The sequence below is a fragment of the Pagrus pagrus genome (assembly GCF_965226575.1).
Source record: "Pagrus pagrus genome assembly, chromosome: 4".
Classification (NCBI taxonomy): Eukaryota; Metazoa; Chordata; class Actinopteri; order Spariformes; family Sparidae; genus Pagrus; species Pagrus pagrus.
In genome coordinates this window covers 26,400,783-26,471,154 of record NC_140188.1, presented here as the reverse complement: position 1 = coordinate 26,471,154, position 70,372 = coordinate 26,400,783, and the positions used below count along the sequence as shown (strand labels likewise).

The window sequence follows — 70,372 nt, the reverse complement described above, 5'->3', positions numbered from 1 at the left end:
TTTTGCTCTGGACAGGGTTGATAGTTCAGAATGTCGCGGCCCCTTCAGTACCGACATTATCATCATCTACAAACATAAATTCCTCAACATGGGAGAAAACTACGATTCGATGACCGGTGTCTTCACCGCACCCCGCGCTGGCGTCTACAGCTTCGCCTTCACTTTGAGTTCTACCATCACCATGGCCGCCTGTGCCAATCTGCATGTTAACGACCAAGTGGTGGCTCAAGTTCTTGGAAAAGACGGCCAGGACAGTGTAGACAGCGACACCGTCGTTATGGCCATAAAGCTGAAGGCTCAAGACGAAGTGTATGTCAGCCTGCCCGCAGGATGTATAATCTGCAATGAGAGAAGGCACTCTAACACTTTCACTGGCTTCCTGCTGTATGCTACTGAATAAGTTAGCAAATGAAGCTGTTCTGGGCTTTGTACCAGCTCCTGACCTATACTGACAGTTTTTAAGTCAGTTAGATGAAATCTTGCTGTGGTGACAGTCATAATCTTGATCAGATCATTCGTGCTATCACCCAACACAATGCTGCCAATCTTGTTTTGTTTGTTTGTTTTATTCCATTATGGTTCCCTTGTCTTCCTGAGTAAATGTCCCATCAAACCTATTGTCTTTTCATTTCACACTGTTTCAGAATCTTGGTTGTTAGAGCTGTTGATCTTGAAATTAAATGATGAATTAAAAAAAAATTTCACTGTACCAGAAACTTACCATTAAAAATAAAACAGACTTTTAATCAAACTTTGCATTCTGATTTACTTTGTTTCAATCTCCATTAAAGAACCGGAAGATACTGAAGATGTGTACATTAGAGATGTTGTTTTTGGCAAAACAGGATTTATAATAAATAAAGTTGTTTTAGGATCGACTGATGATCGACCTTTTACTGATGTTACTCTGTTAATTACCCTACGTCCAGTAGGTGATTTGAGGGGGGATGAAGCACCCCTTGTTAGCAAAATCACAAAAATGCATTCCTCTTGTTAACCTCTCAATTTCCAGAGTAGCAGAAAAAAGTACAGGAGGGGCTGTTTAGTTGAATATGTTAAAATGGTTTACCTGACTATTTGATTTAGATTTGTACAAGTTCGAATCTATGGCCCCGACTTTGGCTGTGAAACCAAAAGAATGGAAAGAGTCAGTTCATGAGTAACAGGTGCATAAAACAAATTGGGTCCATGCCGCCTTTGAAAAATGAACAAATCATCTATTGCCTGTGTCTCTACCTCACTCACAGAAACCGAAGTTTCTTTAAATTAAAATGCATGAAATAGAAGAATCCATAATAAATAAAGTGTGACCACAGTAACATGCCTATTATTACAGTCTTTAGTTAGAGAATGGAGACTTTTTAAAAGCCTCCCGATCTGTACATCTTTCTGGACACACACCATTTCTGTAATGAAAGAAGTGAAGAAGACAGCATGGGATGAAATGAGATGTGACCTATAACATATTTAATATTTCTACCACTTATAGAGCCATTTTGAATATACTCTCTTCATTATTTAACACAGCAGCAGGATCAGATCAGGAGCAGATCGGTGCACTCAACCCCTTTATTACATTGGATCAGCTTTACAGCACGACAGTGCATCTGCCTGACACAAATGGAGGTAATTTGTGCTAGAGATGCATGATCTATTCCAGTCGCATATACTGTATATCAATTAGTAAATGTATAGTATTGGATATTTATTGTATCAGTAAAATGACAGTAGATAGATATTAAAAATAAAAAGCCAATTTGCTTTCATGGACTTAGCAAGTGTGGTGTTTACACACTGATACAGTAGGTAACATTATGCACCTTTACACTTTGTTTGCAATCTTTCAGCAAACAGAGAAAAGAAGAAGGAGGAGAAGAACAAGCGCAGCACACAATACATGATCCACAAGTGTGACCAGACAGATCTCATTAGAGCTATAGGATGTTAAATCATCTGTCTTTGCTCACTACTTCTCAGCCCTTCTCACCCTCAGGTGTGCATAAACTACAGGTTAAGAATTTCTTTTTGAAATACAGAAATGTGAAATTATCAGTAAGCGGTATTGGGCACGAGAGGAGGTAATTATTGGTTATCATATCTGCTGAAAAGAATCCACATCATGCATCTCTAATTTGTGGCCTTTGCATGTCAAGAGAAACTTATCGCCACAGAATATAAAAATCGTTTTCCTTCCTCAGACCATATGCCTGCTGATGAGACGCTTCATCTGTCCAGACGACACATGATACCTACCTGGCGCGTGACCAACTGCACAAAGCCCTGGAGGGCGTGAGTCTACCTGTGTGTGATTTTAGAAAGTGAGAGCACCTGGTGATGGTGATAAAACATCCCCAGTTATAAAGGCTAAATAGGGCAGATGATTAAAATGAAAAAAAAATGAAAAAAAGGAGGAGCGATGATAAGGAATCAAACTGAGAGGTAGGAAGGGAGGAGCTTTGAGAAAATTATATATCCATGACACTTCCTCTACTGATCAGTCCATCACACCTTCTATCCCTCTGAAGCTAGCATCATTAAGTGTCGACATGAGAGGTGAGACTTGATTTGTTTACAGAGGTAGCACTGGTTCAGATATACTGTACAACATTGCAGTGACAGGCTACTAATGCTAAGCTCCCTCTGGGTTTAATGCTACAATCCTTTGCTCTCTGCCCACCAGCTATTGTACTGCTGTGCCTGCTGCATGCAGCTTTTGGTCTGACTGTCAAACTTGACGAGTATGAGGATTATCATTGGGAGCTACCTACAACCGATGGCCCGAATCAAGGCCCAAATGCAGACAGTGGTGAGGAATTGTGGGTGCATAATGATTGTGTCTGCATGTATTCTTTTATATTTATATTTTCTTTTCTTCTTTTCTTTTATGTGCATTTGTGTTCAGCGTGTAGACAGGGCAAGGGCTCTTGTGACTGCTGTCATATGGTGCAAGAGGTGGACAGGCTGAGGATGTACTTTAACACGAGCCTGAATGAGCTGGAGACTTTATACTTGCAAACAACCCAAAGTCTCAGCAACATGAAAGGTGAGTAGCACACCCATGGTTTAATCAAGGCAGGGCAGAGTGCAGATCTTAAAGAAGAAAACACACTTCACACTGTTCTCATGACATCAATGAGGCAACACCAATCTACTTTTTACTCTTCTAACCCGTTGTCTCCCATTTGCATCCCCAGACAGCCGCACTGCCTTCTCTGTCGCTCTGTTCGATAATGGTACTTTTAAGTGTTTCGGCCCCTTCGGTGCTGCCACCAACGTCATCTATGAAAAAGTGTTCCTGAACCTGGGTAATGGCTACAATGTGACTACCGGCATCTTCATTGTCCCCCACTCTGGCGTCTACAGCCTCGCCCTCACCGTCTACAGTGATGCTGGTTCTAGTGGTGCCCTATTGGCCGTCTGTGCCAATCTGCAGGTTAACGGCACTGTGGTGGCTGGCGCTATAGATAGAAATTTGCAAGACCAAGAGGACAGTTTCACCATTGCTGTGGCCTTGCTACTGAATGCTGGTGACCAGGTGGCTGTCATCCTGCCCCCTGGATGTTTTCTCTGCGATGACATAAGCCACTATAACACTTTCAGTGCCTTTCTGCTTTATTCTACTGAATAAGTTAGATGGGTGTAGTGCACTGGTGTTTGTACCGGCTCTTGCCCTACTAGCAAGGTTAGAGTCTGCTCGATGAAATCTTTCTGCGGTGACTCATCTAAATCTACTTTAGCTGTCTTTTAAATCAATCACCTCTGGATTCAACCCATTCTATTTGAAAGCTTAAAAACCTAAAAGCATGAGTGTCCTTATTCTGTAACAGCTTGTGTTTTTCTTGCTGAGTAATGATGTCATGTAATGTTTGAGAGAAATACGTTGACCACCCAGTCACCTGTAAAGTTTCAAGAAAATAAATCAGGATTTTAATCTAAAAAATGCAGTTGCCATTATAGTTGATTTTGTTTCAACTGGAGAGATGTGTGATGTGTGCATTAAAGAGATTGTTGACAAAATTGAAATATGAAACTTACTCTGCTGTCTGTGTTTGATCATTTGAATGTTACACATATTTTAATTTTAATAAAAGCACTTTATTCACAATTTGGGTTACTCTGCGTATGAACCTTCCTGACTTAACATTGTGCGGTGAAATGAAAAGAAAACCATATCACCCACCCAGTGAAGTAGAATCCCTAATGCAGTACAGGATATTGGAAACAACATTAAGTGTCCACAGAGTTTATGAGGCACATAAGTAAGAAAATAAGCTATGGCATGCGATAGTTTTAATTAACCAAATAAGGTTTTGGTTACATTCTCTTGGGGTACTCCATTGCTAGTTTTGAATAACGCACCAACAATTCAATTAGTAAGTTTTTTTTTTATACGACCAGTAGGGTTTTCAAAAATACAAAGCAATGTTGTGCGTTTGGGACATGCAAAAGATTTAGCATAGAACCATACAGAACTGCTGAGTAAATAATCAAGAATACAAATAAACAGTCTGAACTGTTCATTCAAGCAAAAAAAGAAGACCCAGTCACAGCAGCCCTTTTTTACTGATGACGATGCTATCGTTGCTCAATAGCCCTAGCATAATAATAATACATACAGCAATGGTTTCCAAACAGGTTGAAGGACCATTGCAGTTGGGAGGTGCACATGGCCTGGTCAACTAAAGCTGCACACACCTGGTCAAACTATGAACTGTCGAAACACACGCAGGCACACACAAAAGTTGTATTGCCTGCTGTAAAAAGGGGGATTTTTCTTAGCTTCTGAACAGGAGAGTGACAGAAAAACTTTGGGACCATTAAAGACCCCATTGATTGAGTATTATTGAACAATGTGGTCCAGAGGGGCAAGTGCAATGGGGAAAAAGTTCTAACCTCCTAAGCTTCTGCGCATATAAATCCCCAAATACATATGTTTAACCTTGGTCTGGGGTCCTGAAGCCCCTTTTCACACATTTTGCTCATAAGCTTGACTATAAGAACAGACTTCTTTCGGAAGAAAGACAGAAAAAGACATTACATCAACTTTCATTTCCTCCATGATTTGTCTTGAAAGTACTTTTAATGCAGCACTGTGATCCCCAAATAAGTCTATTGGGATTTATTTCTCCCATTGAAGATTTAACCAGTTTGATCAGAAGGGTCTCGCAGGGAGTTTAACTGCTCTTGGGCTCTTAGTCCTTGTCTATATGCATGTGATGACTCGGCTTGACTTGACTTGACTCTGTTTGACTCAGTGCGTGAGACCAGGGCAGCAGGGATTTGCATCTTCATTCCTAAGGCTACCCACTTGAAGGTGTGTATTTAACTGATGGCAGGCTTGACATGAGTCGATGATGCAGCAAGCTGATCCATGGCTGTGACTAGTGGTCAAAGATGCGGCTGTAAAATGGCAGATAAACACATTTAATTTCACAATTCTCCTGTTCAAGTCTCCTGTTATTTTCTTTTTCAAAGGCTCTTTTATTATGAAGTAGGCAAAATCAGGAATTGTTCAGTTTTCATTAGCAATAGCTTAAAACGACTCACATGCTGTACAGTAAACAGTAAAAGAAAGCAGATGTCTGAAATTACAAACAGGGACGCTGGAGAGAAACTAAACTTCAAACCACAGACATTGTAAGAAGCTACTAAAGTACTGAGAATTGAACACAGATACTTTTAAAAACATTGTTCTCTCTGGTCTCCTGCACAGACATGAGCTGAGTTGCAGCACACACTTGTTTTTTTTGGAGGAGAAGGGGGGTCATTGCAGCGTTTTGGATGCACTCCAGAGATGGTCCATCACGGTTGCGGCTCAGCACAACTGCTACTGAAAATCAGCATGGCACGATTTTACCTCGCCGCAGCCAAAAGTGCTAATGGAAAAACCCTTTAACTGACCCCAAACATGACTAATATGCAACAAATCCTCATAATAAAAGGCTGAATAAGTTGACTGCCAAGAAAACAACACGACCGTACTAGCGCCAAGCGGGCCAGACCTTCATGCTATGCTTGCTGTTTGGTTTAGGCACTAAAACTACCTGGTTAGGTTTAGGAAAATATTGTGGTTTGAATTCAAATGACTAATTACTGATGTTACTTCCACAGCCTGACTGACATGTCAGATGGTCAATATTGGCCTCTCATGGGTATATCTGTATCAGCGTATGTGGTGGCTGATACAGTATGTGCTGATATGAAAACTCTTTCAGTTAAAGATTATAATGCAGAAAGAGATGCTTGGAATAATTTATGATTAATTAATTCCTGGTAAGTTCAGTAAGTTTCACTGATGTCATTTTAGATAATAAAATGTAACGTTAGACTTTGCAATAACCTGCCTCCATTATTAATATCAGTATTGGCATTGACCCCAAAAAATCGGTCAGGCTCTACAGTACTTCAGTTACATTATCATCTACCTGACGTAACTTTACTATGTAAGTAAGTTTAAACTGGACTTGAACAACGGTCCCCTGGGAGAAAGTCCCTGACCTCCTCCCTATGTGGACTTTCTTGTTTTTTATAATGCTCTGCATGACTTACTTCTTTGATGCCGTTAAAAGGAATACGGCTGATAGAGGTTGCCACCTAACAAGAAACGTCAATATGGCTCGTAATAAACTGCTTTCACTGACGACTTATACGGTCATTTTTCTGATGAGGGCAGGCTGGTAATATTTCTACGTACTGTACATTTCTTCAACTGTGAATGGCTTTTTGGCACACGCAACGACTATATATTTCCTTATGCATTGCGCATACTGAATATCATATACAACATTAAATAGTTTCTTATTTGGTGTCATGCTTTACGGTCATTTATGTATTATGTCACCATCATCAACTGTGTCAGCCCAGTTACTTTTCTACGTATCAACCATTATTATCATGTCATTATTTTTTCGCATACATCAGTGGGATCTGTACAGCCAAACAAAGAGGCAGGAAGTAATAGCTCTTATACGCAAAAGTTCAAACCTCAGAAAGTAATCATCAATTATTTATTTTTTTATGACTTATAAGCAAAACATGGGCACTTGCTGCTGACTGGAAACTTACCCTATCACCTCAATATTTAAAAATATGGGTAAGACGACAAATCCTTTATTTTTTTCACCATTAAGCTGTAATTTAAAGCTCTGGTTTGAAATCTCATCTGAGGTCAGCGAGCAGAACATGTCACTTTTGTCCCAAGCTGTTTTGTGAATCATCTCACGGACTCCTCTGTTTTGACGAGAGGTCTGCAAAGCAGAAATAAAACACCCGATACAGCCTGGCCTCAATCTACCACATTGTACTGTGTGAAGAACCAGGACAGCTGACCTGGGAGACCATACACACAGGTGAGCATCAAAAACACACAGACAATGCCCTGTCCCCAGGAGCCGAATCAACTTTAAAGGTATCTGCCAACACAGGAAACACCCTGTTATATAATACAACTACAGGAACAGCAAGGATAGTAACAAATGACTGTGCACCTTTTGGTTACAAACAACCAGTAGAAATGAAGGACATCAGGAATAGTTGTACACATAGCTGTCATATTGAATTGAGCTCTATAAATCTGAAAACAGTAACACATGTAAGAAAACCTCCTATAGAGACTCACTAGTGGATTTATTTATCTATTGCCTAGCATTACTTATGTCAGCAGGCTGTTTTATGGCAAAATTGATTTACATTTGAAAGTTTCAGTTGTTTAGCATGGATGGCCAACTGTGGACAACATCTGTTGCTGCAAGAACTTTCCTCAAAGACCAACAATATACGAAATACGCCTGTAGTGTATTTTTATCTGCAGCAAAAGCAGAAGCTTGAAAACTTTTTTTGGCTTATATACGCAAATAGCATTTTTGAGTCAAGTGAAGGGGGGCCATTCAGAGTCTGTTATCCAGTTCAATGCATCCATGATTAGTGCCTAACACAGTTTACTAAGGCTGTGAGCAATGTAATTCGTTTAGCAGGTAACCCAAATAATGGGCACTGGGCAAAATCTCAAAATCAGGATTTGGTTGGCTCTCAGCTTCTTTGTTTGTTTGTCTTTCAGAAATTGACTTTCTTTGAATCTGTAGCTGAAAAACAAGAATGAAAGATGGCAACACCTAGTTGTTCCTCTTTGTGACTTATTATTTAATAAATAATGCCCCATAGCACATGATTTGTTCACAGGAACATGAAGTCCACTTTAGACGAGTAACTATCACATATCGCAACCGGCAACAATCAAAACAACCGGGTTTCCAACAATATCTGAGGGGAAAGTAATAATGGGAGCGCAGTCTCGCTTCTCTAATCCTTCTATCTCCGCATGAGAACCAGGCTGCTGTATATTGTTCTCAGATCTAGGCCTTCATCGATGGACTGATAACACTTTCCTATCAGCTTCTTTTGTCATCCTGTCTGTAGATCATTCTATCCTCAGGGACTTAACAACAATATTCTCCATATCAGTGTTTCTGAGCAGCTGGTGTCCTCTAGAATGACGCCAACCAGACACCGCTGTCCTAATAAGAGGTATTATGGTCCCAACAATGGGGGGCTGAAAGGTTGAAAGGTGCAATGAGATCAATACTTGTCCTCTCACACTAAAGCAAAACAATCTACTGCAACGTATTACCAGGGACGTACGTGACTGTCTTTGGGGAAGAAGTTGGGGTGTCGGTGTTTGGCTGCGAAACCTCTGTGTGTGTGTGTGTGTGTGTGTGTGTGTGTGTGTGTGTGTGTGTGTGTGTGTGTGTGTGTGTGTGAAGAGGTGGAGCTTCTGTCACATACCTCCTCAAGGGGAGGATCACCTGAAGTGCATCAATAAGACGCTAAAACCATTCCCCGCTTAAAACTCTTACTCACAGTTTGACAAACTCACAAGAACTTGACATAGTCTTTCACAACAAGGAGAGAGAGGAACAAAAAAACAGTAAGTTTTATGTTTCTATCCTTACATAGCACTCATCAATTATATCGTTAAAAAGAAACTCTGGCTGTCACCCACCGACAGAGTGCCTTGATTAAGATTGTGAATAGCTCTCTCTCTCAGGATATAGTTATTGTTAGACTCTATGCATCAAAGCACAAGTAATTGATTAAGCATGGGGATTGATTGGCTTCAGTTGTGTTATTTATACTTCCTTTTACTTCTGGATTATTGCCTTTATATCAGTTACTGTATTATTCTGTGTAATAATAAGTAATAATAAGTCTGCATTAAGAGATTTCTGACCTCTAGGGGGCAGAAGAGTCAAAAACAAATCTACAAAAAATATGATTTATAAAGCTCTTGAGACTAAGTTGTTAGCAAGCAAATGTCTACTTACACGGCCAGCAGATACAGAAGCCTCTTACTGTTAGTTGTGTTTCTGGTGCGCTTTGACAGTTGTAAGTCCAATAGTAACTCATCTTTTAGCTCAGTCATTCGCCCAGACAAACATGTGGGTGTCTCGCTGGGATATGTTTTAATATCTTTAAAAACTGCTGGCTGGTAGTTATTTTGATGCTTTGATGTTTGGTTTGCCCGTTTTGTTTTAATATGCAGGTCAAAGTTGCCTGGAAAAACAAAGATTAAAACCAGGCTAATTTTGTGGACGCCTAGGTGACATAAAGCATTGTTCCATCAGCACTGTAAAGACGGTTCTCACTAATTACACATTCAGATCATTGAAATAGTGTTGAACTAAATGATCATGCCTAGTGTGTTTTTTAGTCAAAATGTCTGCCTTCAATTATTTGCATGTTTGGCAGTTAATGAGAGCAGTAACAGTCAGTTATACAGTCTATTTATGGTTGAGGAACCAAAATACTGGGCTAGTTAGTTAAATCAACCTTTTTGCCTTACACAAAAGCCCTCGAGTCTTTATAAGTATCAATAACATTGCCTAATGTAGATTTAAACAGACTGAATTCTGAATTGGCACACAGGCACCAGGTCTACAAAGATGGCATCAAACTGCCTGAATTTCACAAAATGATGTGACCCTGACTTGAATTCAAGAACTGTAAGAATTGTGTTACATGTAAATCTCCTCTTGACACTGCTCTGAGCATTTAGTGTCTCTGGTTGGTTCACGACTGATCCAGTGGTGACCTGTTTTTTTCAGATGGTTGTATTACCAGTTTTGTTCCTGTTGGGGTCGCTGTTTCTCTGTGGTCTCGTGGAGGCCAACGAGTCCAGCAGCACCATCGAGATGCTGAAAATGGCTGCACGTAAGCCACACTAACTGTCACATTTCATCCCTTTCATCCAGCAGTCAGACACACAGCATATACACACTATACATCTCATTTTCAATGTATACTTTATGCTTTTAAACAGTCACACACCTCAGCCCTTCATGTTGAACTTGTCCCTTACATACCCCCCACCCCCTTCTCTTTTCTGTCTTTCTCTGCCTCCTGTTCCAGTCCAGTGGGAGGGACCTCTGACCTGCCACAAAGAGATGGACTGCAATTGTGCCTTCAATCACCAGCGTGGCTGCTGCTGTGCAGCCAATGATATGTACAAAGTAGAAGAGGACACCTTCATAAGGATTAAATATCTGTGGCATGATATCACCACACTGTCACACCAAGTACATAGCCTCACAGGTAAACACATTTACGGTGATGGATGGTAGATTTAGACCAGCGGTTCACAAACTTTTTTCCTTCAAGGGCCAAAACTGAAACTTAGTCTATCTTCTGTTTGGCTCACTTCCTGCACAAAGTGTCATCATAAGGGATCCTTCATATTTAAAGCAAATTTGATCTGACACAAACATAAATGCATAAACTGCAATTTATATTGGGCAGTCTTGATTATGACCAACATATCTGCCGATAAACACACAAAACCTGAGTTTCAAAGATATTTTTTGGATGCTGAGCTTTGTTGTACTGTACAGTAAATCTCTCTCTCTTACCCTCAGATTGCAACAAGGTTGCCTTCAAAGCCACCATGAGCCCAGAGGAAGCCTCTCCTCAGCAATGCTTTGGTCCTTTCAATACTAATGTGTCAATCCCCTACACCGACATCAGTCTTAACGATGGTGGAGGATATAACCCTTCTTTGGGTAGGAAACACACACACACACACACACACACACACACGGAAAGTAAAATTAATTATTCATGCCTTTTCCACAATTCTAAATTAATGCCTCATGTAAGACATATATCAATCATCTAATTCTTCACCTCCCTCTCCAGGTACCTTCACTGCCCCTTGTGCTGGTTACTATCTCTTTTCCATCACAGTCTACTCATTTGTGAAAGAGAATGACCGCCTCTACCATAAAGTAAACAAGCCAGTTAGACTTGACAAATATATCATTCCAGCATACGTTTCTCTGGTTTATCTGCCTATCAACAGCATGTCATTTGTCCCTTAAGTTTATAAGAAGAATTCAGTTTGTGTTCTGCTGTGTCTGCAGGTTCAGCTGATGAAGAATGGGGTACCCCAGGCCGGTGTGTGGGAGAACAACCGAGAAGATGGTGAAGACAGTGCCACTCAGGTAAGAAGTGAAAATAATCTGATTATTTAACAAGAGCAAAAAAACTTGATTGCACACATGGTTGCCACAACCAAAATTAGTGATCCAGTAGTTCAATTAGAGACCAAATTGCAAACTAGATGGGGAAAAAAAGCCAATATATTATGTGACTTTGACAGGTTTTGTAATGACTACTGTCTATGCTTTCAGGTTGTGATTTTGATGATGAAAGAAGGCGATCAGGTCTACGTGCAGCTGATGAGCGGGAGGAAGCTCTGTAAACCCCTGCAGCACAATATCTTTACAGGTTACATAGTGTACCCTAAAACTGAGGAGTATGAGTATGAGTACGGTTATGAGTACTAGCTGGAGATCTGAGCTACTTAAAGGGTAACTGCACCAATTTTACACGTTGAAGTGTGTTGTCAGGTCTTGGGGCGTAATACTGCTTATGTAAAATAAAGCAGTATAAAAGCCTTATGTGGCAGCACTGGAAGCTGCTTGTGTAATGGGATAATTTGCCTCCAATGATGTCACTTAGTGGTGAAGTTGCATTGTGGGTAATGTAGGCGTTTTTGAAAGGGAAGAAGAATGGAGTGCGATGCTAGACCAGTGGACTGCTTTTCAAAACCTGATGCCTACGTTACCCATAATGCAACTTATCCACTGAGCGTCATCACTGGCAGCAATTTATCCGATCACATGCAGCTTCCTCTGGAGCCACAGAAGGCTTTATACTACTTGGAGTTACCCTTTAAACTTTCTAAATCCATGAATCCATTTATCCTCATTCAACTGAGATCCTGATTTATGAAAACAAAACATACTCTGTTACATGTGGACCCACCAGATGTAGGTTTGTGACCTATCATGGGACAGGCCCGGTAGTTTAAGAACCCCTGCAGTAGAGATAAAGAACACCTTACAGGTCTTACATACATAGACTGGTACATGTGTGTGCAGGCATTTATGATCAATCAGAAATTAAGCATGATTTTATTTTTGCATAGTATAAAAACATGTCTGGAAATATTTGTATCATTAAAAAACATATGAGCACACCACCATGATTGTCTGTGTACAGAGTTGATTCATGTCATTATTTACATAGACTTACATACATTCATTTCCTGGATACTTACCCTAACCCTAGGCACATTCAGACAGAATCAGGTGAAAATTCCAGTCCTCGCCTTGATTTGAATGAGGGTTGGGTACGGTGACCAGTTGAGAATTTGGGGATTTCAGGGGATTTGGGTGTGGGTGTGGTGGCACAGTGGCAATGAACAGTAAAATCCATGAGAGTCTAACCTTAATGCTGAAAAAATTGTTTATGCATGAATTGAGCTGTCTGTTAGTGGAAACAAAACCCACATTACTGTGTTGTTTGCAGAGTAGATGGATTCATTTCCCTCCATAACGTCATAACGTAACCCTTGCAATACATGTTTATTAATCATTTGTTATTTACTGTACACAGCCAAAACAAAACAAACAACAGCCATAATTCATGTAGGAAACAAACTGCTGTTGACAATGCAGAGCCAACTGCTGGGTAACACACGATCAGTATTTAATGATTTATAACTAATCAAAAATCTACTTCAGTCTAATTTTCGGTATAATTAGGACAGGGTTCAGGATTTGGGAGAAATGCTTGTAATTAATATGTCTTTTCAACCTTTGGTGGGTGTTTAAGCTGCGAACATGTGGACTGCAGGGGGTGCTAGAAAAGATCACACCCAGCTGCAGTTAAAAAGCTGAAACAGAATCAGAAGTTTTCAAGAAAATCAAACCCGAAGTCACGTTGAGGTCACCAATCATATAAGCTGGCAAATACTGTAGGACCAGCTTGCTAAGCCTACAAAATTACAAATGCTCCTGCAGTCAGTCACAGTAGCATAGCTTAATGTAGGACAGTGGACATGACTCTGTATAACTTGTATTCACTCAGTTTGGTTTTGTGCACCAGTTTAAAAAGCGCCGTAATGATCCTTGTTGTTTACTATTATTTCTCAATCTGTTGATTTTGTAGGACCGTCACTAGTAGGACCAGCGTGCTAGCAGCAGAGCAACATGGCAGCTTCTATTTTGTGTTTTGAATGCCAGTTAACAAACTGCTTTCAGGTGCATTATTGCCATCTTGTGGATCAGCAGGGGTTAAACATTACAACATTACATCATGCAGTGACACTCCATCGCACAACCCTGCGGCTAATCGCTGATTTGGTCTGAGTGAGGCCTAACCATAACCTTAACCTAACCTGAACCTTGCCCCATCTCTAACCTTAACAACTGACCCACAAACAGCTTTTCCCCAATCTTGGGGACAGTTTTTTGTCCTCAAGTGGACAAGTCGTCCCAGATGAAGTGGTCTTTAGTCTGAAATGTGTCACTTTAGTCTTAAATGTGTCATTTCCTTGAGGCTTTCCTTTACCTTAACAACATCTGGCCCAACCTAGCCTTAAACATTTTTTTCCAGACTGGGGATACACACACACACACACACAGAGAGAGAGAGAGAGAGAGAGAGAGAGACAGAGTCCATGAATGGAAAAAGTTAGCAGTGAGAGGCTTTAATATCATTTGGGAATGATAACAGTGGGTCATAGCACCGCAGCTGCTAGCATTAGGCCTATGACAGTACTGTGTAACACTGTAAACAAGTGCCTTGCATGGAAGCTGATTAACCACAGCCAGACTAAGTAAATTCCTTCAGTTGAATAAACACATGATGTAGGAGCAGCTTACACACATGCTGGCCACGTTTTCACACACACACACACACACTATGAGAGTTTAGACATGCCAGTCATTCCAGTAGGAGGCTTCTGGAAGGTAGCAGGAAGGACCGGCTAACAGCTCGTCTCTTGGGGTTATTTTTGCATGTATGAAACAAAAGAGACAACGTGTTAAATAGTGAGCTTTAAAGGTCCTGGAAACAGGAAACTGTTTTCCCCCTGTTTCCAGTGTTTATGCTAAGCTAACCACCTGCCTGTAACCTTAAACTGAATAGTTGTATTATTCTTGATTTGGCCATAGAGCACATTTTAAAACACATTTTAACTGTTATAAGGATAATGATCTCACTCACTGAAGAGGATGAGATGACACCAGTATATATATTTTTCAGTAAATTTGCTATATTGTGGATTTTGATGGCAATCCATCCATAAGTTGGGACCAGGGATAGACTAAAATATACCTAAGCATGAAAATACCACATTGCAAGCTAAAGTCTTGCATTTGTAAGTTTACTGTACATTGCATTTTGAAGTAGAACAGTATCACCACCATGATAATTAATTTTAAAAGCACAATATGAATGAAAACAAAGGACTTGTTCGATGATTTTCTGAAGGGATCACGGGAGTCGTCTTCATTTTAAAACAACCACCATTGCCTTTCAAATACACCGATCAGCCATAACATTATGACAACCTGACTAATATTGTGAAGGTTCCCCTCGTGCAGCCAAAACAGCTCTGACCTGTCAAGACATGGACTTAAGACCTCTGAGGGTGTCCTGTGGTGTCTGGCACCAGGGCGTTTTATAGTGGGTCCTCTGGGTCCTGTATGTTGGGGGGTGGGGCCTCCATGGATCAGACCTGCTCCAGCACGTCTTACAGATGCCCGATCAGATTGGGATCTGGGGAATTTGGAGGCCCGGTCAACACCTTGGACCCTTTATTGTGTTCCTCGAGCTGTTCCTGAGCAGTGTTTGCGGTGTGTCAGGGCACATTGTCCTGCTGGGGGGCCATCATCAGTGTTGTTGTGATGAGGGGGTGTACTTGGTCCACAACAGTGTTTGGATGGGTGGTGCGTGTCAAGTGGCATTCACATGAAAGCCAGCACCCAAGGTTTCCCAGCAGAACATCACATTGTGCTGAGATGATCGATGTTATTCACGTCACCTGTCAGTGTCATAGACGAGATAATCTATTAAAGTTTTACTCATGTTGCATTTAGTCACACCGACTTCCTTCCTCACTCTCTGATGTATCATCTGGTGTTTATCTTTCAAGCAACATTATGTAGAAATTGGCATTTTTTGCGATTTAGCGCCCGCTACAGTTTCTGACTGGAACACTGCTGTCATAAATACAAATCCCAGGTGTATAACAATTTGTCAGATGTAATGTAGGTGCTAACTACAAACAAAACTCACTACGTCATAACAATGTGACGCTTTGAAAACTTGTATGTTGAAGTGAACATGTATGTATTGCTGTGATCCTCCTACATAGTGCAGAAACTAGTGATGAGGGGGCGGAGACACCATTCACTCTATTACAAGACACTGTACCATCAACATGATTCTGAAGCTGTTATTCTAAATTAAAAAAAGTTACATAATGTTGCTTTTATTACTTCATACACTGCGGCTGCCTCTTTGATATTGGATTACGCTTGATTCACTTAAAGGGGACTGTTGGGCTTTGGTGGAGGTATGCGCTCTACTGAGTGCCATTCTAGTTTATTCTTTAACTGTACATAATGCAACTATACAACTGCAGTAACTGTCAAATAAATGTAGTTAGATATCCAGTAAATATTTTGATCTGACATGTAGTGTGAAGTCTCTGTGAACTAGTTTAAGTACATGTATTCAAGTACTGTACAGAATAGTATGCTTATTGAGTGAGTGTATTTGAATATTTTATTGCAAGATTGGATATTATGCCAGAAAACAAGTGAAATATGTTGACAGTGAAATTTTATAGATGTGTAGTATCAACATGTTCGCAACCTGAAGGATTGTTGATTAAAAACATTTTCTCATTATGCTAATTGAACCTTCCTTCTAAATGTAATCGTTGTTGCAGATTAGTTTTATATGAATTTTATGTCCAGGAGACTGAGTTGAATGCATATATTAGAACAAATAGTGATGTGTATTGCATTCCACCTCATTTGTTTGTTTGATTTGTTTTCATTTAGGCATTTTTAATCTTCTATAGTTTTCCCCAGAGTCATCTATCAAAGGAAAATCAATAAGCTCAACACACACCTAATAAAACAAATGAGAGTGTGTACTACAACATCTGGCTCTGTTCAAGGAGCGGCGGAGCCAAGCACGATTTAATGAGAGGACTACAGCCAGATGGCATTTGATATTACAGAACCAAAAATGGGAGGATAGATGAGACAAAATAAAAGGACACAACAAAGGAATTTTTCAGTGATTATGAGGCAAATGTGCATCATCTACACTCGCGCATGTGAACACACTTGTGTTAACATCGCAATGATACAGACTCACGTTGTACAAATGTTTATAGTCAAGAGTAAACAAGATTTGGGATATAGTTACTGGCCAGGCTAATCCTCTCTGGCTTTAAAAGCTATTTTTAGAGACAAATGTTTGATAAGTACTCAAAATGATATAGACTTATTATTAAAATCAGTAAACATGTGCAACTTTGATATGTTACTGCTAACCAGCCAGTCACTGAGAATATTTCTGTAAATGCTTTATCTACACCAATTTCACTACTGGGTGTGGCATATCATATTGTTCACAATAATACCAGTATAGCCTTTAATATGATCTTATTGTGATAATGGAAATATTCTGACTTGGTGATGTAACAACGTCATACCATTATACATAGCAACAACAACCGTGACTGAAAGCAAAAGTAACATCACTACAGTCAATGTCGGAGGTTAGAATTCAGTTGTGAAGACACATTTGGTTACAGACGTCATTATACAGTACATTTTATTTCATGACAGTTGCATCTAAATATTCCATTTACTAGCCTAATACAACTAGTGTAGTCTACAAGGACACCCCACCCCCTCCCACGGGTGGTGCCATTATTGTATGACGTCAGACAACTGCTCCCTCATGAAGTGGAGGTAGATTATTTTGCCCAGATTTTTCAAGATGGAATTCGAGCGGTGTTCCACTGCACATTTTCCTGCAGGAGGTGAGAGAGTTTCGAGTCCTGACGTGTCTGGAAGGCAGCATTAGTTCCAAAATGGAGAGGCGACTTCAGTAGTATGGGTATGGTTTGGTTACAAAAGATTAGATGTACTACAAACCAAAGGTTATATGTAAGAAGTGCAAGACTGTAACAACAAAACGGGGCAACACAACCAACTGAGAGGAGAGCCTTATTTTGAGTTCTAAACCAAAAATGAGTATTTTGTCGGATCATCAAGATTATCATTACTGCAGAAATATCCTGAGATATTGCCATATGATTTTAGGGCGGTAACGCCAAACCCTAATCCCACGTATGTGTTATATTAAGGGTGTCTGCGTATGAGTTCCTCATCCTGAGTGTGATCTATCTAACCTCAGACTTTCCACTAAGGGAGAAAAGCCAACTGCAGTTATAAGCATATGTTCAACACCTCATATATCCAGGCAGGACTGCTGTGCCAAAAAGTGTCTGTAATGGAATGGAAGGGATGGAAATGTCATAAGTGGTGGTGGTGGTGGAGAATACATGGACACACACACACACACACACACACACACGCACATGCACTGGGTGCAGCTACTGAAGAGGACCCGACTTACAAGGAGTTCTCGCCTGAAATATGATGGTTCTGTTACTCCTCTCCTCTCCTCTCCTCTCCTCTCCTCTCCTCTCCTCTCCTCTCCTCTCCTCTCTTTTTCTCATGCATGCCTTTCCCTCTTTTTGCCCGTCTCATCCTCTTTCCCTCATTGCTGTCTAAAACTTTGGAGATAGACATCGCTCCTTCTCTACAAAAGGACAGGACCAACACCTACGTTCTGTTTTCCACACCCAGCATCTCTTTCTCTATTTTGTTGGAAATCCCTTCTCTACCCCTCCCTCTCCACCTTTTCCATCAGCCCCCATCTTCTCCCTCACCACCTTGCTGCCACTTTGAGCGAGGAGGGATGTGGTGAAAGTATTTGGAGAATTCCTGCTGACCAAACCAACGCTGCCTGGCTGCTGACTCTCCTCTACATGGAACAGCTCTACCCAAATAAGGCTGGGCTTTTTAACTAGACGTGAGGGGGAAGAGACGTGCAGACAGGGAGAGGGAGCTGCTGAAAGGCCATTGCCCTTTTAAGGATGAAGTTTCCTTTTTCCCTTCCCCTCTCTCCCCCTTATTTCTCTGTCATGCTCCCTCCTTCCTCCTCCCTCCCTCCCTCCCTCCCTCCCTCTCTTTCAGGAGGATAGTGAAGTCATCTTGCCTCGTCTGTTCCTTTTAAGCCGGCATTTTTGAGAGGGAGGTCCCTGTGAAGCATATACAAACACTCAGTCAAGCATCCACACTCACCCCTCACACTGCACTAGTAGCCAGCAGAGATCTGACCTATTCCTTCACACAGTGAGTATACTTCTTTATTTTATTCCTCCATTTAGGATAAAGCTCCTGAGCTGGACTTGGGGCAAGACAAGCTGGCAGATGGCTTGTCAAAAGGCTTTCACGTTAGTTTTCTTAACTTCTTATAAAAAAAATATGCATAAAAGTCCTTCATCTCACATGTTTGAATGTAAGGTGACCATAGCAGAAGTTGTAGCCATTTCAAAATAAGAGCAATGTATTCATTCAAAGGTCCAGTGAAAGATCTGTATGCAAATATATACACTTTGAGATCTGCATCTGCACTGACCGAGAGTTTAATGGCTATAACATATATGGAGAGAATATTTAAAGTTTCCTGAAGTTGTTTCTGTAGATTACATTAGCATCTTATACTTTGTTTGATTTACGGTTACATACAATCCTGTGTCGTCGTAAGATTACTGTTAGTTAGTTAGTTACATGTGATCCACTGGGTATTATTCACTTGTTCAGTGTAAGAATAATCATCTGTTAAAAGCTTCTTTTTTGACATTGACTGTGGTTGAACACAAAATCGTCTGCTGTTTTAGTGGGATTTCCTCAATGACCTAATTGTGACGGAGGCTTGTCTCATTGCAAATAGACTCAGTGTTTACCCTCAAAGCATAACAACCCTCAAACATCATCTGAACCATCAGAACAAACATCATCTGAACCATCAGATTATGTTTGAGGGTTATTATGCTTTCCATGTCAGCCAGAAGAGGAGAATCAGGCAGTGTTGCGTATCTCTCTCAGTATACATAATTTTATTTGCACAAGCAAATGATCCACTGCCATACATGGACTTTGGAAGCCTGTGAATTCACAAGGTATGGAGGGTAGCCACACCTACTAACGAGGACACAGATGCAGAAAGACAGATGAAAAATGTTTCAGTGAGGCAGACACACAGACGGAGACATGCAGAAATAGTTTCTCTCCCTAACTTTCATTCTCTGTGTGTGATTACGGGTGTGTTATGATAGAAAAGCTCTGCAATGTCTAAAAGCTTGCTGTGATCCCACCCTATTTGTAAAAAAAAACTTGTGTACATTGTCTACATAGTGCAGAAACAAGTGATGGGGGGGCGGAGTGGCTGAGACAGAGACACCATTCACCCTATTACAAGACACTGTACCATCAAAAGGATTTTGAAGCTGTTATTTTAAGTTTTTTTAAAAAGTTACATAATGTTGCTTTAAAGATGGCAGCACACCCAGTGATTCCAGTAAAAACCAGGCCGGCAGTACCAGAAGGGAAGTACCAGTGGTAGCAGCAGGGGCAGATAACACAATCTCTACTGCCAATCCTGTGGCAGCACATAAACCAGGAGATAACCACATCCGTGCAACAAAGCAGCGCTGGACAGCACTATGCACACTTATGAAATACATCAGCTCAGACACACAGCAGCTATAAAGTTTGTCAGAGTAATCAGAGGTCTTGGCAGCGATTTCAAAAAAGCTTTCAGTGCTCATAAAAGTTTGACAACTCTAAACAAAGATTTCCGCACAGCCATGTAACAAAAGAGCTCCTACTCTGAGGATGTGGTTAATGATGTAGAGCACCTTCGACCAGATGACTCCAATGATGTCAGCTTAACTAACCTTGATCTGTAAAAAAAAAAAAAAAAAACGTATTACAGTGATTGTAAAGTCCCCGGGAGTTTATTTAAACCAATTCATTATATGGTGGTTGGCTGGTTAACTGTAGAGGAGACGAGGCCGCATGACAGCATATCCCCTCAGGCTGCCACAGTAGCCACAGCCCTCACACTGGTTTCCTGTTCTGGCATTAGACAGATTTACCATGGTAATAGAGAAACAGAGCAGGAAAAATACAGCCGGGAGAGACGGAGGTGATGAAGTCATGTTTGTGGGATACAGTACTCCTGGACAGTAATAAAGTAGGCATTTTAGGCTTTCTTTTACTTAACATCTCTTTTTTTCTCCATGTTTTCCTTTTAGTATCGTTACCTTTCTCTTAATTTTTCATATGCAAGAGGATTACTTTTATTGCTCACTCACTTTTTTATTAAATCTCAGAAACATTTCTTAGAAATATTTGATGTCTTATATAGTAATAGTAGCATATTATATATTATACTATATATATATATATATTGCCAAAACAGATTTTCTGAATTGTTGTAAACTGTATCAGCAGTAGTTGTTACAGTAGCAGAACTTTGCAGCAGCAGTGATACTTGTACTTACAGATGTAATTGTAGAAACAACTGTAGTACTGGTATGAAAGGTAGCAGAGATCAATGTACAGCAGTATCTCCTGTTTGATACTGCAATAGTTGGCTCATGCTGTCTGTTGAAATGCAGTTTTTATAGTGTTTTTATATCATGTCTCATGAACACTGAGTTACATATTTGAGGAGAAGCAGCCAGACAGCACAGAAGCTTGTTTAGCAGCAGATAGTCTTGAGTTATTGGACCTGGGCCGGGTCCCAAGGATAACAGGTCCCCAGATACACATAAATACCAGAAATAGAGATCAGGCCCTAACGGACTGATTTAACCTCCAAAAATAATATGTGATCTTTGTATGGTTGTCATGGAGTACACACATGCAGACTGATAGTTCATGCTTCTCTTCTCTTCTCTTCTCCTCTTCTCTTCTCTTCTCTTGTGGCGAACATAACTTATGTTTCTCTTGCCTAGAAAGAGGCCTGTGAGTGTGATTTGCAATTGTGGTCCAGAGAGTAGTTTATAAGACTAAGAGCTAGAGGCCAGTGGAAAAAAGGACAAGTAAACGGCATACCAGACAAACATTACGCTGTTAAAACGATTACATAATGATGCATATCAGTGAGAATAACGAGGGCTATGCCTGTGTTTGTCTGCGCCAGAAGGAGAGAAAGACAGGCAGACAGACGAAGAGACGATAAAGTATCTACACTTGCGGTTGTATGTAAGTGAGCATGTTGCCCAGCATGTGTGTTTGGTTTCTTGCGGTCTGGACAGGCACCACATCCTGGGCAGGAAGCCATTAATGCCGTTGGCACACAGACTCTAATATGCGGACGTGCAGTATATCTATTTGCAGTGGTGGAAAACACTGCTTTATTCAGCATTAAAGAACTGGCCACCTCAAAGTAAGGTGTAACCACAAAATGCTGCTAACTGCAGCTGCCGTTAGCTGGTTAGCCCAGTTAGCCGTGCAGCTAGCAGTTTAGACTGAAAGCTCGGAGACCAGGGGAGTGTAAGGAACATGAGGTAAAAGGTGAAGGGAGTAGAGTATTAGCTTGTATATTGAAAATAAAAATAAATGCGATGAGTATTACAGCCAAAAATCCAGTGACCAATGGAAAACAACTCCATACAACAATGCACAAAAGGGTTGTGTATTGTTCATGAACAGACGTTTATTGTTGCCGGCGGTAACAACATTCCCGGTCCTGTGCCAGAGAAGAGCCTCCTCTATTAAACTCCTGGGTTTGACCTTTAACATTTGAACTTTGAACCTCCCCAGGAACAGGAAGTTGAAGTGACCTGACATCAAGATGGCAACAAAGGTTGGATGGTGCAGACAGCACTTTGATATGAGGTTTTGCACTTGGCTGTTGGCCCAAAGGCAATACAGAAGCATAAGGCAAAAAAAAAAAAAGTGCTGGCAATGATACATGTGGTGACAGAGACCAGGGGAAAGAGAGCAAGCGAGAGAGATTGCGTGTGTGTGTGTGTGTGTGTGTGTGTGTGTGTGTGTGTAAGAGGATAAATTATGCAAAAAAAATCAACTGGCGCATAAAGTGCTTCCACTGTACACCACTTTGCCTCGGACACTGGTCCTGAATAGGGCTTAATGGTCTGCATTAGGAGACACAAGGCTGTTAATGCTGCTGTTCTGGGAAATGTGTTTAAACGACGTGCTGAGCATTTATGCTTATATATACACGCTTTTGACTTGCATGTCCTCAATGTTTGTATCGGTGCATATTATGTGCAGAACAGTATGGAAGAAGTGTCCTTATGTGTGTATATTAAGTACATATATGTCTTCCTCTAGATTATTCGCACACATATGCATGATTGTTTATAAAAGCTGTATCCACACACTGCGGCGCTGATCTAAATGTAATTGCTGATGTTATTGTTTGCATTGCCTAAAAGAAATAAGTAAGTTCATAGACTCCATATGTTGTCATGAATATACACACTGCTGTAAACTGCCAAGATGGAAGGAAGGACGATACCGGTGAAAATCCAACTACCAATGATCACATACTTAGATTTAATTCTTTCTCCAGAGATTGTTTTTCCCTTTACTTCATTGCATATCTGTTTGTCTCCCTCCCCACACTGCCTCGCTCTCCCGTCTCCCTCCACTGTATCGTCCACCTTCCCTCTCCGCCTCTCCTACTCATTCTTCTCGCTCTTCCCCCGTTCCTCGATTTCACGCTCACCTCTCAGGGAGTCGGCATGGCTAACAAAGGTCCATCCTTCGGCCTGAGCCGGCAGGTTCAGGATAAGATCGACAGCAAGTATGACCCTGACCTGGAGCAGATCCTGGTGGAGTGGATCAGCCGTCAGTGTGGCTCGGGCGTGGGAAGGCCAGAGGCAGGCAAAGCGGGATTCCAGGCCTGGCTGAAAGACGGATGTGTGAGTTTAACAGTTGGATTACATGTTTTTTCAAGACATCATGATGTGCTTAGGTTAATGATTTGTTAAATGCCTCCCCTTCTATATCATCTCATCTACCATCTGTCTCTGGATCTCGTCTCCCTAGGTTTTGGGTGAACTAATCAACAGTCTGTCTGCTGGAGACAAACCTGTGAAGAAGATCCAGAGCTCATCCATGGCCTTCAAACAGATGGAGCAAATCTCCCAGTTCCTCACTGCTGCCGAGAACTATGGTGTCACCAAGACTGACATGTTCCAGACCGTGGACCTATGGGAAGGTCAGAGGGGTTTCACGGTCTTCATTCCTCGGTTATAGCAAACATTTAATAATAGAAAACAAAACTTGAGCTGCGTTTCCAATGCAGGAAGTCTCCCAGGGAGTAGGAACTTTTGGAGGAACTCAGTGTGTTCTCAACACAGTTGTCTAAATTAAGTTTCGGGCACATTATTTTATCCCCCAAAAAGTCCTTACTCGGGGTGTAGTACTTTCCAAGAGTACAGGAACTTGGGGGAGGTGGAGCTTCTTGTTTGTTCATTGTACTTTAACACATCAACAATGGAATTACAGAAGCATATAACAGACGGACATACGCCTAAGTCCAAGCCTCACTGAGCATCAGTCATGCTCAAAAATGACGACAAATTGACGTTTTAGTTCCTTGGAAAGTATTTCCTGTCACTTTAAGTCCAAATGAAATCAATTACTATTTGCTTCGGCGTAGTTCCGTGTTTCCTGTAAAAAAACAAACAAGCAGCAGCCAATAGCGAGGAATGTACGTTATGCTATAAAAATACCCACAAAATGGCTTTTTTGCTACTGTTGGGCTTGATACAGGTGTATAGGTGAGACATATGTCATGGGGACGTTACAGGTACACGGCTTTAGCTTGGGTTTAGACACTTTGGTAGTTTAATAGAGAAAGAAAATGCTTGGATACGTTTTCACAATGTGAATGATGCTAAGGTTGATAATGCTATCTGCATGTGTGTTTGTGGACAGCTAAGGACCTGGCGGCGGTGCAGAGGACCCTGTCAGCTCTGGGTAGCTTGGCCGTCACCAAGGATGAAGGCACATACAATGGAGACCCTAACTGGTTCTTCAAGTGAGTCCAAAACAAAAGAAGTGGGGGTTTTCATGGCACACAACAGAGTTTTGCTGATTAATTAAGCGACATTTTCAATGATGTTTTGCAGGAAAGCACAGGAGAACAAGCGAGACTTCAGCGATGACCAGCTGAAGGCGGGCAAGAACGTGATTGGCCTACAGATGGGGTCCAATAAGGGAGCCAGTCAGGAGGGCATGAGCTATGGAAGACCCCGACAGATCCTGTAAAATCACTGTGACACACATACTCAAAACCTCTTCAGCCCCTTGCACCTTCTTATAGCCTGTAAGCGTCTAACTGGTCCATCCCGCTTTAAAACCCTCTTCTGCTTTAGAATTTAGTTACTTTTTAACAAGTGCCCCCCACTTCCTTGGTCCCTGGTGACAAGTGCAGAGCTCACTATGCTTAGTCCTCCGCACCACAGTTAGGACCAGTACAACTGAATGTTTGCAGTCTTCAGTGGAAATTGTAACCATAAAATTGACAAATGCATTGGAGGTAAAAACACCAAAAAGACCATGTGCCAAAGTCGAGCTGTTCCTTCCTTCTACAAGGTTCAAGAAACGGCACTCAAATAACAGAAAACTGAGCAGTTTCATCCAGCCAGTTTTCATCCACCACTTCCTACAATGCTTCGCCTGCTGTATCAGCGCCAATATTTTTGTACATTGTCTTATTAAAAATGACTTTAAAATACCTGTCTGAATCCACTTTGTTATTCCGGGTAATTCTTGGAATTGGGAAAAATATCACCATACTGTACACTGGATCGTTCTGTTACCACTTTTATAGGATAGGCACACAAGCGTGTCTTTAAACAATACTCATATGCCCACATTAGGCATGTGAAAAATGACAAAATCCACAATTCTGTGTCCACAAATGCATCTCTTACTTTAGACTAGAGTGATCTCTTACAGACAGGTATTACTACAGCAGCTCTTTCGATATGAAGTACATAGGGCAAATTACCTTACTTTTAATACAAAGTTCATACTGTACTGCCAATAGTTTGGTTGATGACCAAATACATGCAGATCTTATGACATTCCCATCAACTTCAGGCATACTTTGCGATTACTGCTAATTGGTGAATGATAGCATGCTAAAAAATTTAGCAGTCATTAGTTAGTATTATGTTAGCATGCCGACGATAGCAGTTAGCTCAATTTTGTTAAACTCCTGTATGTAGGTTTTTTTTTTTAAATCCCTTTGTCGTTTTTATCACCAAAGGTAAATCTTTGTAACACACTATAATGATGTAACAAGCAATAGCAATAGAAAAATAATGGCTCTAAAAGGGTGTGATTTGGTGTGAAACTGTGCTTCAAAAACAACATGAACAACACTGAAGGATACTTAGTCAACAGTCTTTTATTATCATTCAGTTCACCTGTGACTTGCACAGCAAAACACGGTTTCCAACTTCACTCCAAACACTCCTTTACATTAAAAAATTAGAACTCTTTAATACATTCTTAAAAACCCTTTGTATAAATCATTAAACACAGTTGATATATATCTGTACCGCAGGCACACGTTGTGTATATATTACAGTTCATAAAAAAATACATATACAAATCCCACACTTGAAAATCCCACTTCAAGTTTTTATCAGTAGTTGGTTGATAACCCACAGATAATAACCCCAGACTTAAAAATAAAGGGCATCAAATAACAGCTCAGAAAATAAACCGTATTCTTAAAATACATCAGTACCGTCGTGCAGCCTCACATTTGAGGACACTTTTTCAAGGAAGACCTTGAACATCACAAGCACACCCACTCATGCCACACCACACACACAGGGCACACACACACACTCAAGAGCCCTTTTCACACTGAGACTCCGCATTATCTCCACAGTGGAGGTTCGCCAATTCTCCGCCTTTGTTTGTTCACACAGAACAGAACAATCTGTGTGTTTTTTTCAACGTGAAACTTTCACACAGAGGAGGATGCGGAGAATTGGCGCAGGATCCCTGCACTCAGAGGGCAGTGTGAATGGGGCTGAGGGAGCACATGCTCACTCACACACACGCATACTGTTCTGTATAGTGCACATCATATTTTTTATCTTTCTCTTGGTTTAAGGACCACTAGAGGTGTCCATAAAGTGTATCCCACCAATCTGTAAGGTCAGTTTGTCTCTGGCTCGCATTTACATACAGACAAGTCTGTATGCAGACTTTCAGACATGCAAACATGCAATTGTTCCGGTATTAAACCCTTTTAGGTCCCTCTCCAGTGGTTCCTTTAACCCAAACTTAATCCTGATAGAAATCACAGCCCCTGAAAAGACCAGATATCTTCACTTTGGTGGATTTTGCTCATTTTTCAACATTTTTGAACATTTTCTTCTTCTTGAAGACAAGACGGCCAGGTGTACAAGAACACACATACACACTCCTAACCATACTGTCACGGCGCAAATACAGATTGTCATACAAGGCCACGTATTTGGGGAATGCAGATGAGGACAAAGAGTCTGCTCTTCAGGCGGCAGTCCACACTGTGACCCCCAACCATCACAGAAAAGTCTGACTGGGAGATGGGTGGGTGGGGAGGAGAGGTTGGAAAGCCTGAGATGTCTCATAAGCACAGACAGCGAGAGGTTTTAGACCCTGGCTCAGTGCTATGTTGCCAGCCGCTCGCCATTCAAAAGCGTCTCTTTGGCCTCGAAGTCCAGTACTGCATGCAACTCCACCCCTGAGTCCCCCTCCTCTTTTTCCCCATCCTGCTCCTCCATCAAAGCCTCCTCCACTCCTCTGCCTCGGTGCCCCCTCCTGGCCCGGTGACCACCCCGTCTCCTGCGCAGACAGAGGAGGCCCCTGAGGTCCAGGTGGGCCAGCGAGACCTCCAGTGTGTAGTAGAAAGACCAGAATAGAGCAAAACAGCCCAGCAACAGCAGGAACTGGGGGAGAGGACGAAGGAGAAAGACAGAGTAGGTCAATCACAAGGCACTGGGTTCTCTTGATAACAGACGGATACATGTCTGGATGAGGTAGCAGACAAAAAGCAAGGATGGCTACAAAAATGGTGGGAGGAGAGGACGTGAAAGTAAAATTGATGACCAAGTCAAAGTACTATGACCTATGATTACTATTCCTTCCTGGTTTAGTTGAAGGGATCATTTTCCCTTTTTAAACATATGACAAGGAACATTTAACTAGTTATGAAACAGTCTCGATTTAATACTGATGCCTCTATATGACCCACATAAGCAAACAAGACCATCAGCGAGCAGATTGGCTATTTCTTTATGGTCATTATAGTTATTCATTTTCTGATCGAATAAGTCATAACATTTTTTATGGTGGAATGCTGAGGATGAATGAAGAGGTCTCACAGCCTGAGGAAAGAAGCTGCTCTGTACTCGGTGGTACGGTACGTCAAGGAAACAAACTTAACTTTTGTCCACAGGGGCGACCAGGACCAACAAAAAAATACAAATTTCTTGTATCAGCTTTCACCACACTTGTATATAAATATTTTTTTATGTGCATGCAGTTAGAATGATGAGATTACCTTAGCATTACTGGATGTCTGTTGGATCAGTTTGCATCTTTACTAATGTATTTTACATTAATACTTGCAATAGATGCATGTATTTTGCACATTTTACAAATTGACATTGCAAACTTAGCTTTTAACACCGTAATCATGGTCAAATTTCATATTCACTTGCTGAATGAGAGAGGCAGAATTTAATACCAGCCAGTGTCCCTCGTTCATTTCCTCAGGTCCAATAATTATGTTAGGTAAAGGCTTCAAATGAGATGTTATGGTCATAGGGATACGCATAAATATCTGGGGTTCAGGTCTGCCAGTCCTTATGAAACAGGCATGACTTGAATGCAGCCTGAGATGAAGTGTTGCCTCTGAGGCTAAACTCAGGACAGGAATGTTCCTCTTAATAGTGTAGTGTGTATACAATTCCATCCCTTCCTTGTGGGGAAGGTAACTGTGATTTTAAGTTACTGAATTCCTTTGACTCTCACAAAAACAACAGCAACAACAACCACCCAGGCTGAGAGAAGAGATGACAGATGATAAACATTTGATGGTGTTGGGATCGGGTCGTGTACAGGTTACCTTGAGGCTGTTGGAGGTGAAGGGGCTGACAATCTCTGGAGGGATGTCCAGGCCTGGAGGGCACGGCAGAGAGAAGTTGCTGTCCAGATACCTGCCACTCATAGCCTCATCCACCAGCCTGTCAATCAATGCATAGCCTATCAGCAAGCAGAACATCTTTCTAGCTTTCATGTCTGTCAACACACTGAACCTATCACTATAATTTCACTTAGGTTACAGTGTACATGTACTGTATGTGCATTGCTTGCGGCCAACAGGAAAAAAAGCAAAATGAAGACGTCAGGAGGGGACCTATCACGATCACTGAGCGCCACAGGAGCGTCTGTGAATGATAATGCCATTTTCCAGATGACTGACTGGTCAGAAGGCGGTGCTTTTATGTATGTTTTATGTATATGTATATGCATATGTATCTATTAGCTGTACAGCATGAGACACCATGGCAATGTACCCTGAGTGAATCCTGAGATTACCTCACTAATGCTAAATCCTTCTTCGTTGTACAGACCTCAGGAATGAAACTACACACATTCAACCCAACAGAGTATCTTAACACTTCCCAGACAGCAGCGAGTATGGGCTGCAATGTCTTACCTCTGTCTGTCCTTGACCTCGCTGTAGCTCATAGAGGAACCATACAGGGTCAACGCCCACTGCTTCAACACTCCCGCAGTGACACATTGCCCCAACGACGGCTCTTCTACAGGAGTACAGAGAAGGGTCGGAGTGGACAGGTGAGGTACATGAGGTCACAAAGAAAAACAAAATACCATACAGGAGACAGGCAAGCGGTGTCTTACTGTGGTCAGAGATCTTCAGGGTGTACTGGCCTTTAGCTCTCTCTCCCCAGCAGCGCACAGTGGAGAAAGTCCAGTCCTGGTAACCTGCTGGGTCTCTGTGTACCAAACACAAAGACACTACTTTTCCAGATCCAGATCTTTACAACACAGGGTGGTGGAAAAGCTATTGCTTTTGTCCATAAGGACCGCCAAAATCAATACAAAATGATATGACCTTGCAGTTGCTTTAATAAATATTAATTTCATGCTTAACTGTTCCCCAAACAATACCAATGCATGGATTTGTGTGTGTGTGTGTGTGTGTGTGTGTGCGTGTGTGTACTGTACCTGTCGACGGCACGGCGTGCCCCAATGATTGATGTCATACCACTGGGGCAGACCAACACAATCTCTAGATTACCACGGCAAGGGTGGGTTATCGTCACAGTAACGGCCACGTGCTCCAGTGTCTCCATTCCAGACTGCTTCAGGTCAGCAGCAGAGACTGAGGGAGAGGAGAGAGCAGTTCAGTGTGTGTGTGTGTGTGTGTGTGTGTGTGTGTGTTTAATCATTTCCCGTATTAATGAGGGTAGTCATGTACCTGTAAAAGGGAGAATTTGACCCTTCGTGATAACAAAGGAAAATGTGAACAATGTCAGGAAAATGTGAGAATGTGAACAATTTATCAGGGTTTCTGAAGGGTTCACCCAGTTAAATTAGGAGTTTTAAAGACCTTGTTTTATACCACATAGGATGCAACTTAACATCGGACTAACAATCACAGCCACCAAAGTTTAAGTGTGATGGAAAACCAGTAGGGACATATATCTATTATTATCCTATCACTTTGTTTAGTACTTCCTTTAAGATGTAATTTGTTTAATTGTATGTTTTTACCCAAAAAAAGCAATGTACAAATAATAAAGAAAAATATAAATTATTTCATTTAGATTTTGAATAAAATTGACACATGGCAGGTAGCAGTAGTGACAGTGCTCACTACGTCTGATGGAGTGAATTCAATTCTTTCAAAGACTTTTGAAGACGTGAAGATACTCTGTTTTTAAAATACTGTATTTACAAATTGTAGAAGCAATATGTTCAGACCGATGTAGTAAAGAGAAAATTGGACTTTTCAATTCAATTCTAAAATTATACACACAGGCTTATATGTTTAATAAAACTTTTATACTGAAAATATGCCAATTTAAAATGAATTTGTAACACCCATCTTATTTTTACAGGACTATTTTACACATTACTGTATTGTTGTATGTCATGTGATAAGGACATAAAACAAGTTGCTAACAATTCAGGGTGAGGCTGAGATAGTTACATGCTGGGAAAAATGGGAATTGAAAAATTCTGTGAAAATTCAATCCCCCATCAGATTCTGGATCTTTCTTCTCCACTTTCTCTCCTTGAAACTGTTATCAGCCGATCTCTCTGACCACCTCCCACTGTAAGTGTCTGGTAATTTCCCGGTATTTCCTGGGCTCTGACTCTTAATGGGCCGTGGTGCTCTCTGACCATGTAGGGCTGCACACATCCTCGGGGCAGGGAGGGACGCATAGGGACGAGGGAGCAAGGAGTGTAAACAGAGGTGTGGAAGGAAAGACAGACGGTCAGGGGACAGATGCAGAGAAAGGGGGAGGGGAGAGACGGTCAGAAGATGGAGACAAGTGAAGGGTATGCACTGGGAGGGCGAGTGCAGTGGATGTGAAACGAGAAAGGCCAAGTGTGGAGGGGAAAAGGAAAGAAGGACAGGAAAAAAAGAAGGGATTAAGAAAATGTAACTGTAGGGAGAGGGGAAATGAAGGACAGAAACAGAGGTAGAGAAGTGGAAAGGAAAGAATTTGTTGGAGATGCATTTCTGACACCGATGCTGAGCTACAGGGAAAAAAGGCTCAACTGTGGTGGTATGTGGAGGCTTCATGTGCATGTCAAAAGCTCTGATACTTTACATTGGCTGCAGAGTTTTTTCAACTTCTGATTAAAAGTCATGTATTCAATATGATTCCCCATAAATGCATAACTCTTTTACAGTTTTGCTTTTTTTGCTGTATTGTATTTACAGTTTTAAAAACAATTACTACTGGATTTGAGCCCTCTCTTTCAGGGGGCTTGTATCAGCAACATACTCTAAACTGTTGTTCAGGCCAGGGTTTCCATAATCTGGTAGTCCGACTCATTTAAATCTCCTAAGCATGATGTCAAAGGAGGGCTTTGGAGAGTGTTGTGTGTGAAGGACAGGGTGGAGCGGAGGGACAGAGCCACTGCTTGGCTGCTGAGAGAAGAGCTGAGGCTTCTAGAGGAATAAACACCTGCATTCACACCGTGCTTTGCTCTGATGTGGAGCTGTTTACCGGCAGGAAGAGAGCTCAGAGTTGAATTTTTTTTATTTAACTTTTGTGGTTTAGAAAGTGGATTCATCTTCACTCTTGCTTCTCTGCAGCAGCGAACTGCAGAGGTGCAGACATCCACTGCCGTGTGTCATAATACAGCCTATTGTCTCTCTTCGTCCTTGTAAAATGCTGACTGGAGCGGAAATTATCTGAACCTCATGAATGACGGAGAGGAGAACAAGAAGAGACTGGAGGGAAATAACCATAGAGACTGGTGAGTGCTGAATTCATTCAGAGACTGAAGTGAACATAAACAGACACACATGCACTAGCTGTCTGTAGTTCCTTGCTAGCTTACAGCTAATGTACAGTAAGGTATTCTGGCTGGTGAATGAACACAAACGATCCTGTGGTGAAACTCGCTTTTTGTGAGAACATGAGCAAAATTTGAATTGTACCGAAGGCAGAGCAGAGACAGTTGATGGTTGAGTCTCATTCCCAGGTTGTCAACTACTGACACTTTGGTTTGGTGGTGGACAGCATTGGCAGTCTCCGTGAATAAATATCAATAAACACACTTTATATTTGACTGGAATATTTCTCATTTGTCCGGGACATTGACAGAAGGACTGTTAATCTTAGCGCAATGCATTGATGCAATGCTTCCACTCTTCTAAGGACCCAAACCAACAGCTTCTTCATTTAAAGTTCTGTTACAGAGTTCTCTTATCCCAGAATTAAATTAGATAAGTACAGAGTCCAAATTGAGAAAAATGAGCCAAATGATTCACTGGGAAGCAATAAACACATGAGGTGGGAATGTCATCTGTTCAACACTTTGGGGACTGAGTATCCAAAGAGCTGACAGGCAAGGACAAGACACACAAACCGACTTCGACTACGATGCAGTGGTGTCTAAGTCACAAGAAAGGGAAAATTGGAGTCCAAATTCTGTCGCCTGGCAAACTTTGCACCGCAAACCCACCGACATATTTTTTAAATATTGCATTACATGTACTTGAACTGTCAACTGCTCAAATTGAAGGAGGCTGTTAAAGGGGATGCTGCCATGGGGAGGGAGGAGGTCTATAAACATTTGAATTTGTAACTGTCATTTTGATCTGTATATGCAAAACTGTGTAAAGGAAAAAAGAAAAGAAGTTATCCAAAAAAGTACCAGAATGTTTTTGGGGTGGGGAGAAATGTATTTGGGTTGGCTGCTCAAATAAATTCTATACGCAACCATAAACTTAGCATACTTTTGGACAGTTGTGGAGGGACTTAGTGCTCACTGTAGCTGAACATTTTGTCCTCATGTGTGTTTTTCCCCCTTTACAGAAGAAATTCCAACTGGGCTGAACAGGTCACAATTTTTTTTCACCATTTTTTTTTTTTTCAATCTTTTTCCTTTGCTTTCCTTTACTTCACAATAACCTGAAACCATCTGTGCGGACGCACACCGGTCTTTCAAGCACAAACACACAGATACTACACAGATAGTCCAACTGCCGCACCTTTTCCTAAAACAATTTAACCCACTTCCCACCGGCACGCACTGCCAGTACCATGGTCATTATTAGGCCAAAGCCAATCACTCCGAGCTTGTGCATAAACACACATTCGTAGCCACTGTGTTCACATGGGAAGCCAGCAGTCTGAAATGCTTAAGGGGCAGCACATTAGCCAATAAGGCAGCCAAAACACATAGAAACTACAACAACAAACTCTGTTGAGTAGTTTGACAGGCAGACCTGAACTCTGTCAGTGACAAAAAAGCCTGTAGGCAATTTGACAAAGACTGATTGAAGAGGGGATTAAATGACAAAATGTGAATTATAGTAGTTTGATTTGATTTAATTTCTTTTTGAAATGAAGCCCAGACACACTGTGTAACTGTCAGCAACTTTTTGATTTGTCCTGAAGAAACTCCTGCTGCATGGGATCACACACACACTAACACATGCGCTTGTCTCGAGCTGTGCTCCTGACTGTGACGAGGCCATGAAAGAGGGAAGATACAGATAGAGGGAGGAGAGGAAATGAGGCAGTAGATACGTTTCTGCTAGATTGAGGTCACCATGTGCTTATGTGAAAAGGTGTGTGCGAGGAAGAATAAGACACACAGATCACATACACAGACAGTGTAATATGAGAGAATCAGTGAGGTGAGAAGTGAAAAAGGAATGAAAGCTACTGAAAGAAGTTGTTAAATACAGAGACAGATTTGGGAAACAAAATGAAGAAAAAGGAGGGAAAAAAAGAAAGAAATGGAGGCTATCTGGAAAAGTCTCCCCCAGTATTTCAATGTGGACACAGAACACACAAACAAGAGAACGTTACCAAATATGGAAAGGCAGACTGACTGGTGAGCAGGCAGGCAGGGAGGGAGCCAGCCAGCACCGTAGTGCAGTATGTAAACTCCACAAGCAGCTGTCCAATACAGCGCTGAGAAAGAGAGAGAGGAGCAGACAGAGTTACCTTTCCAGGTGCGGATAAACTCGTCGGGATAAGTTGAGATGGATGCTTCCTCCCTTATTACTGAGCTCTGATAGGACACGAGGAATGGCACCGACTCCCACGCCTGAGAGAGTGGAGAGAGAAAACTTGAGACGGGGATAATAAAGTCATGTTTGTAATTTCTTAGACCAAGTGATTCATTCATATAACGATCAATAGACCAATCAAACATAAAAACAGCGAGTGGTAACAGCTACTCGTGTGTGTGTGTGTATGCATGGACCTTGGCAGCATTGACGAGTCTCCATGCATTGAGCAGACCGAAGCCGTGCTGGTGGCTGTGATAGAAACCGGCTCCGTTCATCTTCCAGTCTGCATTGCTGTCACACTGTTGAATTAAATACACAGATTACACACACAGCCAAGTTAACTTTTCTTTTTTACTACTTATGCAGTAAAATAAATTCAAAACAAAGCAAGAGTGTTACCCCTAGCCCTTATTTTTTAAGGGTCCCCTCAAAACCCTTATCCATCATCTGTAGTCTTCAATGGCATTTACGTAAACAAACATGACCAGAAAAAAACGATTTGCTGTCATGCTAAGTGTTGGAGGGCAAGGGGTGTATTGGGATTGGGTGAGAATGTGTTGATTAATGAGTTTTAGAGATGCTGGTGGAAAAATTTAGCCAGGGTAGTTGTTTCCCCCTGTTTCCAGTCTTTATGCATGTAGTAAAGCTAACTGGCTGTTGGCTGTTGCAAGATATGAGAGTTGTATCTCCTTCATCTTCCTCTTCATCTCCTTCTTCTAATATCTTCTTATTTAAATCCTTGTTAGAAAATTAAGCTAAATGCAGCATGTTATCTCCTGGAATACGGTCAACAGTATACAATGATGGTACCAGTAGTGCTGAAATAATCAATTAATTGATGAGCGGACTGACAAAGTAATTAATTCTTTTAACTTCCCAGCTTCTCTCTATTATTTTGTGTCATTGTAGATGGAATATCTTTGGGTTTTGGACTGTTTGTTGGACAAAACTATCAAATCCAAGCATTTAGAAATCATCACCTAGATCTCACATCTTAATGTTTTTTTTAATTTTAAAGAGAAATCATCAGTTAATCAAGAAAATTAAAGAGAAATAAACATTTGATCAATCCAAAAATGAAAACAAATGTCAGACTTAAAGGTTCCCCTGTCAAGTTTTCTATCACGCTTGTTAGACCAACCTAACCCCGGGGCACGATTGTCAGTGCAATAGTTTTTCCTGCACAGCTCTGACACAAGTTTGAAATGAATTATAAAGTACACACACAGACCTGTTAACAACAATTAATAATGCAGCCAGGCCTACCTTGGTGGCGGTGAAGGCGATGATGTGCTGGACGTCCCTCCAGCTGAGGCAGGGACGGACCTGCAGCATGAGGGCTACCATTCCTGCCGCCAGGGGGGCCGCAGCAGATGTGCCAGTGTGATGTATCGTACAGCCGGTGCCCTGCTGCATAGACCAGTCTGACGTCCCCTGCAGAGACAGACAGATGGGCTGAGTGTGGAGGATACGACCATGGAGAGTCATGTACAGTACAAACAGTGCGAGGGTGGTAACAGCTCTGGCAGGAGGCCAAATACTCACATATGTAAGTGTACATTAGCAGAGTGAACACAGACCTTCCACAGGGTATACATTCAACACAAACTATCCAAGTCTTGAGCATGGAGGCTCTGTAACTAAACACTTCATCAGGTGCCAGTGTCTTAGGACCATCAGGACAAAGTGACATCTTTACTGTGGGTGGCCAGAGTTCAACACTTTTTGTGTACACAGCTTAAAGCCTCGGAGAGGTTCAGCTTTTAAAGAGGTGAAAGGACTGAAGAGAAAAAGAGTGTATAGACAGAATGGAAATGTAGAGGAGTTAGAAATCCTGATGAAGACTGGTGACCAAAAAGGAGGTAGGTAGATTTTTAGAGAAGATTAACTTTATGAGCAAGTGGAAAGAGACCATATATTGGTTTTACAGCTTTGTCTCTCATCACTGTGTTTATGGGATGTAGTGGACATTCAAGTCCATCCATATGCAGGTGCTCAACTGCAAACATGTGTCATATACAGTATCTTCCATGTACACCACCCACTGCTACACACATAAGTGACAGCCTGTCTGACAGAAGGACCACAGCGATGTGGGCTGAGGAATTCCCAGATCTCTGTGTTTACATGCAGATGACATGTGGGTCTTTCCTGACAGCTGTTCAGAAGGTTTGGAGCTACTATGTGTGCAGTGTTGTGCATGCAGTAGGTTACCAAGCAGGGCATCCAGAGCAGCTGTCTATGTGGTGATAGGGCTACAACTCACAAGTTTTCTTGACTAATCTACATTGTTTGGTCTGTAAAATGTCCAAAAACATTTTTTTTTTTAAATAGTAAAAATGTCCCAAAATTCCCAAAGCCCAGGAAGATGTGCTCAAATGTCTTGTTTTGTTTTGTTTTGTTTTGTCCAGAACCTAAATATATTCAGTTTACTGTCATAGAGGAGTAAAGAAACCAGGAAATATTCACACATAACACGTTGGAATCAGAGGATTTTGTCAAAAAAAAAGAAGAAAAAAGAAATTAAAAAGAAAGAAATACTCAAACCAATTCATCAGTTATCAAAAATGTAGGCTGATAATTGAATAGTTAACAACTAATTGATTAATTGTTGCAGCTCTGGTGAGAGTATACAGGCATCATCAGGAGTAAAGCTCTGTAACTTAACATGCTGCACATGTGGGTTTATAATGTCCTTCAGTAAGAGTCACCTTATATTCAGTTAGAAACACTGAATCTCTTTGGAAAAATGGCTGAATATAGAATCATGTGTCATGTTTTGGTTAGCAACAGTTATTTCTCAGGGCTTACATCATCAACAAATTAGTCTCTTGAATAACCTCAAGCAATCAACAAAAACGTATGACGGGACAAATACGATCCATAAGCTGCTGTCTATTTTACAGACCTCAAACTTGAAACATCTATAACTAATTGTGAAATTTCATATTTTGTGACTTTTCCATGCTGTACGGACTCAGAGCCCCATGACAAAATGCATCAGTGAAGGCAGCCGTTCTTGGTAAACTCTAAATGGGTTCACCAGAATAATACACTAATGTGCACTGTGTGGTGAGCACTTGGCCTGAGAGTCTACTGTGGTCATTGGTGGATCAGTCTTCTCCAGAGAAAGCATATCCTGGCTAAGCTCTTCTCCCCCAGGCGATGACATCCCTGGTCCAAACTCTGTTGCCATGGTGACACCCACAAACAGCAGCAAATAGAGGTCAGTGGCTTCAATGGGCCCTTACTCCTGTCACCGGATGAAAATAGTCTGTTTCCTCTCATGTGGAACTGCTCTTTCATGAGCTTTCAAACATTTGTCAGAATCACTAAATTCAAAACTTGTAGACCACTTAAACTTTAGATATGTTATTTTACATGGCATGTTGTGGAGTATAGTATCTACAGGATTCAAGAGAAAGAGAAACTTCATGTAGTTGTTTCCTTATACAGTATATTGTTTTACTCAGTTTTCAATGAATTTGAAAAACTTCTCCTCCAGCTGAACAGTAAAGAGATGCTGGCAGATCTTACATGTGGACTTCCCTTATGCAGATCGCTTAGATGACTAAATTCTGGACACTTCCTGGTCAAGCAGATAGGTTTATTGGTCTAGCTTTTGAATTTATGCTAAAATCATGTATCTACGATAACAGAACACTGTGGTTGGTCTGTCTTGCTTTAACACTACAAACAAACTGTATCAGAGTCCAGCACAAACTAGACCCAGTGCCTCGTTTTCAGGTGGTCTCAGTACAGTGTCAGAGTTTGTTTGAACCAAATCCAATACGTTTGTGTTTAGGCTCCTTAACTCATTGTGATTGGACCGACTCTACAATATAATGACATAATCTATTACTGTCTTTTTCCAAAGACTAGCTCATCATTGACTTCCTGCTTTCCTGTAGGTCCATACGCAAATATTTATCTATTCTTTGAAAAGTCATCCATTGTGTGTGTGTGTGTGTTTGTCTATACTTGTATTTCCTGCATAATGAGGACCGGAACACATTTTTAACCAACAGAGTGAGGACATTTTTGGAAAGTGAGGGCATGTTGGCCAGTCCCTACAGTTCAACAGAGCTTTAAAGGGCCGTTTGAGGGTAAAGGTGAGGTTAGGGTAAGGTTAAAGGTTAAGCAGGTTGTTGTGATGGTTATGCCAATGAGGGTCCTCACACAGATAGAAGTACAAGACCGTGCGTGTGTTTACGCGCATGTTTTGGTAAGACCTACAATGCTCCTCAGATTGTTCCCTCCGCTGCTAAAGGTGACAGCCAGCATGGACGCACACTCCTCAGCGTAGAATGGCATCCTGCCTTTCTCATCAACCGCACCTGCAACACACATACACACACACACACATCATTTATGGCCCCATGCGCACATGTCCACACCCAGAACACAAGTGAACCTACAGAGGCAGACACTCAAACACCTGATAATCTGTGTGTCTTACCGATTGTGATGGTGTATATGGAGTTGGCGTAGCCGTCGTAGTTGCAGTTGTCATTGTATTGACCTCCGTTGCCACTGGCAACCACAAAGATGCTGCCGAAGCCTCGTCGGCCTGCAATCACCCCATGCTGCAGCGCCGCCTGTGGAAGAAACATAAAACAAAATCAACCTAACTGTACTTTGAGTGATTTCTACATGCATGCTGCTCTTTAACTGATCCGTTGCAGTGCACTGCCCCCTGCAGGACAAAAACAGAGCTCAACACAAACTGTCTTTCTCTTACCTTGCCCAGGGGATGGGGTCCATCTACAGTGAGTCCGTCGTCATCTGGACCCCAACTACAGGAAACAAGAGTCTAAATCAGAATCTGAGCAAGACTTTCACAATATGGTATTATGGCATGGAAAAATATTTCACCAAATCACAGGAAATACAAACCTTAAATAGTAAGTAAGCAAACAAAGGCTGTCAAAGTCTTATGGAATCAAGACACACATGCACACAGACACATCTATGATATTTTCTACTGTTTATAAATGCCACTCTTCTCCTGGAAACCCCTAATAGAACCAGAAAGAGACACATTTGTTACCTGCAGCTGTAGATGTCATTGACCTGGTAGTGCTTGTTGAAGGCAATGGCCTCCAGGCTGTCTGTCAGCGGGCCGTCCAGGACTCTGATACCTGAACAGAAAGCAACAAGCGAGGGACGTTTCATCAAACACAATTAGCCACAGTGTCAGCTTCTTCCTCAGTGGTTTTATCACTGGGACATCCAGTTCCAAATTCAATTTTCTTGTCTGTACCTGCCACCTTGCTGCCGTAGGCAACTCCTACGGCACAGATGCTGTTGTTGGGAACGGCTGCAATCTCGCCGGCACATCGCGTCCCGTGGTGGTTGTCGCTACGGATGTCTGGGTGAGGCATTGGGTCTGGGTCATTGGAGTTCAGGTCGTAACTGCCCTCTGGACTCTGAGAGGGAAAAAATAAACAATTGAAAAACTGTTGTTGCATCCCATTCAAATGAGGTGCAGTACTGACACAAACAGAAAAGAAAAAACTGATACTGCTTGGTAAAACTCTTACAACACACTCACTGCACTCACTACTGAATTTGAAGAGGGTTAGTTTAGTCACCTTTTCTGCCTCTACTCACTACATTTTTTGTCTATTCCTTTTTACTAGTTGTATGACGGATATTACTACATTAGCTGAGGAAACACTTTGTAAAACTGTTGGTGGTAAACACAGTTAGTTTGTCCCAACTTTCTGGGGATCAGGGTTATAGACTGAAGTTAGGTTTGACTCACATAGTTGGGCTGGATGTCCTTGTGGGTGTGTTCCACCCCGTCATCTACCACAACCACCGTGACTCCTCTGCCAGTGATGTTGCGCTCCCACACCCCTGTCACGTTGATATCCATACTCTTATTGAGGTCATTGTGCTGCAAGAAACAAGCGGAGTAAAGAACGGTTGAAGTCATGCAAAGAGAGAGCACAAATACTTGCATAAGCACGTTCAAAGTATTTTCCTTATGTTAAAAAAATGCACTGCTTGTCTGATGTTTTTGTATCCACAGGACACACACTGTGCAACCAGGAGGGACATTAAGATTTAAATACACGTCTAATCTAAACTTTTACCAGAATGCCTGTAAAGCGGTCTGTGCTGAGTTCAACATAAATGGCTGATGCTAAACAGTATCTGTGTCCTCAGCTGCTTTAAAACTGCATTAAAGTCTCCATCTGTAGTTGATCAAACCTCTGCAGCCATTTAAGGGCAGCAGAGGTGATCTGTGTGTTCTATCTGCAGCGTCTACTGTATTTACCTTAATCATGTCATCATAATGTTATCATAATCATCTAACCCATCCAAAGTTTACTCGAAACAACGTCATTTAGTACATTTTTCTAGCCTAAACAGTCACTATACTATATTTGCATGGAGGCACGCTCGCGCGTGCAAGCAAGTCTCCCTCACACCCGCTCGCACTACGGAAGCCGCGCCAGACAAGATCAACGAGAACTCGCGATAGATACACACCGGTATTTACATCCAGCTATGAGCGACCGAGCAACACACAAACACAAGAGGGATCTGCCTGCACTAGTGATTTGAAACTTTGAAAGAAAAAAGAAAAATGTCCGAGGACTTCGGCTTCGGACTACGGCTTCCGTAGTGCGAGCGGTGTGAGGGAGACTCGCATGCATGCGCGAGCGTGCCTCCAGACAAATATAGTATAGTGACTGTTTAGGCTAGAAAAATTTACTAAATGACGTCGTTTCGAGTAAACTCTGATGTCGCCACTTCAGGACACTTGGATTGCAGCGGACGAGCAGTATGGAGTAATATTACAAAGTTTTTGTGTAGTTTTATGGACCTTTTCGTCTCGGGCGCCACTTACGCTCGTTATTTGGATTATTGCTGCAGGACGGTACCCCCGCGGGTCTCCAGCTGCACTTTGAGGAATAAAAAACTACACCAGATTTCTCATCAGCATGAGGGTGAGTCGATAATGACTGAATTTTGTTCTAGAGTGAACTATTCCTTTAAGCACCGTCCCAGGTCTAATTGAAAGAAGCCTTATGGAGAACTTGAGTACAACATCGTGTGTGGAAAACATGGTTATTAGACCACGAATAAATCAACAAATATCAGTCTAAAAATGCACACATCTGCTTTTGTGTGATATATTTATGCTTTGCCACCTGCACCTCAGTCTCACTTGAGACAACAGCATGACTTTTCAAGAGAAGTTGTCTGCCCTGCTCTCTGACGATGCTCTTGTGTATTTGACACAGCCATTTAAAAAGATATAATTAGACTCATGTGACTGATTGAAAAGATAATGATTAATTACCACAACTATTACTTTGCCACAGAAAAAACATCTTAATCTGAAAACACTGAGAGCTTTTTACTTCGTTCCTCTTTTATTGGGCATCCCTCTTTTTTAAAAAGGCGATATCTAAATGCTTTGGCTAGATGAAAGCCCCTTTCAAACTGATTGTCTATGCTCCTTGGAAATTTAACTTGTCATTCCCAAAGGCAATTTTCACCCGTGGAAGGGTGAAAAAGTTTCCTCTGAAGTGAAGTGCAGAGGGAGAGACGTGAGGCCAAGATACTGAGTTGTGAGTCACAAATCATACTTCTTCTCTGAATCAGAACTCAGAGTAAATCACAGCACGAAAAAGTCAATTAAAACACAAAATGGCTCAGTGTAAAATAGGCTCCTGACTGGCTGCTGACTAGACTTCTTCTACAGTGCATAAAGTTAAAATAAATAAATAAATAGTGATGAATATTACATGCCAATTATTTCATCTGACAGCCATTAAGTTAATTTAAGGCACTCATCTAATATAACACTTACGACAAGACAACAAGTAAGTGAGCAAGACGGTACAATAGATACGCAATAGCCTAAAATTCTCACCAGGTGCCACTGTTGAGGGTAGCAGGGGTCGTTGAAGGCAATTGATCTCTTCGAGCGGCTAAGCACTCTCTCCTGGGAGTGCCACAGGACATGAGGGTGGGATGCTAAGACGTCCCCAGGATGGACATCCTTGATCCAAACAGATCCATGTCCAGGCTGGACAGAACACATCAAGTAGTGGCCTTCCAGCTGTCCGATCTGGCCCTGGTTCTGCAGCCCAGCCTGCTCTGCTACCTGGCATGTGGAGAATACTTTTGATAAGACCACATTTATTTAGGACAATACTTCTAAAAATTCTAGCATGTTTCCCTGACCTTGGCTACTTTGAAACAGATTAGGTGAAACTTCAATGATCCTAGTGGAGAAATGGGTTGTCACAGAAAATAGGATACAAATGGAAAGCATTGAACAAAAAACTAAAATATCTGTTGGACTGAAAAAAGCTAAATGACTGTGTTAGGCAAACTTAGAGGAAGAAAACTGAAACAAAAAGCTGTAATGTCTGTAAAATTAATAAAAAAGGCACTACCAAAGGTACCAGTATCAAGAATCATAGTCTCACCATCAGTACCAAGAAAACCAAATGATGTAGCCCTCCAAAATTACATTTTAATATAAAAATGTCAGGGAAAACAGGGAAATAAGACCCTGAGTTTTGTTCAAACCATATCTTAAGATTAAGTTGTATCAGCAGAAAGTGTTCAAGAAGTTCTGTACCCTGTTGGCTATCATATCCAGGTGTACAAAGCCCTGTTCACCATCTTCTTCCTCATGATGTGGGCCAGCGTGGAGCTGGACAGCCCAGGACTGACCCAGGCCGCAGGATGGCGAAGGCCAAGGTGACGGAGGAGAGGACGAAGAAAAGGGAATGGATGGGGAAACGGTGGGCAGGAGGCTCAGAACCAAGAGGGTGAAGGATGACAGGGAAAGGAGGATCACGGGTGTGGGAAAATAGGGTGTTGCCATGGCAACAGAGGGCAACAAACAAGGTCAACCAGGCAAGCCCTCCTCATCTGAACAGCAACCTGGATGTGGTACAAAGACAGACAAAGAGAAAAGAAGGTCTTGTAAGTAGTGAGGACAATTTGAGAACGAGTGACTGGTTGATTATCATCTGCATGCGGCATTCAGAGGCCACTTATTAAATTCACAGTGTCACGTTAACTGGACACCAGTTCAGAGAGCTGTGGCCGTCGCACATTCGATTAACACTCTGTGGTTATATCAAAGGTCCTGTACTGACTACTGTGAAGAGGCTTTTATGGATGGGTGCTATTCTATTAGCACTGTCAGGCTACAAAATTAAAGCTTCTATGACATTTTCTGCCATGTCGCACCAGCTACCAAAACAAAGAACAGAGAAGCTCAGATTACGAGACACACAGAGGGAGTGTGACATTAGGACGCCATTACTCCAACATATATCTTTACAAAGCAAATAGTTGTTAGTTGCTTTATTAATGTTGAAAATCTCATATACAGTATAGAAGAACCTTAAAATAACAAAACATAGACACATCTGAGTTCAAGTGAAACACAGAAAATGTCACTTAATGTCGCTCCCATAGCCTTGTTATGACTTGGAAGTCTACCTGGAGCTAAAAGCGCAGGTGGATTAACCTGTCAGAGGGTGCATGTAGTCTGTCACTACCAAGCACAGCAGTGGATTCAAGAACTGAACCAACCAGTACACCCGCTGCCATACAACATTGTTGAGTGAATGGGATATAAATAAAGACAGCCTTATTTTGAGATATGTAGCATGTGAGAATCTGGGTCCCAAAGACAGCTCCCAGCTTTGACCAGTTTGTAATCCAACCTTGACTACAAATAGAACTAACAGTAAAATATATTCAATTCAATAAATTCTTTCAGTCAATATTTTACATGGAATTCAAATGTCTACAAGGACATAAACCATACTCTGACACTCTGACTATTGACAGTAAATAAAGAGGGGCAGTTGCAAGATTATAATAAGGTCATATAGATGTCACAACTACCCCACAGCCTAAAAAAGTGCCTTTGTATTCTCAGTAACATAGTAACCTGTATTATAAGAAAATGCAGACAATCAGACAATTACTTTTACTAAATATGAATAGTTAATTGCATACAGTTAGTTAGGATTTCTAGTTGAGTTAGTGGAAATAGTCTGTTGACCAGAGGGACCAGGTCTAATGCATCACATCCAAAGCCTACCTTGTAAATTGTCCTTTAGAAAAACACCGAACATCTGCCAGCTGCTCTGTAGCCAAAACTCTGTCTATGTACATATTATAGTAGGTTATAATACAACGCCCATATCAGAAACACATGATGTTAGGAGAGAGTGATGTCAACAGATGCCCCTTCAAACACCAACAACAGTAGCTCAGAAAAGAATGACATTCACCTGCTTAATTCTGCCTCCTTTCCTGAGCCATGTGCTGAAAACACCTGATATGTGCTACAATCTGCTGTCTTTGCTTTAATGAACCCTGTAAGCTTCCTGGTCAGCTAATGTTAGCTAGCTCCCAATTTTGCTGATTGCTTAGTTTCTATTTAGCCAGCAGGTATTTAGCCTAGCTAGTTGGGCTGCTAGCTGAGGTTAGTCATTTCGTCAACTGCTGCGACAACGTTACAGCTATAGTAAAATTAATGAACACATATATACTTTAAAAACAACAGAATGAAGTCACAACAACTAGCGATAGCTACGACAGGGACTCTAGTTTCACCGGAAGCAATGTTGTTGTCATAGTAAGTTAGCTAACATCATGACGCTAACTGTTAAGTTCGCTGCTCTTTAGTGGAATATGACAATACGAGTAAGTATCCATGGTCAAGTCACGATGCGATAATACGACTATATCTTACCTTTCCCTTGAATTCCCTGTTCTCATCTGTTTCTCGTGGAAATTATGAGTAACGTTGAGCTTGTCATCTCATTACCGTATCAGACAAGTCTCAACTCAAACGTCCTACGTCATGCAGTGGCGCAAACGTCCTGCGTGCCATCTGATTGGTCGTGACTAGAACCTTTGCGGAATAACAGGTACTGCACCCAGATGAGTGGTCTCAACTGCAGGAGGGCAGGTCACCTGTTATTAGTTGCTTCGAAAAAGCACAAATACTACAACTACTGCCACTCTTCCTACTCCTCCTCCTACTACTACTGGTACCATTATTACTACTGTGTCTGTGTTTTTACTTTTTCGTCATAAAGGTTGTAAAAACAAATAGTTATTATTATTAATAACACAGGGGTGGAGGGCCCAGTAAATATCTATATACTTCCAGTTTATATTGTAATTTAATGGTGCATATTTAACCCCTTTTCAGCTATTGAAATCACCACAAGTAAAAATCAATAATCCACTCCTGAGAGGACATGGAGATGAGAGCAAAAGATACTGTATTGGCGGGCTGAAAACTGACCGGTAACGGCCTTTCGTCTTTACATTGGAATGCATAGTTCATGTCATAGCATGCTTATTCTATAAAGAAAGGTTTTATTTTTCTGGGTCCTTAGTTCGTAAAATTTTTGCTGAAAACAGTCCAACCCAGCTCTAAATATCACCAAGAATTTATTGTGGAATTTCAGCCCTAGGTTTTCTGACTTATGAACCGGCATTTTCTAACTTATCTTCCAACATTAAATGAAATTCACAGGGAAAGACGATGAATCCTTGTGGATTCAAAATCAGTCTTTATATCCAAAATATAAAGGATGTCAGTCTGTAAGTTAATTTTAGTGGTTAATATTTTGAGTGAAGAAATGAAAATTACATCACGTTACAGTTACAATAAGTACTTTATTGGTTCAACAGTGCTGCCAGCGCCTGACAGATAAATATACAGTTCTGAGTTTATCTATTTACAGCTTGCTGAGAGACAATATAAACTGCCCCTTGTAGACATACATAGTGTTCTTTAGTGTTTAACATACTTTGGGCTGGTTTCCTTGTCCAAGCATACATGGTCCCCATTGAAAGATGTGGTGAGTTAGGCTGTTTCTGTATCTGTGAAAGAAGCCCTATTAAGTCTTGGTTTATTAACATGTAATGTGTTACATGTACAAATCATCAGATGGTGCAGCAGTAGGATAAGCAATGTGTATTTTGTGTGTGTGTGTGTGTCTGTGTATGTGTCTGTGTGTGTGTGTGCCTGAGCAAATAGAAAATCTGTATTGCACAAATTTTGTGTACAATAGATATATTTAAGCTATCAATAAAAGAAGAAAATGTGACATCTGATATTAGCTGTGGTCAGTAGTCACAGCTTCACACAAAGCAAAACTGATTTTATGCAGTAAATGCTGTTACAATCTGATTTTTCATCAAAGTAGCCTCTTTATGTTGACTTAATTTGCATTGCGGAATTCTTTGCTGGCTTTTGCAAAATAGTGTAATTTCATAGATGCTATTCATACTCAGTAGTGTCATTTTCATTAAATCTTTCGGTATACTCTTCACTTACAGTACAGCTGTGCACACATACAGGCATGCTCACACGTATCGTTTCATTCACTCATAAGCCACAAACAGTAGATCTATAAACAAACGCACATGTAACCACACGCTCATGTGTCCAAATCATACCATTGCAACCCACGTCCCATCTTGTACTACATCCAGCTCATCACTTTCTTTTTTTTTAAAATTCATTTTCTGTGTGGGGCTCTGCAATGCTAAGAGACAAATCTTTCAAAATTCAAAATCCAATCCACATCTGTGTTCTATTCATACACTATCTATAAGAAAGAGATTTTTTTTGTTTTGTTTTCCCAATACAGTTCCTTCAGCCAGGCTGATCTGCATAGGAGCCTTAAACAGGCAAAGTTGACGCTGCTGACGCCAACTTTCTCTTGTTTGTCCTTCAGGTTAATGATGGCTCTAGTTATCCTCAAGTGCTTTCCAATTTGAGGGCTGCACTGTTCGCTGTGTATTCACTGGATGTCAGCATTTTCTATACTTTACATAGTATATTCCTGAAGAACCCTCTCAAAACTCTCTTTCAACAGCACCAACATTTTTTAACAACGTACATCCCTTTTACCACAATCCTTCTCTGTCCTACGTTATAAGGGTAGGTCTCTACGACTCCTTTTGACGACCCCCCCCCCCTCCCGCCGCATCACTTAAGGAGCGATATGTCGTCAGCAAAGTCCCCGTGTGGGTGGAGGCAGCGGGCAAAGCGCCACTGGCACACCATGAGACATAGCGGCAGCATGAAGAGAGCGCAGATTCCCGCCATGATGTAGGCGATGGTCATGAGAGTGGACTCGTCCGTCTGAGGGATGTTGTAGCCACAATCGTCCAGGTCGACACCATGGAACGGGCCTTCCACAGAGGCTGTGCGAAACTCATCATGCACTATAAAACAGAAAGATTGGATATATGTGAAACACAAAGATTTCGATAACAGATACTGTGTATTACTTTTAATATAAATAAGTCTTAAGTGAGATATCTGTAAAATACATCTTGCATTTTCTATGTTGTATTATATTTTATTGCTTGTCCGGCAGTCAGTCAATCCCAATACTTCTTTCTGCGTGTCCATATATCTTTTCCTTTTCCTCTCTTCCATTTTACATTATAAACCTTTCTGATTGCCCTCCACATCCCCTCCACCCTCTCCTCCTCACCATGGCAGGTGCTAACAGCAAAGCCGATGCGCTTCTTTTCTCGGTCGAAGACCACGTAGAAGCCTTCCATGATGACAGCCCCCATCACTGTACCGGTGCTAGACTGGGACACGGCAAACTTATAGCAGTCCTCTTGGGCAGAGGCAACATCCTCAACTGGCCGCAGGTATTGCTGCATATACAGAAAGGAAAATGATAAAGACAAGGGAAAAATCAACAAGTGTGTTGGACGCAGAATATCACAAACGAGGAAACGGGTGAACACACACAGCCTTGACGAAGTGTAATGCCTAATACCAAAACAGCTTTTACTGTGAGTGTATATGTAGCAATATGTATGTGGTTCTAAGTTGATTTAGTTATATTTCCAATTTTTCCAAGGGTGTTACATCTCATCATGGCAGAAGAAGGTTGTAAAATTAGTACACTGTCCTATAAAATGGAATGTTCTGGGTTAAACAGGAAGTTAGTTTTTATTTTATGAACCATATTGTATGTGTTATGTGTTTCTGCGAGCATAACTTCCTTTATTCGTTCTGGGAATTCCCATGGTAATGCATACAAGATTCAAGATTCTTATTCAAGTCTTTATTTTCATTTTGCAAAACAATGAAACAGTGAAGCATTCCCCTGAGCTGTGTCGTGCAGAATATCGATAAAAGTAGTAACAAGACAATAAAATGTAATAAAATAATATAGTTACTAAAGAAGATACCAAGGTTAAACCTACTACCAAGAATAAAATTGGCATCAAATGGATTGTCAGCATTTTCATTTTTCACAAATGAAATTAAATGCAAACTTTGTTTCAGACACACAGAGGGTCCATACTCTATAACAATAAAAATAGAATAAAACAAAAATAGATCGAAAAATATTTAGCATGTACAGTATATACCTACATATGAATCTGTGATAGATCTAGATTATTGTCCAGGTGCAAAGTGAGGCATGTAGTGCAAATATGATTTAGAGTTCATAGTTCTTGTGTGTGGTTGTGTAGGGGGTTGTGTAGGTGGTCGAGGGGATTTTGTTGAGCAGTCTACCTGCTTGGGGGAAAAACTGTTCATCATCCTGGTTCTCCTCGCATATTACATTACACATGTTCTTTGCTCTATTTACTTTTGGTTACATTTAGCTAAGCAAAGCAAAGCAAAGCTAAGCTAAGCTAAGATAAGATGTATCTTTATTGATCCCCGTAGGAGAAATTCAATTTGGCACAACAGCACAAGGTAACAAACAGTGTGCAAACAATAACACAATGTGAACCTTTGCCTGGTAAGTCACTGAAAACATTTGTGCAAGAGAGACCCTGTGAATCATTTGTTTCTCTACAATATCAGGGTGATTATCCTGTTCCCATGTCTGGTGCCTTGCAATAACGTGTTGAAAGACTGTACCTCTGACTCCTGCAGCCTCACATAACTCAAACTGGGGGAAAAGGTGCAGTGGAAAATGGCATTAAAGAGCTCATTTGTGTGTTCAGTGTAGACCCTGACCATTACACTGCCATGATTGACATCATTGATTGATTTTAGTTTATCACTAATATTTATTGTACTGACATATACCTTTTGATGGCTGATGACTAACAAGAAATTGCAGTGGATGAATGCCGAAGACGTGATAGAAGTGTTCTGTCATTACATAGTTTGTCCACCAGAGAGCACTGACATGCTTATTTTCCATCTGTAAAATGTCTCACTCAGGACACATCTTGGTCACAATCAGGACTATAAATTAGCACCAGTCACTAGCTAAATGCGTCTGGGTACGGCTGGTAAAACTGAACATTTACAACTCATTTGGCTCATTGTCACAATTCTTTATAGTCATGAAGGCGGTGTCCTTATTGAATTTTGTTTATAGTTTGTGTTAAATATCATCTGATATATTATCAGATTCCTTAGAACCCATTTAATGCATGATGATTTATTGTTGCACCTGACATAGAAATTAAAACATAAGGCAAGGGAAGTGGAAAAAACTTTTCTCAACCATTTCATTCCACTGTCAGCAGGGCATGAACCTCCCACAGGTTTACTGCACTGCACCTCGCTTCTAAATCTCAGTGTGAAACCGTATTCATTCCACCATCTTCAAGGCCTTTCTGAGTGGCACTGAATAAAAAAATAATAATGACTTTTTAGGGTTTTATGAAAAGCTCTGCAAAAAATATTCAAAGGTAATTTCACTTTGACACGTGGCCATTATTTTTCCTAATGGTACCTCACCAGGCTTTCATCTATTGAGGACTATTTCAAAGGGTTCAGCTGAAGAAGAAGGTGACATATTGTGTCCAGATTTCCTGTAAGAGCTCACAGGAAAATGAAAACCCTGGATTTATCCCAAGACCTCAGATATACAGAGAATGTACATGACTCATAGTAATAACAGGCTACGGTAAATATCTAAACTTCTCATAGGCTGAGAGGGTGAATTAAACACCTGTCTCCTCATGACACTTTTAGCACTGGACAAAAAACATCCAGGAATCCAGGGAGAGTAAAATCTAACAGCTTCTGATCCTTTGGACAGAATTTTAAGCCGAAGTGATATCACTTCATATGGTCCTACGGGTCAAAAATGATCAAAAAGTGACCTGAAAACATGTGTGTGTGTGTGTATGGGTGCAGATTACCTGCGGTAGGATGGAGATTCTGAAGGACTGGTTGTGGTTTTCATTCATCAGGTAGAGGGAGATGACAGGGAAGATGTGCCAGGGTGTAGTGCCAGCCTGCCAACATACCAGCTGCTCCCCCAGCCAGAACCCTGAGGGGAACTGTTCTGTCTGAAAAACAGACAGAGAACATTCATTCTTTCCTTTCCTATACATGTTCATTACAAGTCAGGGTCATGAGGGGAGACTGTAGGCTGTACCGTAAAGAGTTGGGAATAATGATTTCACTACAATAAGCTTTACAAGATGAAGGTGTTTTGTGAGGGTGCCATCACCCAGAGCAACTGTAGCAACGTTAGAGGAGTGGAGCATTGAACTCCACCACCAGTAGATGAGACGGCTAACACAAACTGGAGTACTTGACTCTGATCAGGCGAACTAAATCTCTTCATTCTGTTTAATTCCAAAGACCTGCCAGTTATAAAACTGCTTTCCCCTGGTATTAGTGTTAGAGCAGAGCGGCTGATCTTCACTGCAGGGTACATTAATAATGTTAGTAACGGTAGAGCTTTTCCATCCTTACCAACATTTTTCTACGAAAGAAATTTAGCCAGGTTTCATTTTGTTATTCACATACATACAGGAGACTTTCATTTCCTTAGCTAAAGACATGAATAAATGATAGCATCGGTCATTGTGCCTTCCTGTACTTTCGTATATGTTTCTTTTTTCAATTATGAAAATGAATAAAGAAAGTGGAGAAAGGTGCACTGTTTTAACACATTTAAATTCCATGCTTTACAGGTCAGACATAGAGAATGTAAAAGTCCGGCCCCTTGGCAGTTGAATGGTCCTCTTAACCTTTGCCTTTGTGACGATAATGCACTACCCTTCTTAAATATTTAATAGTTTCTAATAGGTAATGTTGTATTTGCATCTTAACAACAAAGAGCAAAAAAATATCATACCCAAAACGACATTGACACTACTGTTTTTAATCCCTGCGAAGTGTCTGCAGGAATGAGTACATACAGCCCCAATAACCTTCACCAGTAGGGCAGCCTGTATATAGCCCTAGAGGGAAAAGCCAGGTCATAACAGTTCATTAAGCACTAGCCACATCACTCACTACGACTTGTTCACTGACATCAACTCAGATTGTATCTCATCTGTACACGGTGGTGTCTGGACAGTTAAAGGACATTGTTCAAAGACAAAAATAGGATTTTGAAAAGAAGGAAAATGTCCTCCCCATCCCCTGTGAGAAAAAACTATGAGATCCCCCAAAATCCAATCCTATTATCCAAGCATACACCAGAGACCTGTAGAGGATTACTGTATGTAAAGCTGCTCTCTGTAATTTTGACTATGGCCACAACTAATCTGCACAGTTAATCGTCCCAGAGCCAAAAGTGACGTATTCAAATTGCTTCTCTTGTCTGACCAACAGTATAAAACCTGAAGGCTCTTGGAACCAAATTCAGAATTTTTTGCTTGAAAATGGCTGAAACGATTAATCAGTTAACAAAGTAGTTGGCAGCTTATCTTTTTTCAATTACTAACTAACTGATTATTGGACAAATCGTTGCAGCTCTTTCCTCTAAAAAAATGCCTTGTCTGTCAAACTTAAAATCCTTTTCTCCAAATGATCCTGAGATGTCTTGGAAAACAGTGAAATACTGAAATGACTTAAGTTTCTTAAGGGGAATTAACTTTCAAATGTGGTATTTTATCAGATCTAATATTACCATACCTTTGCATTAATAAAAATAAAAATGCTATCATCTACTTTCATTGGCTGTCTCAACCAAATCAGTAATGTCTGGGGAAGCAAAAACAATAGTGGAAGAAAAAGAGAAACAGAAAAGTGTTGCACAGATTCTATTAGGGATATAAAGGTATCTATAACATAAAAAGGACTGACCGATGAGGCTGCTTCAATAGCCTTGACTGCAGCCTGGAAGACTTTTCTAGGCAGTCGAAGGTTGGTGGTGCCACTGTCCACAATGCTCTTGTCATAGTTGTACTGTCAAAGACAGAAAAACACCCATTAGATATCTCTTACATAGCTTTAAGCATCAGTGATTGACGATTAACTCTTTCTTTTTTTGGTTTTTGCAGCCGTCAGTCCATCTTACCTCTTTACAGTCCATGTTGAGGTCCTGTCCATTCACCTCAATTCGTACGATAATAACCTCATAGTACCACTCCCTGCGGATCGGAGTGTACCAGAGGTCTCCCACATAGAGTGATGGGTCCACGCCTCCAATGATCTAAGAGCATATGGAAAAAAAGTAAAAATGATATTAGATGATTTGTACCTGTGGGCAGGGTGTCTACAGGTGTCAGACACCTTTTCAAGATTTAAGAGTGACTTTTGGACAAATCATCTTTTTCTTATTCAAGCATTACAAGTAAGTATATGTGTATGTATGCAGTATATATGTGGTCCCGTGCAGAGGTAGGTTTATGTTGGAATATGGTTATTAGAGTGAGTTAGGTCAACCTACATTTTTCCAACAGGTGAGTGCAAGTACAAAGTGAAAAGTATTAGGTTCAGTAGAAGCTGAACTTTGACGAAAGGAATTCAAAGTGGATAAATTAAACGTTTAAATTATAATGTCTGCGGCAATTAAGCTGCACAGATTCAGGTTTAAAACTTTTTAATGATTTTTATTAACCATAAAATTGAATTGAAGCAATTTTCAGACTTTTTAAGGACCTGCAGACACTCTATGTGTGTGTGCCTTTGTGTGTCTCACCATGCTGCCGCCGACAGTAGCGCTGCCCAGGGAGTAGTTTTGAGTGAAGCCGGCTCCACACAACTGGAGAGAGAAGAGGTTGGGGACAGGAGTCTGGCGAACCAGAGAGTCAAAGAAAGGCTCCAATGTCTCGTCAGGCTGGAAAGAGATAAATCAGAAGGATAACTTTACCAAGCTGCTGTTTTTAAACCTCTCAGCTTTTCATTTCCAAAGATTAAATAAACCTCTTCCTCCTCCTGACCTATCAGCATTCCTGTTGTAATGCCTCTCATTGATTTATATCACCTTCCCAGTGAATACAGTGCTAGTATTACTTTTCCCAGAGGTAAATACTGTAGTTTTAACACTGAAAATAACTTTAAATAAAGACTTCAAAACAGAAGTACAGTATTCACACTAGACTTTTAACAAGCTCAATGGTCACGGGAATACACTGAAAAAAAATCTATTTTTGGCTTTCCTGATCATTAACACAAGAAGTAATTGAAAGGATTTTTGAATGACTCATAAAGTAGAACTGCCAATGCTGCGCTGCCAGAGAAAAGTGATCCGTACACCAAAAGTCTGTAACTTCAATGCGCGTCATAACATCATAGACCTGGGCAATTAAAAGGTCTATCCAAGCAGTGACCAAGCTACACGCTGCTCTTACCCGAGCTATATCGGCATAGGCCAGCCCCAGGATTCCCTCCCAGTTGGATCCATTGATGAAGAAGCGATCTGACTGGGTGATTGCAGCAATGTTGGCCCGCAGCGTAGCGTTTGGACCGTGTGGGACTGAGACCAGGTCGGTGCCCAGCTCCCCCTCCCAGCGACCCTGAGTGTAGGGAACATAAACACTCCTGCCCTGGTCACGGTATGAGCTGGAGCTGTGTATGGATGGTGGAAGGGAGAAAATAGTGGAGGAGCAAGAAGTATGGATTGGTTACTGCAGAGTACTACTGGAGTTCCACTGTTGTTGTATTGCAGTAAATAATTGAAAAGCGTCAACTGTCATGGGTACCCAGTCAGGAATCGAATGATGAGTACAAACAAATATACAGAAAAATATAATTCATAGCATTTATTTTTCAACCTTCTTGTATGTAAAAGCATCATCACCTAATGGTAACTAATTTAATAGTTGACAGCTAAACGTTTAATCGTTGCAGCTCTGTCAAAATTGACAAAATAAAAAGTACTGCATGTAAAATCACGACAGTACACTGAAACTGAGTCTGCAGTTATTTGCACGCTGCAGTTGAGAAATTTGAAATGTTCCTTAAATTTAATCCAGGGAAGAAAAAAAGAAACATGGCCTTTTTAGACCCAAAGGTGGCTGTATATTTTACCCCTCGTGTCTCTACTCACAGTGAGCGACGGTAGTATCTGCGCAGGAAGGGATGAGCAGCTGCACCGACAGCAAAGTTACTGCTTCCTGTATCCACCAGGATGTTCAACTAATGAGATGGATGGAAGGGGAGAGAGAGAGAGAGAGAGAGAGAGAGAGAGAGATTTATTAAATGTGCTTTTATAAAAATCAATAGGTTTGTTAAAGTGATGCTTGGGTTACATTGTGAAATTGATTACGTTCAATCTCAGTTTAATCTATCTTTGTCACCTTAGAGATAGACATGGCCATTTGTAAACCAGTCCTCTGTGTGGGGGTATATACTTTCTTATATACTGAGTCTAACTATTAGCTAATGTTATCTATCACAGTAAGCAGCTAGCTTCACATCTTACAGATTTCCTTTTGTCATCTCTCTGTCATTCTCGGTATCCAGTTCTCCTTCCATGTAGTGTCCTGTGCTGTTTCCTGTTGCCCTAAACGTCCTTCTCCGTCCCCTCTCTGTCTCCACTCTGAGCCTCTACTCCTCTCAGGTTGCTCACTTTACTCCCTCTCTCTGCCATCTCCTCCTCTTCTGTCTGCATCTCTATGTGAGTATCATATTTTGCGCAATCAGTCAAAACACTGAATGTGTGAATGGAGCACAATGGTAGATGAAGACAGGAATATATAACACCTGCTGTATATTCATCATATTTTACATTAAAAAGTATACTTACACATATGTGAACTGCTGCATGCTGTATATCACTTGCACTGTTTATCATTTTTATTTCTTTCTGTCTTTGTCATACTTCTGCTTTAATACACACTTCAGTATGTATGCATGTGTGAGTCATACTTTTTAATGCCAGCATATTGTGTCTAATTAATACATTTTCATTCATATAGTTTTACCTAACATGTACTTATGTTGTAGTTGTATGTTCAATGTATGTTTCTTTTGTTGCAGTGACGTAAAGACACTTACTGTAATATTTCACCGATTGACAAATAAGGTGAAAGAACAGCTTGTTGGCAGAGAACATACAGTAGACAGTGTTGTAGAGAAACACACAAACAGCAAACTGAAGAACAGATAGAAAGCCATAGAGCCACAGCAAGCTGTTCAATAATGGATTGGCTCTTGAAATATCCAGAGAAGAGCTACCGTCTCAAGGGCTGGGCCTGAAAGCCCAGAATAAATACTCACTCCGTCCACCTCACAGACATCAATACATATATGTATGTATGTGTATATATATATATATATATATATATATATATATATATATATATATATATATATATATACTGTCTCTACAAACAGCACGCCTGTCAGTAACAACGCTGTATACACTCCGTCTTCCTCTCTTGGCCAGAGATTTGCTGACTCCTCAGAATCACAGTTTCTTTCATACACAAACACTCTCACACACACTAAAGGCTACATCCTGACACACTCGTGTCTTTCCCTGCTCTCTCTCTCCATCTCCCTGTCCGCCCTGGCAGTGGGCCTGTCTGCTCCAGCCATTATACTTGCCCTTCCCCTCCACTATGGAGGAGAAATCATCTAGTTGTTACCAGAACAGAAGGCAACATATCAGAGAGATGTAGTAAATCAATGACTTGAGGTAATTTCCACCAATTTTGCATCTACCACACATCTCAATTCAAATTAAAAGCCTTTTATGACTTCTTTTATTATGATTATTTGAGTCCATTTATTTTATATACAGAGTGACAAATTAATCTATATAAAGCTGTATTTATCTAGATGCAGGGTCAAAGCCTCAAATACATTTAGACAGATTCAAGAGATCTACATAGTTATTAAAGGCCTGCAAATACCAGTGTGTTGTGGATATGCTTATCCTGACTTGTGTTGTCAAAAATATCAATATATAGAGACATAATGATTTTGAATTTTTGAAACTGAAGTACAGACACAACTGTACCTGCTGTGCTTTCTCACTCTCTCTTCTCTCAGACAGTGTGTCGACACAAATACTATTTTTAAAGGCCAAATCCAAATAGAAAAAGAAATTCTAAAAAGGTGTGATATTTAATGTTTACTACGGTCTTTGTGCTGTTCTCTAATACTAGCCAAGAAAGCTGTATCTTGTTGTCATGATATAGCCTTGTTATATTCTCCAGGATGTCAGAGAACTAAATTGATTTAGAAGCTGCCAGATTCTTGAAAATGAAATTAACTTTTTGATTGTGTTTATGTCACAAGTCATAGAGCTGAGGCCCAATATATAAACCATGCATACACATGGAAAGTGTTCTTATGCCACTTTCCACGCGGGTTTCCGAATGTATAAAAATATACAGGCGGTGAGAATGTGCGTACTGGTGCACATCTTTAACACCATGCGTACCGTGCACGCAGTCTTTTCAGTCTGGTTATTGTGATGTTGCGAGTTGGCAAAAAGGATAATAAAGGTGTAAATTTGGGTGCCACTTTATTTGGAGCAGGTTTTTTTTCCACTAAATTGTGTTAGGATTACATATATAGCTTAAAAGAAACCTTCACTATGATTACACAGTGATCCGCAAGTTGTTTACCTTTTCTTTTAATGGCTTCTGTAAATATGTTTGTAAGTATGCAATATTATTTCAAAATAATACTATTATCAGGTCCTTTAAACGACATTACGGCGTTGCGAGAGAACATTACCAATGCATAGTTTAGGCAAGAGTGATTTTTCAGGGTTTCGCCATACTAATTTTCTGACCCATGATGGTGATCGCTCATCAAGCGGAGAGAGCGCAGGGATCCCCTCTCCTCCTCCAGTAGCTTGCTCACTATCTCTGTGTGCAGAGCCTCTCAACCTCGTACTTAAAATCAGACCACTTATTTTGAACTCCTCTAGTCAATGGCTCTGAAATCACTGTTCATTTCACTCAGAAGTTAGGCCTCTGATGGTATTCAAGCAGGGATTTTTGGCTATGATCATAGGTCAACAGACACCGTCTGGTCCGTAAGGACTTTATGACATTCACAAAAAAGGTACAGCTCTGAAGAAAGTGGACTGAGCATCACACAGGTATGAACAGGTCTGTCTTAATATCACAATTTGAAACATTAAGGCAGACATGATGTCGAAAGGGCAGTGGTCAGTGAGGGGGTGCTGTGAAAGTCATGCATTACGAGGATTTAAGTAGAAAGTGATATAAACATTTTTGGGGAGAACTTCCATGGGAGTGAAAGGGCCTCTAGTTTTAGTTGGGATTCAGTACTGAGTTTTGGAAGTCTTTCAAGTATTATAAGAGCTTCTTTTGTGTCATAATTGGAACTTCATTTTTCCGGGAAAAATCCAGCCCAGCAGCAGAGCAACACTGGTTTACACAAGTTGTCTATTGCCAGTTTAAAGGGGCCTCTTCTGTCTGCATCTCTATGTATCATATTTTGCGCAATCAGTCAAAACACTGAATGTGTGAATGGAGCACAATGGTAGATGAAGACAGGAATATATAACACCTGCTGTATATTCATCATATTTTACATTAAAAAGTATACTTACACATATGTGAACTGCTGCATGCTGTATATCACTTGCACTGTTTATCATTTTTATTTCTTTCTGTCTTTGTCATACTTCTGCTTTAATACACACTTCAGTATGTATGCATGTGTGAGTCATACTTTTTAATGCCAGCATATTGTGTCTAATTAATACATTTTCATTCATATAGTTTTACCTAACATGTACTTATGTTGTAGTTGTATGTTTAATGTATGTTTCTTTTGTTGCAGTGACGTAAAGACACTTACTGTAATATTTCACCGATTGACAAATAAGGTGAAAGAACAGCTTGTTGGCAGAGAACATACAGTAGACAGTGTTGTAGAGAAACACACAAACAGCAAACTGAAGAACAGATAGAAAGCCATAGAGCCACAGCAAGCTGTTCAATAATGGATTGGCTCTTGAAATATCCAGAGAAGAGCTACCGTCTCAAGGGCTGGGCCTGAAAGCCCAGAATAAATACTCACTCCGTCCACCTCACAGACATCAATACATATATGTATGTATGTATATATATATATATATATACTGTCTCTACAAACAGCACGCCTGTCAGTAACAACGCTGTATACACTCCGTCTTCCTCTCTTGGCCAGAGATTTGCTGACTCCTCAGAATCACAGTTTCTTTCATACACAAACACTCTCACACACACTAAAGGCTACATCCTGACACACTCGTGTCTTTCCCTGCTCTCTCTCTCCATCTTCCTGTCCGCCCTGGCAGTGGGCCTGTCTGCTCCAGCCATTATACTTGCCCTTCCCCTCCACTATGGAGGAGAAATCATCTAGTTGTTACCAGAACAGAAGGCAACATATCAGAGACAAGGCAGACATGATGTCGAAAGGGCAGTGGTCAGTGAGGGGGTGCTGTGAAAGTCATGCATTACGAGGATTTACTGTAAGTAGAAAGTGATATAAACATTTTTGGGAACTTCCATGGGAGTGAAAGGGCCTCTAGTTTTAGTTGGGATTCAGTACTGAGTTTTGGAAGTCTTTCAAGTATTATAAGAGCTTCTTTTGTGTCATAATTGGAACTTCATTTTTCCGGGAAAAATCCAGCCCAGCAGCAGAGCAACACTGGTTTACACAAGTTGTCTATTGCCAGTTTAAAGGGGCTATATGTAACAATTTGTAGCAGTTTACATGTATTAATGACTTTTTTATTGGCCATATTTGAGTGGATTGTAATGTTATGTGAAAAATGAGACCTTCCCTGTCTTTTTCTGTTGTCTACACAAGCCTGTGGACAATTTGTTTAAGTTGTTTTATGCCTCTGGACTGTGGATTTCTTTGTGAAGGACTCGGGTCGGTTTTTCTGCGACGGACCGAAGGATGTGACTTTATGCACGTTCTCGAGTGCCTTTTTCTGCTCTGTTAACCGAGAGAAACAGTAGGTTACTAACAACCGGCCTCTGGCACAACACAGTAGTTTCACCCAGCCCTGGTAATCTGTCTTAAAAAGCATTGCTTTAATATCAGTAGGCTACCAAAACTCTGGCGTTAAATCTGCACTAAAATGGAAAGTATAAAATAAACCCTGTGTCTGGATCGTGGGCACTTCAGCGGAATGATGGCTGACAAGACATGAAACCCTGACCACTGGTTGAAGGACACTCAGTCTACCAACAGTGTGTTGTCTGTCTGTGCTGATTGGCCTCAACTGGCTGGTAGTCAATGTGGTGCCCAGCATAATGCCCCAGCCAGGCAGATCTGTCTGATATAGGAAACATCAGTGTCTCTCGGTGGCAGAGTGACACCTCCACTTAGGGCCCTCCATCTCTCCATCGTTTGTCATCTCCGTCTTTGTTTACCCTTTCTCACTCCTAAGTCCTCCCTCTATCATACACACTTGGTTTCAGTCTTTCACCCCTTTCTCTCAAACTCTCTCTCTCTCTTTGTTTCAATCTTCTTCTTCTTCTCTCCCTCACATTCACCCCCGTTGCTTCTTTATTTCACTCCCACTGTCACCTTCTCCCTCTTTCTTCTCCTCTTCTACCGCCTCATCACTTTCTCTTCCTCCTTCTACCCGTCGCCCTCCGTGTGCCAGCCTGTACACTGCAGCTGCACCCAGCTGGCAATCCTCACTCTGCAGAATTAATGGTTCCATTATCTGTCTGTATCATTCAGTCCTTTCTCTCTCTCTCACACACACACACACACACACACACACACACAGGCCATCTGTCATTGCAGTGGCATCAACATTACTGGACAATCCGACTGCATATTTGAAGTAGTACTTCTCTGTCCTTACATCGGTTAAAGCGAATGTGTTACCAAGGTGTGTCATAAGTTAATAGTGATGACATCTCCCTGTGAGTTACATAGTGTTATGTACTTCGTAAAGTGTGTGTGCGTATGTGTGTGGTACTTAAAGACTAGTTGAATTTCATTGTAGGAGAAGGAGCACAGAGTAGGAGATACATACACAGACTCACTGATACAACATATCATAAAAACTGTAAGTCTTTAATATTAAATCTTCCCTTTCATAATAACCAAATTGTAGTATTGTATAGTTTAATGTGGTACAACAGAGAGTAAAGTGTAGCTAATATTAAATGCAAAGATAAAAACTGTATTTTGCAGGGAGGTTGATAAAGAATAATTCTCAGCAGTCACACTAAATGTCATTTTAAAGGAAATATGTAGGTATTATAGTATTTTGTTTGTTTGATATTGTTTGATGGTCCATGTAACATCCTGTAAGTTTTGTAACAGCAGAGACATTGTAAATTGCAAAATTACTTTTTTTAATGTACTTGGTTTTAATTCATTTAATCTGTTGTACAGGTCAACCAGCGCTTTACTACAGTATATTCATGTGGGCTGTCCGTTAAGGAGTGCTTTGACAACATATTAATTAATCACGCCATGTTACCTTCTGCGGAGGAGAGCCCACGGCCATTTCCACGTAGTATCCCTGACCAGACTTTCCACGCAGGTTGTCAATCATGTCCACGAAGCTGACACCGCTCGCTGTCGCTCCTCTCCGCCTGCGCGCACCGTACTTCCCCGCGTTGCCGCGCTCGCGGTTCACAGCGGCAGGTGGCCGCTGCGGGGACGGCTCGGCGCGGGCGCCTTGCCGCAGTGGCACGCGGATGGCTAGAGGCAGGCCCGAGGCGTCCGGCGCGGATTGACCGCTGCTGACCAGACACAACGTCGTCCATATAAACAGACCTGTCAACCAGCGAGGCTGTGCCGTCGACGCCTCCATGCTGAAACGCGGTGAAGTTGTATTTTTGGTATGTTTCGTCTCCGTTCAGTTTGACATCCAGTCCGCAGCGACACGGGAGGAGAGATCAGGTGGCGATGATGCTAAAATGACGGCTAAAACCATGATGGCAGCTGAACCACAGATATTAATTGAGAAAGGGTCACTGTGTTTTTCTTGACATTAAATGGAGAACTCAATTTTACAATGTAAAATGTAGGCTGGTAATTAAATGAGGCAGCCCTCGGTGTCACAGATAATTTGAGGCGACGGGTAGTAAATCACAGGCTCCCCCACCGGGCTCAGTGCATCAACAAACCGCAGGCCTGCGTCGTTTTCTCCGCACATCCTCTCGTCAAACGACCGGAACCATCGTCGGTAGGCAGGCTGGCCGGCGGGCTACCGTAATCCGCATCCTTCAGCTGTCCCGACCCGCTCATTCTGTTCTCCGCCTCCCAGTCTTTCACCTCCGCCTCCTCCTCCTCCATCCACCCCGCTGCATCCTTCAGAGCTGCGAGAGCGCGAGCATCACCGCAGTCAGGTTACAATAGAAAAGCACGCCGCTTCCTGTCAACAGTTTCAAAATAAGACGGCGATAAGACTCCCCAACCGTCAAAGTAGTTTCCCTTTATGGTCTAATTGTCCCTTCGTGCCACCCATACCTCACCAGATATATTGTGCAACAGAATCCGACATGTTACATCAGAAAAACACCACACATGCTTTTAATACTCCATATGCACGCCCTGCTGTATATTATTCGTTTTCCATAACGTCTTTTAGTTTGAAAGCGCTGGCATGTCATGGCGACCGATTCTTCAGGAAATGACGATCCGCATTCTGGGTAATAGAGTTTTCACTGTGATTGCTTTGCGGATCACAGGGGTTTCTACTCCCGTATCATATTTACATTTGAGACATTGCTTCCTTTTCTCATTCAGGACAGCTGCACGCTATTATTGTCTAAAATGTAGGAACATCAGAGACCAAGATGTCAGAATGTAAATTTATTAGCCGATCTTGAACAACAAGCGGTTTCATTGCAGTTGCACAAATGTCAAAACAAGAAATTACCATATGATTTTAATATTGCTAATGGGACTTACTACAATGTGTACTAGTATTTTATTTCTGTCTCTGCTATGGTGTTACATATGGTGTCACAGTTATTAGACATTATCCTTTTGATGGAACATTTGTTTAATACATAGTATCCCTATACATTAATCCTGTAAATGTGATGACAAACTACATATATATTAATTTATTATAAAATAATAATAAAGTTGTATCATATCAAATGAGCAGTAGAAGTTTGCTTCTCTCTCCCTATGGCAGACTGCCTCTCTCTTGAGAGGATCCTGGACAATCCCAGTAGGAGTGAGCTAAGGGGAAGGAAGCAGGTGCTAATATGCTGTGGCCATCTTCAATCTCCATGTTGAGTCCCAGAGAGTCTTTACAGTGGTGGAACAGTCCACAATGGTCCATTGACCCTGGTGCTGGGTCCTCCTGTCCTGGGGATGCAGGAGAACACAGTTGGGCAGGTATTGATGAGCACTCAGAGTTGTTATATCATTTATCAAATCTAAATCATTAGCCCACTGCTAATTCAAATCACCAGCTTCTGCCTATCAACTCATTTAGCTTCTTAACACTTTAGTAGTGAGATTGATGAATATGACTGGAGGTCAAAACACTGTTTGATGAACCACTTTGACCAGTGTTTGTGAATCTTTTCTTTCACCAGTCTCTTGTATGAAGCATCTAATCAGCAAACTGATTCAACAAATTGAGAAAATTGTGCACCTGCAAAATAATTCTATGCCCAAAGCAGATGACAATTTTGAGTCACCATAAACACTTCTGTTGTGGAAATTGTGGGTGTGGATGAAACACTTCAGTTGATGGGTCTGTAAATTTCATTTTGTTGGGTGTGGAAATTTCAAAATAAATGTCATTTATTTAATTATTTCATGAAAACTTTCCACTTGTTTCTGCTTTACATAATGTACTGATTATGTCAGTACATTACTCACCAATTGCTATAATTCTATAATTTATCTAAATGTCAATTTTTTTATACTAGGCCAACATGAAGTGCTAGTTACAGACAAATATAACTTCATAATCAAGACTAAAGAGACAAATTTACCATTTTAAAAGCTTCATTCCTTTATTACCTGTTGAGGCCGAATAATGTCTTCACACGCCTCAGTTAAATGTTAAATGTTACTCTTTTTATATTTTGTGATATCAATACATTAGCAAATAAATGACCAAATGAAAAAAACTCATATTTACTATCATTTTAGCACCAGCATATATGATATCCGTGTTTTTGTGTGTGAGCCTGACAGAGAGATGGAGAGAGACTGATAGTGATTGTTGAATTGGTGAGAATGTAGATGGCGAGCTGAAGTTAGCCAGAAACCAGTTGGAAGTTTCCTGGAAATGTATTAGAGAAATAATCAGCTGTTTATTAACTACTTATTGGGGGAAAAAAACAGGATATTTTTTATTTTTATCAATAATTATTATTATTATACAATACTGGAGGGTAGTTTTCATTTAGAGGTAATTGTTATGGTAATTTGGGGGTAATTTAAAGAAATTTCAAAAACGTTTCTCTGTAATTTCCACCTACTCACCAGGAAATTTCCAGAACTGTAAAATTACCACTATGAAACGGCACAAACTGTACATGATTAACTTGAATTGGTGCACTCAACACGTACTGTAATATATAGAGCAAGATACTCACTGCTTGAAGTCTTTGAGCCCCAGCTTTTCTGCTCTCCAGGTTTGGCGATGAGAAGCTCAGCTCTGCCCTCTGGTGGACACCACACTGCAAGATGTCCGGACTTACCTACCCTAAACACACACCCACACACATAAGTATTGACCCCACACAGACATATATAGACGTATATAGTCACACAAGCCTAGACATGGATGTATGCCCATACATACATTTGCAGACTCCTATAAATCATCGTAATCATGTCTCTCACAGTTTTACCTTACATGGCCAACAACCTGCCTTCTTTGCATACAAAGGTCAAAGATTAGCTATCAGCGAGGCTGCTGCCTTATCACTATGTACCAACTGATAACAGCGATAAAGATGCACTGTGATCTAGTCATGATTTCAACTGGTCTTTCCAGGGAAAGATGTGTTTCTTCATCAGGCAAACTGTATTCAGACCTGACTGATATACTGATAGACACTCACCTGTCCTGGGGCTCTGTAGTCCTGAAGCCTTTAGCAAACGGGTTGCTAGCAATTTTTAGCTGGGTGATCTGAGAGAAAGAAGGCAGATGATAAGAAATTGCACGCTAACATATCATTTCAGTGCACAATGACAGATTTCTGTCATTAGTAGAAAGTTGTCAGGAATACACCCGGCATGAATGCTTGATACAAATGTGTCCAGAAAATGTACGATGGGCCTGTGAAGCCTACTGATCCTGGGTTTCCTACCCTGTGGTTCTGATAGGCAGTGACGGCCATAAAGCGGGTCTCCAGGAAGGAAAAAGAGCAGAAGTTCCTGTATGCATTTAAGTGACTGTTGGGAGACGGATCCACGTACACCACATGGAAGCGTGGCTGGTAGCGATGCATGGAGTTCAAAATCATCTGGCAAGGAGAAGGTCGGAGAAAACACTGAACAAGCAAGTCAAAAAAGAGACAGTTTATTTATGTTCTTTTAAGGTGGAAGACAAGACACCCTCGTTTCTCAATAGTAAAAGACATTGACTGACATGTCCGTTGTCATCCAGCAGGTTGTTGGTGAGCTTGAGAGTGTCGAAGGATACAGTCTGCTTCATCCACTGGGCTCCACAGGCAGGTGAGTCTGGGTGGAAGTGCATCCTGCTTGGGGCTACAACATCTGCTCGCCCTGCCACTAACCAAGATGAGCTGTGGAACGCATATCTGAAATACACACACATTTTTCAAATTGTTAAAATAGGACTGATGAGGTACGATGAAGTTTGCAGAGGGGGAACCAGCACAAATCTATTTTATAAGTGGACAATGATGGTAGCGAACAAAGTGAAGGAAATACTAGAACAGATCAGGAATAAGCCTAAAAGGTTTACAGTATGTTGGAAAAATTAATAATCTCTGTTACACACATTCTGTTTGCGTGTCTGACCTGTATCTTTTGTCGTCAACAGGGATAAAGTCCATGAGCAGGACATATTCAGCAGCAGGATCCATCCCAGAGATTTGCACCTGGAATGTCGGAAACATCCTCCTGCAGGTTGTGAACATGTAAATGTACATAATGTATTAAAAGACGTCAGAGAAAACGGAAAGGTGAAGTGCGAGGTACAGTAAAGTCATGAGGAATAGAAATATAAATGTTATTTTTGCCTTCCAGCTTTGGTAACAATCATCTCTGTGCCCAGCTGGTCAAATTGCTGCCAAAGTGCATGCATCTCCAGCTGAACCCTGACCCCACTGACTTGGGGGGCCTTAGCGCCCGACAGTGACCCCCTTTCTGCACAGCAGGGCAGAGACAGTTCACAGCTCTGAGACAGCTGAGGACCTAAAGAGAGGAGACGAGAGGAGAAATGTGCGTTGAAAATTTTCTTTATATTTGCATCACAGATTTTGTCTATAATCATGAATGTATATTTTTTTCTCTGTCGAGCTCGGACAATTTTGATCACAAAAAACACACTTACCATCCATCATTTGAAGGGCTTCAAGATAAAAAATATGAACAAATTTGCGGTTTTGTCTGTCCCGTTGATACTTCTGCTCACTCCGGCCTGTTCTGACCCCAAGTAGCAACCCCTGTCTTTAGCTCAAGGCCTGCGCAGAATTAAACAGAGAACAAAATAGAACTGAAGGCAAGAATCTTCCTCGCAGCCAGTTGCTGTGGTAGTTGTACATCCAAACATTAGGAGTGCCCGTTTGTGTCCAGGAACAAGCTGGTTTTATACACCATGAGGCACTCACTGGGGACCTCCACGCCTGTCTCATCCATTACAATACTCATAGTGCCCCTGACATGCACTAATCAAAGCTGTACACGCAGAATTGTGAATACACACTCACACATAACACACAACCTTTTTAGAGCATCTTGAAATCCTTGCTTGCGTTTCTTATTGTTTCTTATAGCCTGAAGTCTTTAGTGCAGCTTGTCTTGACCAACCAGCAGGACATTAATAACATCCCTAATCAGCCCAGTGTTACTGGGTGTGGACAGATGAAGACAGCAACAAACTGCTTTTTATTATTAATAACCTCTTATCTTGGTGCAAGGTTTCAACACCATACTAATTAGAGAGTCAGTTATTCTCTAAAACCGACTGAGGTGTATATTTCTGGTTTGGTTTAATGACTTGATCGATTGAAATGTTTATTTTGAATTCTGTATGTAACCGACAGACTAGAGTAATGGATCAAAAACAAATAATAAAAATCAAATAAAAAGCATAGTGGACGGACAGAAAAAAAATCATGTTTGCAGACAATGAAAAGTATAAAGCATGTAAACTGTCAAACACTATATAAGTATAAACTTATTTACTCCCAGCCCTTCTCCAGAAGTCATTTAATGATAATTAACCAGCTTCCCTGATGGTCTAAACCTATACTATAATTAATTTCCTTCTAAACCTCCCAGCATACCATGATTCCCATACCATATATATATTGCACTGTATATATGTAAATACTTGGAGTGGTCATTGAACACTTGAGATTGTCTACTTTATTATTTTATTTTATTGTCTACTTTACTATTTTATTTATATCTTTGTCTTTATCTCATACATACAACATATAAGACTGTGTCAGGGATGCTTTGATAGAGTCCTGGACTTATTTCCATTGTTGGCCTGACTGTTAATGTTAAAAAGAAAGTGTCTTTGTCTCACTTTGTGTGTCACGCAAGGTTATGACGGCCTTAGCATAGTTCATAACACTCAAAGTAAGTCACTAATGATATGAAATATTTCAATCCGGAGAAATCAAGGTTGTCTGATTACAAATGTGAGTGTTTAGAGGTGCGGTTGGGATGTGTTTCTATTTGTGCGTGTATAGCCTTATGTGGCTCCATGATGAGACAGTGTTGAGGGGCTCCTGCCCGAGGCATGCAAAGCAGAAAAGCAGACCTTTCCCTAATAAAGCACAACAAGACTTCAGTTTGTCAATAGGCCAATTCACAACCCCAACCAGCTCATTAATCACAGCTTTCAGGACCACAGGCAGATTTATCTCATATGTTATAGGATGACCCTCTTAAGTAGAACTGATCGTATTAATGTTGCTCTTTTATAATGGACCTTCTGATCAATGATGACCCCTTCAAAGTGCTGTCTGTGTGATATGACCTTAGAGGCTCACTGAGGTCAAAAACACTATATAAAGCTAAAGGTGTGCTGTTAATATTCGAGAGGCTTTCAGTAGTTTTGATAAAATTAGCTGTATTCTGATGTTGGTTACAGATGGGGCAGACATGGATGTAAAAATAAAGTCAAATGCAGTGTGTAATAGACAATATTCTGCTGGCATGTGACACAGTTCAATTTAGAGTCAGAGAGCAGGGTAGTATAAACAGTCAGATGTTTATTGAGCTGTATTTCATCAAAGCACAGTTTTCAGACAAGCGTCATTGCACAGACGTTAAGACGTTAATTGTGACAATTCACATACAGTTCCTACACAAAATGTAAGCAGTTGGCTGTGGTACGCAAAGATGTATGTGGTGTTTTTGTGCTGGGTACGTACGTGTCTGTATGGGGTCTTTGCTTGCATGTGCTTGAGCATGTGTGCGCGAAGTAAGGTGTTTGTATGGGAGAGAGAGCAAAAGTCCTGTCATTTTGTTGAAGTGCGTCAGATAGGCCGCAACTTCATGTTTGAGAAGTGGTCTGTGTGTGCATGTAAGCAAAGATGGAATGGAGAGAAAGATGGAACGGATCTAGGAGAGACAGGTGGGTGAGGTTAGTTACAAGAACAAGGTAGGGAGGATTTAGTTCTTGGTGACGGAGGCAGCGATGATCTCGAAGATGGTATTCATCTTAACCTTGATTTCTTCGACTAAAGGTGTAATCTTCGTTTTGAGCGCTTCGGTGTCGACGTTCTGGGCCTGATCATACATCTGCTTCATCTGCTCCTTGTATTCTTGAACATAGGGTTGAACCACTTCCCTCAAACTCGTCAGACGTTCGTTGACCTTGGCACGCACGGTATCAACCATGGGCATCAGGGCACCCTTGGTCTCCTCCAGGTTGACTTGCACCTTGGAACGCAGTTCTTCCATCACGGGCTCCAGTCTGGTCTTCAGGGCTGCCATTTCCTCATCGTGCTTGGTCTTGTAGTCATTGTAGATGGGTGTCAGCATGGTGCGGTAATCGTTAAGGTGCCTCTCGATGACTTCCCTCAGCTTTTCACGCTGGGGCTCAAGCGATGTTTTCAGAGCATCAATATCAGCAGTGAGAGAGTCACGGGTGTCCTTGGTGACTTCCATAACGGTGCTGTAGAAGCTGTCGGTCATGGGGGAAACGGAACCCTGAAGAGTCTTGATCTGAGTGTACATCTCCTCAATGCGCTGAGCAAGGTTGGTCCTGGAACAGAAGAGAGAAGAGAGATGGGGGAGCAAAACCATGTGAGCTTAGAACTGTAAAAAGTGAATAACAGAAAAAGGTGAATGAACCAGTGAGGGAGCAGGTATCAATTTTCAGTGAATAATGAGGCCTTACTTGAACTCTGCGTACTGAGGGTCATCAAGCTGGTTCACGGCTCTGAGAGACATGTCCTTCACCTGAGTCAGGTAGACATTCAAAGCAGCACGGGCATGATCCAGCTGAGTGGGTGCATCAGCCTGCATGGAAGCGGCATGAGAGCCTGAGGAAAGGAAAGGAAAGGAAAGGAAAGGAAAGGAAAGGTGGGGAGGAGAGATGAGCAGAGAGAGAGTTAAGATGGAGGAAGGGAAAAAAGCAACAGCAAGAGGTCAGAAAATACAATATTTCAAATGTATTTTAAATAAGAAAGTTATTCAAAATCTTAAATATGTTTTGTAAAATCCATCTAATGACTGAACAAAGTTGTCCATGCAGGTAGTGTTTCCCTTAATTAAGAAACAGCGCATTCAGTACTTACCGACAGCCAGCAGAAGGGCGAGAGCAAGAGCCGCAAATTTCATGATGGTGGTCTGGATTGGAAAAAGGGGGAACAGTTATTCAATAAATATGTCACTCGTGCAGTATTGCAGTTAAAGGTGTTCCAATAAAACATGTTTGAATTACAAAATGAGTGAAAAAACAATTTATAAATTAAACCCTAATAATGCAACATGGAGGCAAGATTATATAGGCTTAAAAGAAAGAAGTCCTATTATACATATACACTATTAATGCTATTCTGGCCCAGATGAGATGACACTAAACACAAGGCTGCTTGTAAGAAGAACCTCTAATCTGGGTAGATCAGGGACGACAACAAATTAGAGAGTCAGCTCAAGCAGATTAGCTCTGGACCGCTACATAATCCTGCTTTACAGTCATAGAATTAGCAAATCATCTGTCTGGTCTTAGAGACGATCTCAATTCAGGAGCACTTCCATTTAGGGATCTCTTGATCTCCTTGAGAACTGAGGATAACTGCTAAAATATCATAACAAGGCTTAACACCATTACCCCTAAAGTTACAATTAATTAAATTAAATATCTCAAAGTCACAATAAAAAGGTAATACTCCAACTTCTCGTCTTATTTTTGGCCCCAGTTCACAACTTCATCAAAGTTTACAGATTGCAGAAAGCTCACAATGGCAGACAAAAGAAGCTCTTCAACAGATACTCTTTTCTAACTACTTATTCTAAATCTCCAGTCCCTGTTGGAGCCGCAGCAGCTGTTTGTCTTACCTGGTGGAGTTCTTGACGAGACTGAACAACTTCAGCAAGACCAGACTTTTTATAGTGCCCGGGCGAGGGATGAGTCCATGTGGGGAGGAGGGGCTGGGGTGGAGGTGTGAGGGTTGTGTGTCTCCGTGGAGGTGGACCTCACCCCCCTGCCGTCTCTCTCAGCAGGGGGACAGGGTTGAGAGTTCAATGGTCACCTGCCAGGAGGAGCTCACTCAGCACACACACCGACAC

The 70,372-nt window shown here is 41.2% G+C and overlaps 6 protein-coding genes across 8 annotated transcripts; 2 read left to right on the top strand and 4 right to left on the bottom strand.

Moving 5' to 3' along the window:
• The first annotated feature begins 8,860 nt into the window (after positions 1-8,860).
• Positions 8,861-12,515, top strand: cbln18 (cerebellin 18). The gene is made up of 7 exons (XM_084351363.1): positions 8,861-8,923; positions 10,101-10,206; positions 10,405-10,587; positions 10,908-11,051; positions 11,188-11,276; positions 11,412-11,492; positions 11,682-12,515. Exons 2-7 carry the CDS (start codon positions 10,101-10,103, stop codon positions 11,835-11,837), a joined length of 759 nt encoding a protein of 252 aa, XP_084207489.1. The 5' UTR covers positions 8,861-8,923; the 3' UTR covers positions 11,838-12,515.
• A 6,141-nt stretch (positions 12,516-18,656) lies between these two features.
• On the top strand, positions 18,657-25,223 carry tagln (transgelin). 2 transcript variants are annotated; one of them, XM_084351623.1, is made up of 6 exons: positions 18,661-18,788; positions 22,272-22,314; positions 23,210-23,398; positions 23,526-23,697; positions 24,420-24,522; positions 24,614-25,223. In XM_084351623.1, exons 2-6 carry the CDS (start codon positions 22,303-22,305, stop codon positions 24,750-24,752), a joined length of 615 nt encoding a protein of 204 aa, XP_084207749.1. In that variant the 5' UTR covers positions 18,661-18,788; positions 22,272-22,302; the 3' UTR covers positions 24,753-25,223. The 2 variants fall into 2 exon arrangements, with proteins under 2 accessions (XP_084207750.1, XP_084207749.1); XM_084351624.1 differs by lacking the exon at positions 22,272-22,314 and having other exon boundaries at positions 18,657-18,788.
• Positions 25,224-25,879: 656 nt separating this feature from the next.
• pcsk7 (proprotein convertase subtilisin/kexin type 7) lies at positions 25,880-45,189 on the bottom strand. Its single transcript, XM_084351888.1, has 17 exons — positions 45,044-45,189; positions 42,902-43,209; positions 42,185-42,418; positions 40,058-40,192; positions 39,554-39,719; positions 39,341-39,431; positions 39,032-39,086; positions 38,750-38,888; positions 38,527-38,627; positions 35,557-35,724; positions 34,485-34,589; positions 34,223-34,325; positions 29,748-29,904; positions 29,421-29,515; positions 29,215-29,320; positions 28,621-28,738; positions 25,880-27,439 (listed from the first exon to the last, which is right to left on the bottom strand). The coding sequence occupies exons 2-17, from the start codon at positions 43,148-43,150 to the stop codon at positions 27,161-27,163; spliced, it is 2,301 nt and encodes a 766-aa protein (XP_084208014.1). The 5' UTR covers positions 43,151-43,209; positions 45,044-45,189; the 3' UTR covers positions 25,880-27,160.
• Positions 45,190-45,961: 772 nt separating this feature from the next.
• Positions 45,962-61,785, bottom strand: bace1 (beta-secretase 1). 2 transcript variants are annotated; one of them, XM_084350928.1, is made up of 9 exons: positions 60,927-61,785; positions 54,549-54,637; positions 53,851-54,067; positions 53,199-53,336; positions 52,575-52,709; positions 52,361-52,462; positions 50,458-50,607; positions 47,817-47,988; positions 45,962-47,541 (listed from the first exon to the last, which is right to left on the bottom strand). In XM_084350928.1, exons 1-9 carry the CDS (start codon positions 61,260-61,262, stop codon positions 47,303-47,305), a joined length of 1,578 nt encoding a protein of 525 aa, XP_084207054.1. In that variant the 5' UTR covers positions 61,263-61,785; the 3' UTR covers positions 45,962-47,302. The 2 variants fall into 2 exon arrangements, with proteins under 2 accessions (XP_084207054.1, XP_084207055.1); XM_084350929.1 differs by having other exon boundaries at positions 50,458-50,598.
• On the bottom strand, positions 61,308-65,586 carry LOC311256205 (T-box transcription factor TBX1-like; the record flags this gene model as incomplete). Its single annotated transcript, XM_084351054.1, has 8 exons — positions 65,417-65,586; positions 65,022-65,193; positions 64,741-64,896; positions 64,492-64,559; positions 64,021-64,130; positions 62,627-62,773; positions 61,579-61,770; positions 61,308-61,393 (listed from the first exon to the last, which is right to left on the bottom strand). The coding sequence occupies exons 1-8, from the start codon at positions 65,545-65,547 to the stop codon at positions 61,308-61,310; spliced, it is 1,062 nt and encodes a 353-aa protein (XP_084207180.1). The 5' UTR covers positions 65,548-65,586.
• Positions 65,587-67,825: 2,239 nt separating this feature from the next.
• LOC311256652 (apolipoprotein A-I) lies at positions 67,826-69,479 on the bottom strand. Its single transcript, XM_084351889.1, has 3 exons — positions 69,379-69,479; positions 68,979-69,123; positions 67,826-68,843 (listed from the first exon to the last, which is right to left on the bottom strand). Exons 1-3 carry the CDS (start codon positions 69,419-69,421, stop codon positions 68,249-68,251), a joined length of 783 nt encoding a protein of 260 aa, XP_084208015.1. The 5' UTR covers positions 69,422-69,479; the 3' UTR covers positions 67,826-68,248.
• Positions 69,480-70,372: the final 893 nt, after the last annotated feature.

Bases quoted from the DNA above. Each gene is read 5' to 3' on its own strand.
- LOC311256652 (XM_084351889.1), bottom strand. From the start codon at position 69,421: ATGAAATTTGCGGCTCTTGCTCTCGCCCTTCTGCTGGCTGTCG. The intron at 69,124-69,378 runs GTAAGTACTGAA...TCCTTTCCTCAG, and splicing joins CGCCCTTCTGCTGGCTGTCG to GCTCTCATGCCGCTTCCATG. The intron at 68,844-68,978 runs GTAAGGCCTCAT...CTTCTGTTCCAG, and splicing joins CCTCAGTACGCAGAGTTCAA to GACCAACCTTGCTCAGCGCA.
- tagln (XM_084351623.1), top strand. The intron at 23,399-23,525 runs GTGAGTTTAACA...TCGTCTCCCTAG, and splicing joins CCTGGCTGAAAGACGGATGT to GTTTTGGGTGAACTAATCAA. The intron at 23,698-24,419 runs GTCAGAGGGGTT...GTTTGTGGACAG, and splicing joins GACCGTGGACCTATGGGAAG to CTAAGGACCTGGCGGCGGTG.
- bace1 (XM_084350928.1), bottom strand. From the start codon at position 61,262: ATGGAGGCGTCGACGGCACAGCCTCGCTGGTTGACAGGTCTGTTTATA. The intron at 54,068-54,548 runs GTGAGTAGAGAC...ATCCATACACAG, and splicing joins AGATACTACCGTCGCTCACT to CTCCAGCTCATACCGTGACC. The intron at 53,337-53,850 runs GTAAGAGCAGCG...ATCTCTTTCCAG, and splicing joins CCTATGCCGATATAGCTCGG to CCTGACGAGACATTGGAGCC.
- cbln18 (XM_084351363.1), top strand. From the start codon at position 10,101: ATGGTTGTATTACCAGTTTTGTTCCTGTTGGGGTCGCTGTTTCTCTGT. The intron at 11,052-11,187 runs GTAGGAAACACA...CTCCCTCTCCAG, and splicing joins AGGATATAACCCTTCTTTGG to GTACCTTCACTGCCCCTTGT. The intron at 11,493-11,681 runs GTAAGAAGTGAA...CTATGCTTTCAG, and splicing joins GTGAAGACAGTGCCACTCAG to GTTGTGATTTTGATGATGAA.
- pcsk7 (XM_084351888.1), bottom strand. From the start codon at position 43,150: ATGGCAACACCCTATTTTCCCACACCCGTGATCCTCCTTTCCCTGTCA. The intron at 38,628-38,749 runs GTAAGACACACA...TGTGTGTTGCAG, and splicing joins CATATACACCATCACAATCG to GTGCGGTTGATGAGAAAGGC. The intron at 28,739-29,214 runs GTAAGACATTGC...ATTGATTGACAG, and splicing joins GAGGTCAAGGACAGACAGAG to GCTGGTGGATGAGGCTATGA.